We start from the raw sequence: 72,089 nt of genomic DNA, 5'->3' as shown, positions 1-72,089 counted from the left end.
CATACGAGCTGTAGAGTCATTACTCAAGAAGATACTTGTGTGACATCAGAGGAATATAAGGAGGGAAAAGCAGACATATTAGGAGGTAAGACTATTCTCTGTTGAGAAACTTACATAGATGTACTTCTTAGATTTTTTCATGTATGTCGGAGTATTTACAGTACGATGTCAGCATGATGACATTTGTAGAGATTTTTTGTAATCAAAAGTATGGTACATTAATACAGTATAAATATAGTAATGTTTACTGTGATACAAACAACCTATTTCATACATTATTCATATCTTTAATTGTTTACCATATTAAACGATGATGAAAGAAAACGACATAATCCAAATATTACATTATTCATTACACTACATTACACATTCATCACGCTATTTTATCAGAGCTTTAACAAGACCAGTCATGGCATCACAATTAATAAATGATGGCATCATATCGAAAAATCTTATGCCCTTTAGAAACTGACAACAGTTTCTTCAAAGGTAAAAAAAAAAAAAACATTGCCTTGCATTGGTCTGAGCTCCGAAGCTGTAAGGTTTTGCTGATTTGGTTTGTGAGCGCTCTGTCGCCTTCAATTAGTCAACCGTTTACCCCAGGCTACAGCACAGTTAAATCAAGCTCACTGAGACAACTACTGAATGATTAATGGTAGATGTGAAATTATGTTTTCCAACCAATTCAGCAGTCTGTGAATTCACTTGATCTTTGGCACTCACACAAAGTATTGGAACGTAATCCAGAATTTGCACAACTACTAATGTTACCACGTCACCTTTCTCAGCAGTTATTTTAATCCCGGAATTCAGGGTCTTACTGCTCTTGGATTGTATTGGATTTCAGCCCAGTTCAACGCTTCTGATAATCAAACCTTTCGGTGATGTCTAAACTATTCTGCTGATTTAAGAGCAAAAAAAACGATCTATAGCGCCTCAGAACACTTCACTTTATAGCACTTGTTGACAGAGATGGCAGAGATATTCCTATGTTTAAAACAGCAGAACAAATGTGAGGAGAAAACGTTCAGACTACAGGGATTGGATGATTGGACTGACACATGAAGTGTCATATAAAAGATTGTCTTTCGAATACCTTTCCTACTTTATTAAGAAGTGACGGATAAACAATGGAAAACAAAGTTTATGTCCACAAAGGCTCCTATTTCGCAGTAGTGACTGACATTGTTGAGTGGATTCCTTGGGCAGTTGGCTGATATTGTTGAGTGGATTCCTTGGGCAGTTGGCTGATATTGTTGAGTGGATTCATTGGGCAGTTGGCTGATATTGTTGAGTGGATTCATTGGGCAGTTGGCTGATATTGTGGAGTGGATTCCTTGGGCAGTAGGCTGATATTGTTGAGTGGATTCCTTGGGCAGTTGGCTGATATTGTTGAGTGGATTCCTTGGGCAGTTGGCTGATATTGTTGAGTGGATTCCTTGGGCAGTTGGCTGATATTGTGGAGTGGATTCCTTGGGCAGTTGGCTGATATTGTGGAGTGGATTCCTTGGGCAGTTGGCTGATATTGTGGAGTGGATTCTTTGGGCAGTTGGCTGATATTGTGGAGTGGATTCCTTGGGCAGTTGGCTGATATTGTTGAGTGGATTCCTTGGGCAGTTGGCTGATATTGTGGAGTGGATTCTTTGGGCAGTTGGCTGATATTGTGGAGTGGATTCCTTGGGCAGTTGGCTGATATTGTTGAGTGGATTCCTTGGGCAGTTGGCTGATATTGTGGAGTGGATTCCTTGGGCAGTTGGCTGATATTGTGGAGTGGATTCCTTGGGAAGTTGGCTGATATTGTGGAGTGGATTCTTTGGGCAGTTGGCTGATATTGTGGAGTGGATTCCTTGGGCAGTTGGCTGATATTGTGGAGTGGATTCCTTGGGCAGTTGGCTGATATTGTGGAGTGGATTCCTTGGGCAGTTGGCTGATATTGTGGAGTGGATTCCTTGGGCAGTTGGCTGATATTGTTGAGTGGATTCCTTGGGCAGTTGGCTGATATTGTGGAGTGGATTCCTTGGGCAGTTGGCTGATATTGTGGAGTGGATTCCTTGGGCAGTTGGCTGATATTGTGGAGTGGATTCTTTGGGCAGTTGGCTGATATTGTGGAGTGGATTCCTTGGGCAGTTGGCTGATATTGTGGAGTGGATTCCTTGGGCAGTTGGCTGATATTGTGGAGTGGATTCCTTGGGCAGTTGGCTGATATTGTGGAGTGGATTCCTTGGGCAGTTGGCTGATATTGTGGAGTGGATTCCTTGGGCAGTTGGCTGATATTGTGTGTCATTGGGAGTTTGCTGTGATTAAAAGGGGTAGTTCAGATAAATGATGCTATTACTTTATGTTTCCCTTGATTTTGAAATGGGCAATCAACTCTAAAAAGTATTGATTCTTGACTTGGGGGGGTGGAATCATTGATTGACTTTTTTTAGTAGGTAAACCTGCTAACTGACTCTGGGGCAGAATACATTTTCACATCCAAATAAGGTGTATTTTTGTTCTTAGTTTGTTTTTAAGTCTGAGGGGGAAATACCTTGACCTATTGATTTAAAGTCTAAGAACGCTCTAGAAACGAAACTAGATTCAAGTAACTGTCCAGTGTTTCCAGCTGTCTATGAAATATGACCTATAATTAATTACAATATGAGTGAAATAGTTTTCCTTCCAAGAAATGCGTTAAATGTTTTAAAAAGCAGCTTTTCTGTGTTGGAATCAGCGGATGTGGGCAGAGGTGAAATTTCTGTCCTGCTAGAGCTGCCCCTGTCAAGTGGAAACATCTAGGAGCAACAACAGCTCAGCTGTGAAGTGATAGGCCACACAAGCTCACAGAACGGAACCGCAGAGTGCTGAAGCGCGTAGCACGTATAAATCGTCTGTCCTCCTTTGCAAGACTCACTACCGAGTACCAAACTGCCTCTGGAAGCAACGTCAGCAGAATAACTACTCGTTGGGAGCTTCATTAAATGGTTATCCATGGCTGAGCAGCCGCTCACAAGCCTAAGATCACCATGCGCAATGCCAAGTGTCGGCTGGAGTGGTGTAAAGCCCGCCGCCATTGGACTCTGGAGCAGTGGAAACACGTTCTCTAGAGTGATGAATCACGCTTCTCCATCTGGTAGTCCGACGGACAAATCTGGGTTTGGTGGATGCCAGGAGAACGCTACCTGCCCCAATGCATAATGCCAACTGTAAAGTGTGGTGGAGGAGGAATAATAGTCTGGGGCTGTTTTTCATGGTTCGGGCTAGGCCCCTTATTTCCAGTTGTCATGACTCTCATGTGATGGTTTCTACAGATCTCCCTCTCTCTCCCGCAGAACAAAGGAGGGATTGACAAGGTGGGGGTTTATGACCCCTCGCGCCAAATCCTACATGGTTTGCTAGTATTGGCGATCTGAATGTTACAGGGACAGATTGCCGCCCAAAACTCTAAACGACCAAAGGTGGACACTGGAACAGTATATTTCAACATCTGAGTGTTGGGAATGATGAAAGAAAGAATTTGGAAAATGTATGTATATTTTGTGATGTCATTGAAACTTTTATAAAAACATTATAACGAAAACATTGTAACTTGAGGAGCTTTCATACTGTGCCTTTCAAGTTTGCATCCATTATAATGTGTAGGAAAAATATCCAGGAAAAAGATAATATTTTTATAAAGAAAGGAAGATGATTTTCGTTCTTTAAATGAAATCATAGCGTTCAGAATACTTTGCCCCAGTAACTTGCCACGCCCACAGGAGCTCAGAAAGAGCATTCGCATGACGTAAATGCCCTATTTACCAGAGTGCCTAAAATATTGAGTTAAGAATTAACAAACCAGACCAGCCGACATGCAGCGCGAGCTGAGTATGGCAAAATGGTTTAAACGCTACAGACCAGGTAGACTAGACGGACCTCAAGCTGCAGCGAGGTCCATATTGGTCCAGACCCTGAAAATCAACACGAGGTGAAGACGACAAAGTTGCCTCCACTAACAATTAATGTTACGGCTGAGTAGATGTTCTAAGTACTGTGGATTAAGGTGGATAAAAGTGGGACCATCCTGTTACTCTCTTCAAACCATCGTCTACAACACTGCTCTCATTACCCCACAGGGGATCATCGACATGGCTGATTAGCCTTCCTCAGAAGACCACTTCCAGAACGAGTGAAAGTAAACAGACAACTAAAAAGAAGGACATTGTGACCTTTTGTGGACAATCTGAGCCTTACATCTAAAGCCCATCCGAAAGAGAAGGCCCAATCGACCCATTTCCACGAAGGTCTGGGTCCAACAGAGATACACGACGAAGACCTCCAACATGTAAATACATGCATTACTTCTTACCAAACGGGCGGCAGTTCGGGGCAAGGTATTAGGATTTCTGTGAGCGTAGTTCCATGTGTATCCAAGTGTTTTCTCTCTCTCTCACTCTCTCTTTAACTCGCCATCTGTTGTAACAAGTGGCATATTGTGTTAGTCCGCTATGGACCCGTTTTCATTGTTTTAAGTTCTAATCCCTAACCTATGCCTGTATGTGTTTGTATCTTGTGTTATCATTTTAATTAGTTAGTAAATAAATCATTAAATCATTTTGTGTGGCACGGAATGATCAGTAAGACCCGGGTTCGTGCAGACTTAAAGAGCCTACGACTTTCAGAATGAGACTGATATGAGGTAAATGATTAATAAATTACTGTTAAATGATAAGAGATATCTAGATATCTTTAGAGTTAATTTGCGAAATAGTAACTCGTTAAACAACTTTTCCTGTGGGTGCCCCAAATTCCTAATGAGTTAATTGTTACATGATTAATTTAATCTAGTAACAATTAAACATAGTGCAGTCGTTGTCAAAGGTTTTGAGAATGATACAAGTATTGGTCTTCACAAAACTCGCTGCTTCAGTGTTATGAGATATTTTTGTCAGATGTTACTATGGTATACTGAAGTATAATTACAAGCATTCCATAAGTGTCAAAGGCTTTTATTGACAATTACATTAAGTTTATGCAATATTTGCAGTGTTGACCCTTCTTTTTCAAGACCTTTGCTTTCAATTAACTTCTGGGCCACATCCTGACTGATGGCAGCCCATTCTTGCATAATGAATGCTTGGAGTTTGTCAGAATTTGTGGGTTTTTGTTTGTCCACCCGCCTCTTGAGGAACGACCGCAAGTTCTCAATGGGAATAAGGTCTGGGGAGTTTCCTGGCCATGGACCCAAAATGTCGATGTTTTGTTCCCCGAGCCACTAACAGTGGGGAGAACAAGTATTAGAAACACTGCCGATTTTGCAGGTTTTCCTACTTACAAAGCATGTAGAGGTCTGTAATTTTTATCATAGGTACACTTCAACTGTGAGAGACGGAATCGAAAACAAAAAACCAGAAAATCACATTGTATGATTTTTAAGTAAATAATTTGCATTTCATTGCATGACATAAGTATTTGATACATCAGAAAAGCAGAACTTAACATTTGGTACAGAAATCTTTGTTTGCAATTACAGAGATCATACGTTTCCTGTAGATCTTGACCAGGTTTGCACACACTGCAGCAGCGATTTTGGCCCACTCCTCCATACAGACCTTCTCCAAATCCTTCAGGTTTCGGGGCTGTCGCTGGGCAATATGGAATTTCAGCTCCCTCCAAAGATGTTCTATTGGGTTCAGGTCTGGAGACTGGCTAGGCCACTCCAGGACCTTGAGATGCTTCTTACGGATCCACTCCTTAGTTGCCCTGGCTGTGTGTTTCGGGTCGTTGTCATGCTGGAAGACCCAGCCACGACCCATCTTCAATGCTCTTACTGAGGGAAGGAGGTTGTTGGCCAAGATCTCGCGATACATGTCCCCATCCATCCTCCCCTCAATACGGTGCAGTCGTCCTGTCCCCTTTGCAGAAAAGCATCCCCAAAGAATGATGTTTCCACCTCCATGCTTCACGGTTGGGATGGTGTTCTTGGGGTTGTACTCATCCTTCTTCTTCCTCCAAACATGGCGAGTGGAGTTTAGACCAAAAAGCTAAATTTTTGTCTCATCAGACCACATGACCTTCTCCCATTCCTCCTCTGGATCATCCAGATGGTCATTGGCAAACTTCAGACGGGCCTGGACTTGCGCTGGCTTGAGCAGGGGGACCTTGCGTGCGCTGCAGGATTTTAATCCATGACGGCGTAGTGTGTTGCTAATGGTTTTCTTTGAGACTGTGGTCCCAGCTCTCTTTAGGTCATTGACCAGGTCCTGCCATGTAGTTCTGGGCTGATCCCTCACCTTCCTCATGATCATTGATGCCCCACGAGGTGAGATCTTGCATGGAGCCCCAGACCGAGGATGATTTACATTTACATTTTACATTTTAGTCATTTAGCAGACGCTCTTATCCAGAGCGACTTACAGGAGCAATTAGGGTTAAGTGCCTTGCTCAAGGGCACATTTACGTCATTTAGCAGACGCTCTTATCCAGAGCGACTCACCAATTGGTGCGTTCACCCTATAGCCAGTGGGATAACCACTTTACAATTATTTTTTTTTGGGGGGGGGGTAGAAGGATTACTTTATCCTATCCCAGGTATTCCTTAAAGAGGTGGGGTTTCAAATGTCTCCGGAAGGTGGTGAGTGACTCCGCTGTCCTGGCGTCGTGAGGGAGCTTGTTCCACCATTGGGGTGCCAGAGCAGCGAACAGTTTTGACTGGGCTGAGCGGGAACTATGCTTCCGCAGAGGAAGGGGAGCCAGTAGGCCAGAGGTGGATGAACGCAATGCCCTCGTTTGGGTGTAGGGACTGATCAGAGCCCGAAGGTACAGAGGTGCCGTTCCCCTCACTGCTCCATAGGCAAGCACCATGGTCTTGTAGCGGATGCGAGCTTCAACTGGAAGCCAGTGGAGTGTGCGGAGGAGGGGGGTGATGTGAGAGAACTTGGGAAGGTTGAACACCAGACGGGCTGCGGCATTCTGGATGAGTTGTAGGGGTTTAATGATTGACCGTCATCTTGAACTTCTTCCATTTTCTAATAATTGCGCCAACAGTTGTTGCCTTCTCACCAAGCTGCTTGCCTATTGTCCTGTAGCCCAAAATTAGAAAATAAAATGTATGCACTCACTAACTGTAAGTCGCTCTGGATAAGAGCGTCTGCTAAATTACAAAAATGTAATGTAAATGTAGCCCATCCCAGCCTTGTGCAGGTCTACAATTTCATCCCTGATGTCCTTACACAGCTCTCTGGTCTTGGCCATTGTGGAGGGGTTGGAGTCTGTTTGATTGAGTGTGTGGACAGGTGTCTTTTATACAGGTAACGAGTTCAAACAGGTGCAGTTAATACAGGTAATGAGTGGAGAACAGGAGGGCTTCTTAAAGAAAAACTAACAGGTCTGTGAGAGCCGAAATTCTTACTGGTTGGTAGGTGATCAAATACTTATGTCATGCAATAAAATGCAAATTAATTACTTAAAAATGATACAATGTGATTTTCTGGATTTTTGTTTCAGATTCCGTCTCTCACAGTTGAAGTGTACCTATGATAAAAAATTACAGACCTCTACATGCTTTGTAAGTAGGAAAACCTGCAAAATCGGCAGTGTATCAAATACTTGTTCTCCCCACTGTAGTTATCACTTTTGCCTTATGGTAAGGTACTCCATCATGCTGGAAAAGGCATTGGACGTCACCAAACTGTTCTTGGATGGTTGGGAGAAGTTGCTCTCGGGGGACATGTTGGTAACATTCTTTATTCATGGAGGTGTTCTTAGGCAAAATTGTGAGTGAGCCCACTCCCTTGGCTGAGAATCAATCCCACACATGAATGGTCTCAGGATGCTTTACTGTTGGTATGACACAGGACTGATGGTAGTGCTCACCTTGTCTTCTCAGGACAAGGTGTTTTCAGGATGCCCCAAACAATCGGAAAGGGGATTCATCCAAGAAAATGACTTTACCCCAGTCCTCAGCAGTCCAATCCCTGTACCTTTTGCAGAATGTCAGTCTGTCCCTTATATTTTTCCTGGAGAGAAGTGGCTTCTTTGCTGCCCTTCTTGACACCAGGCCATCCTCCAAAAGTATTCACCTCCCTGTGCTTGCAGATGCATTCACACCTGCCTGCTGCCATTCCTGAGCAAGCTCTGCACTGGTGGTGCCCCGATCCCGCAGCTGAATCAACTTTAGGAGACGGTCCTGGCGCTTGCTAGACTTTCTTGGGCGCCCTGACGCCTTCTTCACAACAAATGAACCTCTCTCCTTGAAGTTCTTGATGATCCGATAAATGGTTGATTTAGGTGCAATCTTACTAGCAGCAATATCCTTGCCTGTGAAGCCCTTTTTGTGCAAAGCAATGATGACTGCATGTGTTTCCTTGCAGGTAACCATGGTAACAATGATTTCAAGCACCACCCTCCTTTTAAAGCTTCCAGTCTGTTATTCTAACTCAATCAGCATGACAGAGTGATCTCCAGCCTTGTCCTCGTCAACACTCACCTGTGTTAATGAGAGAATCACTGACATGATGGCAGCTGGTCCTTTTGTGGCAGGGCTGAAATGCAGTGGAATTTTTTTGGGGGGATTAAGTTCATTTTCATGGCAAAGAGGGACTTTGCAATTAATTGCAAATCATTTGATCACTCTTCATGACATTCTGGAGTATATGCAAATTGCCATCACCAATAGCGCTGTAGGCAGGATTGTTGTTGAGAGTGGCGTGCGTGTGGTCCCTTTTTATCCAGATACTAGTAGGGAGAGATTGACTCCGGTGTTGTATATCTGACGAAAAGTCAGTGTGTAGGGGATTTACTGAATGCTACGAGCTAGGACATATGAGCCAGCCAATGTAGGTATCAAGAGAAATAGACAAAGTTGAGCCAAACGTGGTACTATCTCTGTCTCTCGCGTTTCAGGAGCAAGTAGACTCGGTCAGTATTCATTTCTTGAGCTAGGACCTATGGGCCGGTCAATTAAAGAAATTTGAGAAGATATAGTTGTTGGCCGAAGCAAAGTATTATCTCTCTGTCTGTCGCGCTTCAGTAGCGTGAGTAAGACCAACGGCAAAAACATTTATTTTATTTTTTCCGCGTGTTCCGGTAAAACAGTGCTAGCAAAATAATTGCAGAAATGGTTAAAGTGAGATGTCATTAACAAACCCCTTCTCTTGTTAAAGGGGACCCTGTGTGTGCGTGGAAATTAGATTCCCTGTACAAGTAGGGTAGCTTTGCACTAGATGCTAAGCTAACAAAGGGAGAGCAGCCATTTTTGTTTTCCCCTTTGGTCCAACGGAAGTTCCGCCCCTCTGGACTCCCGTTTGATTTCAGCTTTCTGCGATCAGCGACCTCTGGTGGTGAAGAATCACCAGTAATTGTTTTTGAAACAATTAATGTGAGGGCACACTCTTAACCCACTGTTGCAACGGGTTACACTGTATGATATCCATCCAATCTCAACTGGTTGGATATCATTGTCTCATTCAATTTAACCGGGAAGGTGAATCGCCAAACAAACCTTTTTCAGGGTTGGTCATTTGGATATGGTCCAAATGTATTTGTTCAAACCAATGAGACATTTTAAACTTTCTCCACATTAACCTAGATACAGCAACGCTTTTCAGGTTAATTAAAGTTTAATTCCCAGATAGCCTATACAGGTATGATTGATCATTATCATTGATTAATCTTATTTTTTTTTTTTTTTGCTTTTGCAAGCTCATTGGGCCAACTCCAACAGTACTGGTCCGGTATTGATGAAAGTCCCGCCTTCACAGGAATCCCATGTGGTTCCAGCCCTTAGGATAAAGGATCCAGATGGTGAATGTATACTCACATTTGAACTACTGGTTACACTTAGGATATCCAGCAAATCTCAAATGATTGGATATAATTCTCATTCAATTTAATAAGTTAAATTCCCGAACATACTTTTTCAGGTTGATCATTTGGATAAGATCCAGATTGATTTGGTTCAAAAAAGGAGACAATTTAAACTTTTCCATATTAACCTAGATACAACAATGCTATCAGGTTAATTAAAGTTTAATTCCCAGATAACCTATACAGGTATGATTAATCAATAACATTGATTGATCAATTACAATTGCTTTTGCAAGTTCGTTAAAAGCCTACTCCCACATTACTGATCCAGTATTGATGATTCATTGACGTCTATAAACCGAATAAAATCATTTTTGCAGCATCCAACGACTCAAAACCCAAAATTGTACATAAGTTTAAACAACTAATAATCATCAAAATGAGCAAGCTATCAGAAGGGGTGCCATCCCTTCCCCTGCTAATAAGTGAACCCTCACCCACAGAAAGATTGATCGCCGACCTCCAAACTATGCCTAAGGGTTGAGAATGTTAGATCACAATGCCATTTGCGAAAAAACTGCAGAAATCTCGACAGACGCCCTCCAAAATTTCAGCCACGCTCAAGGTCCTAAACGATATTATAACCGCGATCGATAATAGACAGTACTGTGCAGCCGTTTTCATTGACCTGGCCAAGGCTTTCGACTCTGTCAACCACCGCACTCTTATTGGCAGACTAAATAGCCTTGGTTTCTCAAATGACTGCCTCGCCTGGTTCACCAACTACTTCTCTGATAGAGTTGAATGTGTCAAATCGGAGGGCCTGTTGTCTGGACCTCTGGCAGTCTCTATGGGGGTGCCACAGGGTTCAATTCTTGGGCCGACTCTTTTCTCTGTGTATATGAATGACGTCGCTCTTGCTGCTGGTGACTCTCAGATCCACCTCTACGCAGACGACACCATTTTGTATAAATCTGGCCCTTCATTGGACATTGTGTTAACAAACCTCCAAACGAGCTTCAATGCCATACAACACTCCTTCAGTAGCCTCCAACTGCTCTTAAACACTAGTAAAACTAAATGCATGCTCTTCAACCGAACGCTGCTTGCACCCGCCTACCCGACTAGAATCACTACTCTCGACGGGTCTGACCTAGAGTATGTGGACAACTACAAATATCTAGGTGTCTGGTTAGACTGTAAACTCTCCTTCCAGACTCACATTAAGAATCTCCAATCCAAAGTTAAATCTAGAATCGGTTTCCTATTTCGCAACAAAGCCTCCTTCACTCATGCTGCCAAACATGCCCTCGTAAAACTGACTATCCTACCGATCCTTGACTTCGGCGAAGTCATTTACAAAATAGCCTCCAACACTCTACTCAGCAAATTGGATGTAGTCTATCACAGTGCCATCCGTTTTGTCTCCAAAGCCCCATATACTACCCACCACTGTGACCTGTACGCTCTTGTTGGCTGGTCCTCACTACATATTCGTCGCCAAACCCACTGGCTCCAGGCCATCTATAAATCACTGCTAGGCAAATCCCTGCCTTATCTTAGCTCATTGGTCACCATAGCAACACCCACCCGTAGTATGCGCTCCAGCAGGTATATCTCACTGGTCATCCCCAAAGTCAACACCTCCTTTGGCCGCCATTCCTTCCAGTTCTCTGCTGCCAATGACTGGAACAAATTGCAAAAATCTCTGAAGCTGGAGACTCTTATCTCCCTCACTAACTTTAAGCATCAGTTGTCAGAGCACCTTACAGATCACTGCACCTGTACACAGCCCATCTGAAATTAGCCCGCCCAACTACCTCATCCCTATATTGTTATTTATTTTGCTCATTTGTACCCCAGTATCTCTATTTGCACATCATCTCTTGCACATCTATCATTCCAGTGTTAATACTAATTGTAATTATTTTGCACTATAGCCTATTTATTGCCTTACCTCCATAACTTGCTACATTTGCACACACTGTATATATATTTATTTCTGTTGTATTTTTGACTTTGTTTTGTTTTACCCCATATGTAACTCTGTGTTGTTGTTTTTATCGCACTGCTTTGCTTTATCTTGGCCAGGTCGCAGTTGTAAATGAGAACTTGTTCTCAACTGGTTTACCTGGTTAAATAAAGGTGAAATAAAATAAAAATAAAAATAAAAAATAGGCCGGCAGGCACAGGCCTTGTAAAGGTTCTCTCAAGTTCAGCCCTGAACTATGCCCACCAGCAGAGATGGACATTGGTCCAATACTACAGTGCCCAAAAGCAGCACGAGCACAAAACGGTTGAGATGAAGGGACAGGTGGAGAGAACCAGGAAACTAATGACAAAAGCCGACAAAGACAAGTTATCTACAAACGGGAGTGCACAACTTGATAACATGCATGCAGTTTTGTTGAACGTTACTCAAAGCAATAATGTTCTAGTCCAAATACTGCAGGCCAAAGACGATCAGTTAATGAACACAATGACCAAGTTGGATGACAAATCAGCGGAACTCATTGAAGTCGCTGACCAAATGAATGATGAGAGAACCCAGGTGATGAAGATGGAAATATTGATTTCTAAGCAAGCGGAGGAAATCTCATCACTGAATCTCGCTCCGTACTCAAGACCTCTACCTGCAAACCATGACAGATATGTATGAGGCCGAACGAAGCAAGTGCGACACTCACGTGTCTAAAATAAGTACTCTAAGCGCTCAAGTGGACTCTGCTATGCAGCAGAATTCCACCCGTAGGGACCATCTGGAGGAATTCCAGAACAGTCACGCGCTACAGCGTGACTACCCAGTCAAGCAACCAAGCTCGTAACCGGAGCTCGGTACACAAAGGAGTGAAGACGACAGAAGGTTTCAGACGTTGCCTCTCTCAGGTGTCCCTCAGTCTTCTCCTCTTGGCCATTCAGCACAGAGTAATGTGGCACCTCCTCGCCAACAATGCCAAAGCTTGGTTTCTCCTCTTCGGCCCACAATTCCCCACAGGATGAAGCCAACCCTCTCTGCGCACTCAGCACGAAACGCCTTGACAAACTCGTCAAAATCTTCTGCACATTTGACCCCGTTCCAGGTAAGCCAAACAACACTGAGACGTTCCTATCAGACATAGAGGATGACCCGAACGCTACGGATTCTGACAGGCTTTACCTGTTGAAGCGAACATCAAATGGACACGTGACAAGATTCATTCATATACAACAGCAACACGTGCAAAAAGACTATGCTAAACTTGCCACGGCCTTGAAAATAGAATTCAGTGGTTCTGCGACTCGTAAACACGACAGCTGGCTAACACTCTCAAACAAGCTCGGAATGAACACCCACAAGCTTACTATCATAAGCTTCTTTCAGCTTACGTTGGGCTACTCACTGAAACAGGAATGGAAGAACTATTACCATTCAAACAAATGTTTTTCTGTCGAACACGTTTGCCAATCTCAGACCTCAGAGAGCTTGCGAGCACAGCTTTTGAGGCATCAAAAGTGCGCAGCGCTAAGAGCCCTGTAATCTCGGGGTTTGAAGATTGAACAGGAGCACTCACTCCAGTTAGAGGGTGCGTTATCAGGTATTGAAGCGTTGAGTAATGACACACGACAACGGTTTCTACCACGAAACCTGTAGAGCCAAACTAACAGCAAGGGATGGGGTTCTCCACTACACAGGTGGAGGTGGTAGGGAATCGATGGCTGGTTAACAACCCGCTCACGTCCACCACTATGACTTACGAACGCCATGACTCAACCGCCCAACTGAACCTGCCCAACCAGACTGTTTTTGCACACATACTTTTGGTCATGTAGTGCAGGTCCTTGTTCAATAGCCTACGACATGTTGTTGAAATGTTGAAGCTTATTACGATAAGCCTACTTCAAAACCAAATGGCACATAGTCACAAAGGTAAATGGGGTGTTTGTTAAAATATATTTTTAAACAAAAAAATGAATGGAGCGCGTTTTTAGCTGAGCATGGGAAAGGATGTTGAGCGCTGGAGCGGTGCACAAAGACCACTTGTCTGTCGGCCCTGCGTTAAAGAACATAAGTGGTTAAAAAAAATTGTGATAAATAAAAGTATACCAGTTTCATTTAAGGACCAAAGGATTGACAGCCGTCCCATATAGATTGCAAAATAGTTGGGAAGAGATTTTTGACGTACCGATTCCATGGCATAGTGTTTATGAACTGATATGCAAAACGACGCCGGGTTCGAAACGTTGAATTTTTCAATTTAAATGATTGTATAAAATTATTGCTACCAATAGAATGTTAATTATATATGGGGGATACAATCTTCCCAGCTCTGCAGATTTTGCTGCGAAGAGACAGAATCATTAGATCATTTGTTTTGGTACTGTCCATTTGTAGCTTGTTTTTGTACACAGGTCCAGGAATGACGAAAGGATTGCAGTATTTACCTGGAGCTAACCCTGCAGATAGCACTACTGGGTGATCTGAAAAGTCATAGTCAATCGATCAATAATATAATAATACTTTTAGCAAAAAAAATGTATTTTCAATTCACAATCTGTAGAAACAATGAGAATAGAAAGGTTCAGAACTTTTGTAAAACAACAAAGTACAGTTAAAAAATATATGGCAAATAGAAATCCAATATGGATGGTGTTAAGAGATAGATGGGTGGTGTTGAATGGAGTTGAAGGATGGGACTAATAACAACTAACAACAACTAATAACAAGATAACTAATGTAAAGCATACTGTGTCCATAATACGTAAATAGGTTTTAGGTTGAGAGCTTTTGTGAAAGAGCTTTTGTGAAAGAGCACATAGAAGCAATAGAAGCAAACCGGATGGACATCATGAAAATGATCAGAGAGGTTGAGGGTAGAGGAAGTTCAGGAGTAAAAACAAACTAAATTGAATTATTGTCAAATTCACTGTGTCCATAAAATGTATATACAGTGGGGAAAAAAGTATTTAGTCAGCCACCAATTGTGCAAGTTCTCCCACTTAAAAATATGAGAAAGGCCTGTAATTTTCATCATAGGTACAGGTCAACTATGACAGACAAAATGAGAAAAAAAAATCCAGAAAATCACATTGTAGGATTTTTAATGCATTTATTTGCAAATTATGGTGGAAAATAAGTATTTGGTCAATAACAAAAGTTTCTCAATACTTTGTTATATACCCTTTGTTGGCAATGACACAGGTCAAACGTTTTCTGTAAGTCTTCACAAGGTTTTCACACACTGTTGCTGGTATTTTGGCCCATTCCTCCATGCAGATCTCCTCTAGAGCAGTGATGTTTTGGGGCTGTCGCTGGGCAACACGGACTTTCAACTCCCTCCAAAGATTTTCAATGGGGTTGAGATCTGGAGACTGGCTAGGCCACTCCAGGACCTTGAAATGCTTCTTACGAAGCCACTCCTTCGTTGCCCGGGCGGTGTGTTTGGGATCATTGTCATGCTGAAAGACCCAGCCACGTTTCATCTTCAATGCCCTTGCTGATGGAAGGAGGTTTTCACTCAAAATCTCACGATACATGGCCCCATTCATTCTTTCCTTTACACGGATCAGTCGTCCTGGTCCCTTTGCAGAAAAACAGCCCCAAAGCATGATGTTTCCACCCCCATGCTTCACCGTAGGTATGGTGTTCTTTGGATGCAACTCAGCATTCTTTGTCCTCCAAACACGACGAGTTGAGTTTTTACCAAAAAGTTCTATTTTGGTTTCATCTGACCATATGACATTCTCCCAATCCTCTTCTGGATCATCCAAATGCACTCTAGCAAACTTCCGACGGGCCTGGACATGTACTGGCTTAAGCAGGGGGACACGTCTGGCACTGCAGGATTTGGTAGGCTTTGTTACTTTGGTCCCAGCTCTCTGCAGGTCATTCACTAGGTCCCCCCGTGTGGTTCTGGGATTTTTGCTCACCGTTCTTGTGATCATTTTGACCCCACGGGGTGAGATCTTGCGTGGAGCCCCAGATCGAGGGAGATTATCAGTGGTCTTGTATGTCTTCCATTTCCTAATAATTGCTCCCACAGTTGATTTAATCAAACCAAGCTGCTTGCCTATTGCAGATTCAGTCTTCCCAGCCTGGTGCAGGTCTACAATTTTGTTTCTGGTGTCCTTTGACAGCTCTTTGGTCTTGGCCATAGTGGAGTTTTGAGTGTGACTGTTTGAGGTTGTGGACAGGTGTCTTTTATACTGATAACAAGTTCAAACAAGTGCCATTAATACAGGTAACGAGTGGAGGACAGAGGAGCATCTTAAAGAAGAAGTTACAGGTCTGTGAGAGCCAGAAATCTTGCTTGTTTGTAGGTGACCAAATATCTCAATTAGTCTGTCATAGTTGACGTGTACCTATGATGAAAATTACAGGCCTCTCTCATCTTTTTAAGTGGGAGAACTTGCACAATTGGTGGCTGACTAAATACTTTTTTTCCCCACTGTAGTATGTATAAGCTGGAAGTAGAGGCCTAAGCATTGTTGTTCACTAGTTTACTCCAATTAGGGAAGGGGTGGTGGGGTTGGAAAGTAATAAAATGAAATATATTTAAAAACAGGATATGTAGAGTGGGGAGAACAAGTATTTGATACACTGCCGATTTTGCAGGTTTTCCTACTTACAAAGCATGTAGAGGTCTGTAATTTTTATCGTAGGTACACTTCAACTGTGAGAGACGGAATCTAAAACAAAAATCCAGAAAATCACATTGTATGATTTTTAAGTAATTAATTTGCATTTTATTGCATGACATATGTATTTGATCACCTACCAACCAGTAAGAATTCCGGCTCTCACAGACCTGTTAGTTTTTCTTTAAGAAGCCCTCCTGTTCTCCACTCATTACCTGTATTAACTGCACCTGTTTGAACCCGTTACCTGTATAAAATACACCAGTCCACACACTCAATCAAACAGACTCCAACCTCTCCACAATGGCCAAAACCAGAGAGCTGTGTAAGGACATCAGGGATAAAATTGTAGACCTGCACAAGGCTGGGATGGGCTACAGGACAATAGGCAAGCAGCTTGGTGAGAAGGCAACAACTGTTGGCGCAATAATTAGAAAATGGAAGAAGTTCAAGATGACGGTCAATCACCCTCTGTCTGGGGCTCCATGCAAGATCTCACCTCGTGGGGCATCAATGATCATGAGGAAGGTGAGGGATCAGCCCAGAACTACACAGCAGGACCTGGTCAATGACCCGAAGAGAGCTGGGACCACAGTCTCAAAGAAAACCATTAGTAACACACTACGCCGTCATGGATTAAAATCCTGCAGCGCACGCAAGGTCCCCCTGCTCAAGCCAGCGCATATCCAGGTCCGTCTGAAGTTTGCCAATGACCATCTGGATGATCCAGATGAGGAATGGGAGAAGGTCATGTGGTCTGATGAGACAAAAATTGAGCTTTTTGGTCTAAACTCCACTCGCCGTGTTTGGAGGAAGAAGAAGGATGAGTACAACCCCAAGAACACCATTCCAACCGTGAAGCATGGAGGTGGAAACATCATTCTTTGAGGATGCTTTTCTGCAAAGGGGACAGGATGACTGCACCGTATTGAGGGGAGGATGGATGGGGACATGTATCGCGAGATCTTGGCCAACAACCTCCTTCCCTCAGTAAGAGCATTGAAGATGGGTCGTGGCTGGGTCTTCCAGCATGACAACGACCCGAAACACACAGCCAGGGCAACTAAGTAGTGGCTCCGTAAAACTAATCTCTAGGTCCTGGAGTGGCCTAACCAGTCTCCAGACCTGAACCCAATAGAAAATATTTGGAGGGAGCTGAAAGTCCGTATTGCCAAGCGACAGCCCCGAAACCTGAAGGATCTGGAGAAGGTCTGTATGGAGGAGTGGGCCAAAATCCCTGCTGCAGTGTGTGCAAACCTGGTCAAGACCTACAGGAAATGTATGATCTCTATAATTGCAAATAAAGGTTTCTGTACCAAATATTAAGTTCTGCATTTCTGATGTATCAAATACTTATGTCATGCAATAAAATGCAAATGAATTACTTAAAAATCATACAATGTGATTTTCTGGATTTTTGTTTTAGATTCCGTCTCTCACAGTTGAAGTGTACCTATGATAAAAAATTACAGACCTCTACATGCTTTGTAAGTAGGAAAACCTGCAAAATCGGCAGTGTATCAAATACTTGTTCTCCCCACTGTATATATTTGCGAGAGAAAAAAAAACATATGGGGGATTGGAAGTGATGCAGACAATTACATTGATGGAAGTTACAATCTATCTGCAATATTAAAGCTGATCTACCCCCTAAAAAAATATATATATATATATATATATTTTTTTTAAAGACCGCTCCATCAGCGATGAGTGGGATTTCCAACTTCTCAATTCTGCTCAACTCTGCTCTGCATACTCTGGTTGGTATTGTGTGGGTGTATAGCAGTCAAAATATGCCTTGCCAACAAATACGAGTATCGGACGAGTCAACAACATTATTTGGGTATGAGTTAACAGAGTATTAACTCTTCACTGGACAGTTACTTTGAAATTGTAAGGAAAAAAATTGTCAATATGCAAGGAAATGTCAAGGTGAATAAAATGCACGAGAAACTTGAATGGAATAATCCATGCGGCAGGGATTTCTCTTATCATCAAAAGCCTATAGAATACAACCGACAGAACATACTGTACATATTTATGAAAACATGTTCAGTTATTTCTCAGAACCTTGTTTGCGCTGGAGTTTTGGACGGCTTTGAGTTTGTCCTGAGCCGGTCGATTCTGCCTCTATTCTTAGCTTTTTATCTACTAAGACAGTAATGTCAACGGATTTACAGTATGAAATATGAAACATGAAGACATCACTCTTTTATGATGCTGGATTCTCCGGATACACTAAGTGAAACATCTGGTAGCCTGATGGACACTGCTCTGTGGTCTCCTCTTTGGTCTCCTCTGTTGTCTGCCATGCAGTCTTGTGTCTGTCAACAGCAGTAGCAAGCAATAAGGGCTTGTTAGCAAATGCTGTAAAGTAATTGAAATTCCAAGGAGAATTGACATGGCCATGGTTTGGCTGATTTGGCAGCTAGCTAACTTTCTGTCTCCAGCCTGGTTCCACACAATGCGCTGCTGATAGAATGCATATGATTCCCTGCAAGAGGGGGGGAAACTCATTCAACTAGCTAATGTACATTTATAGCCTAATACAGTCAAGATGAACACAGTGCACTCGTGTGATGTTGTCTGTTGCATACATAAAGGAGTCTGTTTTTGAATCAGTTTTCTATTTTATTTTCATTTTCTTGTTTTTAAAGAACATAAACTCATTAACATAAGCTCTGTCCAAGTTTCATGATTTTCTCAAACGCTTAAAACCAAATCGTTCATGTCTAAATGGATGTTAATTAATTAATCAATCATGTGCACTCTCTTCTATTCACCAATCAATAATCTTCCTCTGTTTATTCCAGTCACTTCCTATCACGTTCGTTGATTGCCGGGACGGACCAAGGCGCAGCGTGATATGCATACATGTTTATTATAACGAATAAACAACGACAAAACAATAAACCAACGACACGTGAAGTCCTAAGGTAACACACAACAAACCTCACAAGGAACAAGATCCCACAACCCACTAGTGCCAAAAGGCTGCCTAAGTATGGTCCCCAATCAGAGACAACGAGCGACAGCTGCCTCTGATTGGGATCCACACCGGCCAACATAGAACTACACATCCTAGAAAACCCACATAGAATATGCACAAACAAAGAATACACACACCCTGACTCAACATATAAGAGTCCCCTGAGTCAGGGCGTGACACTTCCCTCTCTTTGAAGTCCCCTGTAGCTCAGTTGGTAGAGCATGGCACTTGCAACGCCAGGGTTGTGGGTTTGTTTCCCATGGGGGGCCAGTATGAAAATGTATGCAATCACTAACTGTAAATCGCTCTGGATAAGAGCGTCTGCTAAATGACTAAAATGTAAATGTAAATGACTTCTTAAGGCATCACTCAAACGCATTGGATGAACTTCCTTTGGGTTGTCATTTCAAAGGGGCTTGACGATGGAATTTAATTGATCAGATATGATCTGCAGGGGATCTTATGTTTGTTTTGTTCCTTTGAAAAGCTGGTCTTCCTCTGACTTTGTGCTCCGACTTGTCAATATGGAGCCACTCCAAACACCCCCAGCTATTAACAAATGCATTGTATACTGTAGATTGGCCGGCTCCTGGATGGAGCAACTCTCCATGATCCTTTCTAGAGTGTCATATGACATCTATTGACTGGCACTGACCTCAAAGGCCTTTAAGCTGCCATCAGATGACGTTCAGAGACACCCCTGAGTGACGTTAACTTTGGTGGTTTATGCTCATCTGGCAGCAGATCAAAACCAAAATATCAGGGAAGAGTAGTGAAAAAACTGGGGTGAGTGTCGGGTGCATGGCTCCGGGATCACAGTCACGCTCCGTTGGGCTTCCATCAAGCCAACATGTGTTGATACAGATGAGACTTGGTTAGGTGTTGTCGTCCTAGCAGTTGATTGTGAGTAGTTGGCCCGACCATCCGAAAACTTACAGCTCATTTGTAGCCAGTGAACTCACATCCTGGTAATGTGGTGCAATTACTGACTAACATACTTTAATGCCAGGCCTGGTTTGGATCAAAGCACCTTGTTATCCTTGCACTCTAAAACATTATGGGTTCAAAATAACCCAGCACTGGGTAAATAGTGGACAGAAAAAACATTGGGTTATTTTTGACCCAGCCAGTTGGGTCACTTAGTTGGGTTATTGAGCTATGATCCACCGGGTCAGCTTAGAAGACTGGTGTGGCTTAGTAGCGGCGTGGCTTTCAGATAGTTATTTTTGGCCACCTGTGATAGTTACATTTGTACAAACAGTGTACAAACATAACTTAAAACATGAAAGACATTTACTCTCACGGGTGGACAAACATACCTATCTGAAAGCCACACCCCACATTTTAATATAAACTTAATAACATTATTTAAATATTATAACAAAGTGGTAACTATCCCAACATTGGAATGTGCATAGGCACTTGAGGAACTCCTACTCTTGTGTAAACCTCATTGAAGCTACAAACGTTTTTTTGAGTGTGGACAATGGCCTGATGGCAAACGCATAATCAAAGTGCTATTCAGGTTTGCCATTTTCCCAAACAACCGATTATTTCAAACACCTGTATGTGTCCAATGGAAACCTATATATACTGGTGAAATGCAGTGTTTGACATGAAACCCTGATGAAGGCAGCTTGCTGTTGAAATGTTGGTGAATAAATTATTGCATTGGCGCTATAAGAGTCTGCAGCTTTTCTTTTTCTTTTAAAGCATTCTCCCAGACAAACATTATTTCATTTGCTGTTATCATAAGCGGCCATGACTGCAGATCAAAAACGTACACTGCATCGCAGTGGGCATAAAGGGCACTGGGAAATGATCATCTGCATGTTGTGATGTTTCATAATGTGCACCAGCTGGCACAGAGCGTTCTGAGAACCATATGTTTCTTAGAGTTTGGTGAGATCGTGGTTGTCCTGTGTTTACTTTGCATACAATCTCCCCACAGCATTCTGGGAATGGTGCAGGATAGTTGCTTGGCTTTGGAACATTCTCAGCACATTTACGGAACTTGACAAAAAAAAAACAATTTTCATGATATTTCATTACTTTAACAGAATGTTTCCTAAAAGTTCAAAATTGTTACATTTAATTTCAATTTTATAGGTTTGAATGTTACTTATGCCGTGTCACAATAAAAAAAGAAATGTGTTTGCATGATTAATGCTTAAGTAAATTAATTTCTATGTGTCCTATCTGTGCTTAGACTTAAAAAACATTAAGCTAGCAGTGTTATTAAAAGTCTTATTGACAACATTCTGTGAAAGTTTTAGGGAAACTTCCAAATAACCTAGAATTTCTGTTCTCAGTGCGTTAATGAAAACGTTCAAGGAACCAGAGTAAAATGTTCTCAGAACATCCCTGCAAACTAAAAATAAATGTTCCCAGAACAGGGAACATTTTCACTTCTGTTCTCAAAACGTTTTAAAAAACATACGTTCAGGACATTTATGGCTTCGTTCCCACAACCAATGTGAAACCAAAAACATACGTTCCCACAACTTCCAAGGAACCAAATGTGCTAGCTGTGTCTTTTTTTTATGGGACAAAGGTAAAGCATCTCAGAAACTTAAAATCGGTCCCACTGAGCTTTAAACAGCCGGTGATTCAAGTTTAGCCACTCTCAGCTTTCTCCCTGTCTGTTTCTGAAAATCATCATAGCAAAATGCTGGGAACATTATTCTGTTCAAAATTAATAATCACACATTCCGACATTATCAACAGAGGGCAGTGGAAAGACACAGCAGAGTGCCCTTTACGCTTCACATATACTACCAAAATATTCCTTTTTATTTTATATCCTTTTATGATCCTGCACTTTATATTATACTAAATTACTTTTGCTCAATACAAAAACATGTTACAGAAAATAATTTTTTTCTTGCATCTGCAGGCTTCGTATCTAAACAGGATGACATCCAGGTACAACTGCTCCTTCGCTGACAGCTGGGACTGCCCACAGGAGGGGATGTGTGGCAACTTGACCTCTGACCTGAACGGCAGCGCAGGGCTGGTAGATGCATGCCTGACCCAGGAGGAGTACCTAGAGAAGTACCTGGGCCCTCTGCGCTCCTCCGTCTTCCTCCCAGTCTGCCTCACCTACCTGATCATCTTCCTTGTGGGCGCGCTTGGCAACTTGCTAACCTGCATCGTCATTGCTCGCAATAAGGTGATGCGCGTGCCCACCAACTACTACCTGTTCAGCCTTGCCGTGTCTGACCTGCTGGTGCTGTTGCTGGGCATGCCTCTGGAGCTCTACGAGATGTGGCAGAACTACCCCTTCCTCCTGGGCAAGAGCGGCTGCTACTTTAAGGTTTTCCTATTCGAGACGGTCTGCTTCGCCTCCATCCTCAATGTGACGGCGCTCAGCGTGGAACGCTACATCGCTGTGGTGCACCCCCTGCGCGCCAAGTACCTGGTGACACACACACACGCCAAACGGGTCATTATGACCGTGTGGGGGATCTCGATGCTATGTGCCGTGCCCAACACCAGCCTGCACGGCATCTTTACCCTGCAGTCGGCAGCAGGGGGCACCACCTGGAAGGAAATCCCAGAGTCAGCCATCTGTACGCTGGTCAAGCCCCGCTGGATGTACAACTTGACCATCCAGGTGACCACCTTGCTTTTCTTTATGCTTCCCATGTTGACCATCAGCGTTCTCTACCTGCTCATCGGCCTGCAGCTCAAATGTGAGAAGATGCTCCTGGTGATGGAGGCTGAAACAGGCCTGGCGTGCAACAGCTACTGCAACGTCCGCAGCCAGCAGCAGAAAGCCCGGCGTTGCCAGGTCACCAAGATGCTGTGTGAGTATTGCTGCTATCGCTTCCACTCCCTCCCCCAGCCACTCCCTCCCCCAGCCTAAATTCATAGCCATTGAATAATCCTTTTTGAGAAACACTTAGTCATGTGTCTGGAAATAGATTACTGACCTGTGTGCTAGACACTAATGTGGTTATGTTTTTTTTTTCTCACTATGACATGGTCAGTCTGCCAACCATCAGAAAAACAAATGGCCTGATCAGGTCAGATCTCTCACAATATTTACAGTATAGAGTATGATTTATACCTTTGTGTGTTAGTTGGTCTCAAGTCAGTTTGAATTGGGCCTAGCTCAAGACTGAGATAAGTTGCTTGAAGAACTTGAATGTAAAGTATGTATGCAACAGGTTTTTGTACAATGAATTGAGACTGATTGGAAAGTACAACTAAGTTAGTGGAGACAATAGTAGAGTAACTGTACAAAGCAACTGTTCAAACATTCCCCATTGCACCTTTTTTGATAACTCCAACTGCACTTTTTTTCAACTGCAAACCCCAAGAGAATTTGATAAGATAAAAATAAATTTGTCGAAAGACAGTGGCCGTATCCTTTGTCAATATATTTGGGATTGTGTCCCTCGGGCATTGTAAAGAACAGCAAAAAGCAATGGTTGTGAAATGATCAAAGATAAAGACTCCAAGAGGGGGTAGATAAGCCTAAAGACAGCCTGACTAATATACCCAGTGTAATGCATTTGATTGATGTCTGTTCAGCGTCTTTAGAGATGTTTTTAACTGAAAATACCCAGTTCTATCCCTTATAATTTCCTTTGGCAAGTCTTTAAAGCAAAGAACCAATAAACAATATACAGCGCATTCTGAAAGAATTCAGACCCCTTTACTTTTTCCACATTTTGTTACATTACAACCTTATTCTAAAATGTATTATTGTATTTTTTCCCCTCATCAATCTACAAACAATACCTCATAATTACAAAGCAAAAACTGGTTTTTAGAAAATTTCGAATCTATAAAAAGAAAACCCGGAAATATTACATTTACATAAGTATTTAGGCCCTTTACGCAGTACTTTGTTGAAGCACCTTTGGCAGCCATTACAGCCTCGAGTCTTCTTGGGTAATGACGCTACAAGCATGGCACACCTGTATTTCCACTCATTCCTCTCTGCAGATCCTCTCAAGCTCTGTCAGGTTGGATGGGGCGCATTGCTGCACAGCTATTTTCAGGTCTCTCCAGAGATGTTAGATCAGGTTCAAGTCCGGTCTCTGGATGGGCCACTCAAGGACATTCAGAGACTTGTCCCGAAGCCACTCCTGCATTGTCTTGGCTTTGTGCTTAGGGTCGTTGTCCTGTTGGAAGGTGAACCATTGCCCCAGTCTGAGGTCCTGAGCACTCTGGAGCAGGTTTTCATCAAGGATCTCTCTGTACTTGGCTCCGTTCATCTTTGCCTCGATCCTGACTAGTCTCCCAGTCCCTGCCGCTGAAAAACATCCCCACAGCATGATGCTGCCACCACCATGCTTCACCATATGTGCCAGGTTCCCTCCAGACGTGACACTTGGCATTCAATCTTGGTTTCATCAGACCAGAGAATCTTGTTTCTCATGGTATGAGAGTCTTTAGGTGCCTTTTGGCAAACTCCAAGCGGGCTGTCATGTGCCTTTTACTGAGGAGTGGCCTCCGTCTGGCCCCTATACCATAAAGACCTAATTGGTGGAGTGCTGCAGAGATGGTTGTCCTTCTGGAAGGGTCTCCCATCTCCACAGAGGAACTCTAGAGCTCTGTCAGAGTGACCATCGGGTTCTTGGTCACCTCCCTGACCAAGGCCCTTCTCCCCGATTCCTCAGTTTGGTCGGGCTGCCAGCTCTAGGAAGAGTCTTGGTGGTTTCAAACTTCTTCCATTTAAGAATGATGGAGGCCACCATGTTCTTGGAGACCTTCAATGCTGCAGAAATATTTTAGTACCTTTCCCCAGATCTGTGCCTCGACACAATCCAGTCTAGGAGCTCTACGGACAATTCCTTCAACCTCATGGCTTGGTTTTTGCTCTGACATGCAGGTGTGTGCCTTTCCAAATCATGTCCAATCAATTGAATTTACCACAGGTGGATCCCAATCAAGTTGTAGAAACATTTCAAGGATGATCAATGGAAAGAAGATGCACCTGAGCTCAATTTCGAGTCTCATACCAAAGGATCTGAATACTTATGTAAATAAGGTATTTTTGTGTTTATTTTCAATACATTTTCAAAATTTTCTAAAACCCTGTTTCCACTTTGTCATTATGGGGTGTTGTGTGTAAATTGCTGAGGAAAAACAATTATTTAATCAATTTTAGAATAAGGCTGTAATGTAACAAAATGTGGAAAAAGCCAAGGGGTCTGAATACTTTCCGAAGGCACAGTATGTTCTTTGTTGTGGAAAATAATCACTATACTATTAAAAATCAAAGTTCTTCCAGAGTTTTTGTAGAATCAAGAATGACTTTATTACAATTTCAACAAAGCCAGGCTAATCTGCAGATTAGGCCCCCCTCTCTCTTTTTGTTCCCCATCTATATAGTCCCATTCTCATCCCTTCTAGCTCAAAACCCCTCCCTCTTCAGTTTCCCGCTCTTTATTGCTCCGCCCACTTCCGTTGTCTGTGATGGTGGCTAAATTCGACTTTCATTCAGTTCAGAATCAATAGTAATACAATCAATCAATCCCTTATCTTACAAAAACACTCATGTTTAGTTTAAACTCTGTTCAACCCCAGCTCTCGCAACCTTTGTTTGAGGAGAGATGCATTAGGATTTTTTTGTGCAGTGTGAACACTCCAAAGGAACTCAGACACCTCCAGAGAGCCCCCGAAGCGAACCGAACTGAGACCATCTCGAGAGGTGGTCTGAGTTCGGTTCGCTTGAATTCCGCAGTCTGGTTCCCTTTTATAGGACAATGTGAACGCAAAGCTCCCCAGGTTCACTTGTCATTATTCCCGCTCCACACACTAGACTACTGCAACACTGTTTCCCCTGCCATAACCCCTCACACTAGACTACTGCAACACCGTTTCCCCTGACATAACCCCTCACACTAGACTACTGCCATAACCCCTCACACTAGACTACTGCCATAACCCCTCACACTAGACTACTGCCATAACCCCTCACACTAGACTACTGCAACACTGTTTCCCCTGCCATAACCCCTCACACTAGACTACTGCAACACCGTTTCCCCTGCCATAACCCCTCACACTAGACTACTGCAACACTGTTTCCCCTGCCATAACCCCTCACACTAGACTACTGCCATAACCCCTCACACTAGACTACTGCAACACTGTTTCCCCTGCCATAACCCCTCACACTAGACTACTGCAACACTGTTTCCCCTGACATAACCCCTCACACTAGACCACTGCAACACTGTTTCCCCTGCCATAACCCCTCACACTAGACTACTGCCATAACCCCTCACACTAGACTACTGCCATAACCCCTCACACTAGACTACTGCAACACTGTTTCCCCTGCCATAACCCCTCACACTAGACTACTGCACACTGTTTCCCCTGCCATAACCCCTCACACTAGACTACTGCAACACCGTTTCCCCTGCCATAACCCCTCACACTAGACTACTGCCATAACCCCTCACACTAGACTACTGCAACACTGTTTCCCCTGCCATAACCCCTCACACTAGACTACTGGAACACCGTTTCCCCTGCCATAACCCCTCACACTAGACTACTGCAACACCGTTTCCCCTGCCATAACCCCTCACACTAGACTACTGCCATAACCCCTCACACTAGACTACTGCCATAACCCCTCACACTAGACTACTGCCATAACCCCTCACACTAGACTACTGCAACACTGTTTCCCCTGACATAACCCCTCACACTAGACTACTGCAACACTGTTTCCCCTGCCATAACCCCTCACACTAGACTACTGCAACACTGTTTCCCCTGCCATAACCCCTCACACTAGACTACTGCAACACTGTTTCCCCTGACATAACCCCACACACTAGACTACTGCAACACCGTTTCCCCTGCCATAACCCCTCACACTAGACTACTGCAACACTGTTTCCCCAGCCATAAAGCCCTCACACTAGACTACTGCAACACTGTTTCCCCTGACATAACCCCTCACACTAGACTACTGCCATAACCCCTCACACTAGACTACTGCAACACTGTTTCCCCTGACATAACCCCTCACACTAGACTACTGCCATAACCCCTCACACTAGACTACTGCAACACCGTTTCCCCTGCCATAACCCCTCACACTAGACTATTGCAACACCGTTTCCCCTGACATAACCCCTCACACGTTTCCCCTGACATAACCCCTCACACTAGACTACTGCCATAACCCCTCACACTAGACTACTGCAACACCGTTTCCCCTGCCATAACCCCTCACACTAGACTACTGCAACACTGTTTCCCCTGACATAACCCCTCACACTAGACTACTGCAACACTGTTTCCCCTGCCATAACCCCTCACACTAGACTACTGCCATAACCCCTCACACTAGACTACTGCAACACCGTTTCCCCTGCCATAACCCCTCACACTAGACTACTGCAACACCGTTTCCCCAGCCATAACCCCTCACACTAGACTACTGCAACACTGTTTCCCCTGCCATAACCCCTCACACTAGACTACTGCAACACCGTTTCCCCTGCCATAACCCCTCACACTAGACTATTGCAACACCGTTTCCCCTGACATAACCCCTCACACTAGACTACTGCCATAACCCCTCACACTAGACTACTGCCATAACCCCTCACACTAGACCACTGCAACACTGTTTCCCCTGCCATAACCCCTCACACTAGACTACTGCAACACTGTTTCCCCTGCCATAACCCCTCACACTAGACTACTGCAACACCGTTTCCCCTGTCATAACCCCTCACACTAGACTACTGCCATAACCCCTCACACTAGACTACTGCCATAACCCCTCACACTAGACTACTGCCATAACCCCTCACACTAGACTACTGCAACACTGTTTCCCCTGCCATAACCCCTCACACTAGACTACTGCAACACTGTTTCCCCAGCCATAAACCCCTCACACTAGACTACTGCAACACTGTTTCCCCAGCCATAAACCCCTCACACTAGACTACTGCAACACTGTTTCCCCTGCCATAACCCCTCACACTAGACTACTGCAACACTGTTTCCCCTGACATAACCCCTCACACTAGACTACTGCCATAACCCCTCACACTAGACTACTGCAACACTGTTTCCCCTGCCATAACCCCTCACACTAGACTACTGCAATAACCCCTCACACTAGACTACTGCCATAACCCCTCACACTAGACTACTGCCATAACCCCTCACACTAGACTACTGCAACACCGTTTCCCCTGCCATAACCCCTCACACTAGACTACTGCAACACCGTTTCCCCTGCCATAACCCCTCACACTAGACTACTGCAACACTGTTTCCCCTGCCATAACCCCTCACACTAGACTACTGCCATAACCCCTCACACTAGACTATTGCAACACCGTTTCCCCTGCCATAACCCCTCACACTAGACTACTGCAACACTGTTTCCCCTGACATAACCCCTCACACTAGACTACTGCAACACTGTTTCCCCTGACATAACCCCTCACACTAGACTACTGCCATAACCCCTCACACTAGACTACTGCAACACTGTTTCCCCTGTCATAACCCCTCACACTAGACTACTGACATAACCCCTCACACTAGACTACTGCAACACTGTTTCCCCTGACATAACCCCTCACACTAGACTACTGACATAACCCCTCACACTAGACTACTGCAACACTGTTTCCCCTGCCATAACCCCTCACACTAGACTACTGCAACACTGTTTCCCCTGACATAACCCCTCACACTAGACTACTGCAACACAGTTTCCCCTGACATAACCCCTCACACTAGACTATTGCAACACCGTTTCCCCTGCCATAACCCCTCACACTAGACTACTGCAACACTGTTTCCCCTGCCATAACCCCTCACACTAGACTACTGCAACACCGTTTCCCCTGCCATAACCCCTCACACTAGACTACTGCAACACCGTTTCCCCAGCCATAACCCCTCACACTAGACTACTGCAACACTGTTTCCCCTGCCATAACCCCTCACACTAGACTACTGCAACACCGTTTCCCCTGCCATAACCCCTCACACTAGACTACTGCCATAACCCCTCACACTAGACTACTGCAACACCGTTTCCCCTGCCATAACCCCTCACACTAGACTACTGCAACACCGTTTCCCCTGACATAACCCCTCACACTAGACTACTGCCATAACCCCTCACACTAGACTACTGCAACACCGTTTCCCCTGCCATAACCCCTCACACTAGACTACTGCCATAACCCCTCACACTAGACTACTGCAACACTGTTTCCCCTGCCATAACCCCTCACACTAGACTACTGCAACACCGTTTCCCCTGACATAACCCCTCACACTAGACTACTGCAACACCGTTTCCCCTGACATAACCCCTCACACTAGACTACTGCAACACTGTTTCCCCTGACATAACCCCTCACACTAGACTACTGCAACACTGTTTCCCCTGACATAACCCCTCACACTAGACTACTGCAACACCGTTTCCCCTGCCATAACCCCTCACACTAGACTACTGCAACACCGTTTCCCCTGACATAACCCCTCACACTAGACTACTGCAACACCGTTTCCCCTGACATAACTCCTCACACTAGACTACTGCCATAACCCCTCACACTAGACTACTGCAACACTGTTTCCCCTGCCATAACCCCTCACACTAGACTACTGCAACACTGTTTCCCCTGCCATAACCCCTCACACTAGACTACTGCAACACTGTTTCCCCTGCCATAACCCCTCACACTAGACTACTGCAACACTGTTTCCCCTGCCATAACCCCTCACACTAGACTACTGCAACACCTTTTCCCCTGACATAAACCCCTCACACTAGACTACTGCCATAACCCCTCACACTAGACTACTGCAACACTGTTTCCCCAGCCATAACCCCTCACACTAGACTACTGCAACACCGTTTCCCCTGACATAACTCCTCACACTAGACTACTGCCATAACCCCTCACACTAGACTACTGCCATAACCCCTCACACTAGACTACTGCAACACTGTTTCCCCTGCCATAAACCCTCACACTAGACTACTGCAACACCGTTTCCCCTGCCATAACCCCTCACACTAGACTACTGCAACACCGTTTCCCCTGCCATAACCCCTCACACTAGACTACTGCAACACTGTTTCCCCTGACATAACCCCTCACACTAGACTACTGCAACACTGTTTCCCCTGTCATAACCCCTCACACTAGACTACTGCAACACTGTTTCCCCTGCCATAACCCCTCACACTAGACTATTGCAACACCGTTTCCCCTGCCATAACCCCTCACACTAGACTACTGCAACACTGTTTCCCCTGACATAACCCCTCACACTAGACTACTGCAACACTGTTTCCCCTGACATAACCCCTCACACTAGACTACTGCCATAACCCCTCACACTAGACTACTGCAACACTGTTTCCCCTGTCATAACCCCTCACACTAGACTACTGCAACACTGTTTCCCCTGACATAACCCCTCACACTAGACTACTGACATAACCCCTCACACTAGACTACTGCAACACTGTTTCCCCTGACATAACCCCTCACACTAGACTACTGCCATAACCCCTCACACTAGACTACTGCAACACTGTTTCCCCTGTCATAACCCCTCACACTAGACTACTGCAACACAGTTTCCCCTGACATAACCCCTCACACTAGACTATTGCAACACCGTTTCCCCTGCCATAACCCCTCACACTAGACTACTGCAACACTGTTTCCCCTGCCATAACACCTCACACTAGACTACTGCAACACCGTTTCCCCTGCCATAACCCCTCACACTAGACTACTGCAACACCGTTTCCCCAGCCATAACCCCTCACACTAGACTACTGCAACACTGTTTCCCCTGCTATAACCCCTCACACTAGACTACTGCAACACCGTTTCCCCTGCCATAACCCCTCACACTAGACTACTGCAACACCGTTTCCCCTGCCATAACCCCTCACACTAGACTACTGCAACACTGTTTCCCCTGCCATAACCCCTCACACTAGACTATTGCAACACCGTTTCCCCTGCCATAACCCCTCACACTAGACTACTGCAACACTGTTTCGCCTGACATAACCCCTCACACTAGACTACTGCAACACTGTTTCCCCTGACATAACCCCTCACACTAGACTACTGCCATAACCCCTCACACTAGACTACTGCAACACTGTTTCCCCTGTCATAACCCCTCACACTAGACTACTGCAACACTGTTTCCCCTGACATAACCCCTCACACTAGACTACTGACATAACCCATCACACTAGACTACTGCAACACTGTTTCCCCTGACATAACCCCTCACACTAGACTACTGCCATAACCCCTCACACTAGACTACTGCAACACTGTTTCCCCTGTCATAACCCCTCACACTAGACTACTGCAACACTGTTTCCCCTGACATAACCCCTCACACTAGACTACTGCAACACTGTTTCCCCTGACATAACCCCTCACACTAGACTACTGCCATAACCCCTCACACTAGACTACTGCAACACTGTTTCCCCTGTCATAACCCCTCACACTAGACTACTGCAACACTGTTTCCCCTGACATAACCCCTCACACTAGACTACTGCAACACAGTTTCCCCTGACATAACCCCTCACACTAGACTATTGCAACACCGTTTCCCCTGCCATAACCCCTCACACTAGACTACTGCAACACTGTTTCCCCTGACATAACCCCTCACACTAGACTACTGCAACACTGTTTCCCCTGCCATAACCCCTCACACTAGACTACTGCAACACTGTTTCCCCTGCCATAACCCCTCACACTAGACTACTGCAACACTGTTTCCCCTGACATAACCCCACACACTAGACTACTGCAACACCGTTTCCCCTGCCATAACCCCTCACACTAGACTACTGCAACACTGTTTCCCCAGCCATAAAGCCCTCACACTAGACTACTGCAACACTGTTTCCCCTGACATAACCCCTCACACTAGACTACTGCCATAACCCCTCACACTAGACTACTGCAACACTGTTTCCCCTGACATAACCCCTCACACTAGACTACTGCCATAACCCCTCACACTAGACTACTGCAACACCGTTTCCCCTGCCATAACCCCTCACACTAGACTATTGCAACACCGTTTCCCCTGACATAACCCCTCACACTAGACTACTGCCATAACCCCTCACACTAGACTACTGCAACACCGTTTCCCCTGCCATAACCCCTCACACTAGACTACTGCAACACTGTTTCCCCTGACATAACCCCTCACACTAGACTACTGCAACACTGTTTCCCCTGCCATAACCCCTCACACTAGACTACTGCCATAACCCCTCACACTAGACTACTGCAACACCGTTTCCCCTGCCATAACCCCTCACACTAGACTACTGCAACACCGTTTCCCCAGCCATAACCCCTCACACTAGACTACTGCAACACTGTTTCCCCTGCCATAACCCCTCACACTAGACTACTGCAACACCGTTTCCCCTGCCATAACCCCTCACACTAGACTATTGCAACACCGTTTCCCCTGACATAACCCCTCACACTAGACTACTGCCATAACCCCTCACACTAGACTACTGCCATAACCCCTCACACTAGACCACTGCAACACTGTTTCCCCTGCCATAACCCCTCACACTAGACTACTGCAACACTGTTTCCCCTGCCATAACCCCTCACACTAGACTACTGCAACACCGTTTCCCCTGTCATAACCCCTCACACTAGACTACTGCCATAACCCCTCACACTAGACTACTGCCATAACCCCTCACACTAGACTACTGCCATAACCCCTCACACTAGACTACTGCAACACTGTTTCCCCTGCCATAACCCCTCACACTAGACTACTGCAACACTGTTTCCCCAGCCATAAACCCCTCACACTAGACTACTGCAACACTGTTTCCCCAGCCATAAACCCCTCACACTAGACTACTGCAACACTGTTTCCCCTGCCATAACCCCTCACACTAGACTACTGCAACACTGTTTCCCCTGACATAACCCCTCACACTAGACTACTGCCATAACCCCTCACACTAGACTACTGCAACACTGTTTCCCCTGCCATAACCCCTCACACTAGACTACTGCAATAACCCCTCACACTAGACTACTGCCATAACCCCTCACACTAGACTACTGCCATAACCCCTCACACTAGACTACTGCAACACCGTTTCCCCTGCCATAACCCCTCACACTAGACTACTGCAACACCGTTTCCCCTGCCATAACCCCTCACACTAGACTACTGCAACACTGTTTCCCCTGCCATAACCCCTCACACTAGACTACTGCCATAACCCCTCACACTAGACTATTGCAACACCGTTTCCCCTGCCATAACCCCTCACACTAGACTACTGCAACACTGTTTCCCCTGACATAACCCCTCACACTAGACTACTGCAACACTGTTTCCCCTGACATAACCCCTCACACTAGACTACTGCCATAACCCCTCACACTAGACTACTGCAACACTGTTTCCCCTGTCATAACCCCTCACACTAGACTACTGACATAACCCCTCACACTAGACTACTGCAACACTGTTTCCCCTGACATAACCCCTCACACTAGACTACTGACATAACCCCTCACACTAGACTACTGCAACACTGTTTCCCCTGCCATAACCCCTCACACTAGACTACTGCAACACTGTTTCCCCTGACATAACCCCTCACACTAGACTACTGCAACACAGTTTCCCCTGACATAACCCCTCACACTAGACTATTGCAACACCGTTTCCCCTGCCATAACCCCTCACACTAGACTACTGCAACACTGTTTCCCCTGCCATAACCCCTCACACTAGACTACTGCAACACCGTTTCCCCTGCCATAACCCCTCACACTAGACTACTGCAACACCGTTTCCCCAGCCATAACCCCTCACACTAGACTACTGCAACACTGTTTCCCCTGCCATAACCCCTCACACTAGACTACTGCAACACCGTTTCCCCTGCCATAACCCCTCACACTAGACTACTGCCATAACCCCTCACACTAGACTACTGCAACACCGTTTCCCCTGCCATAACCCCTCACACTAGACTACTGCAACACCGTTTCCCCTGACATAACCCCTCACACTAGACTACTGCCATAACCCCTCACACTAGACTACTGCAACACCGTTTCCCCTGCCATAACCCCTCACACTAGACTACTGCCATAACCCCTCACACTAGACTACTGCAACACTGTTTCCCCTGCCATAACCCCTCACACTAGACTACTGCAACACCGTTTCCCCTGACATAACCCCTCACACTAGACTACTGCAACACCGTTTCCCCTGACATAACCCCTCACACTAGACTACTGCAACACTGTTTCCCCTGACATAACCCCTCACACTAGACTACTGCAACACTGTTTCCCCTGACATAACCCCTCACACTAGACTACTGCAACACCGTTTCCCCTGCCATAACCCCTCACACTAGACTACTGCAACACCGTTTCCCCTGACATAACCCCTCACACTAGACTACTGCAACACCGTTTCCCCTGACATAACTCCTCACACTAGACTACTGCCATAACCCCTCACACTAGACTACTGCAACACTGTTTCCCCTGCCATAACCCCTCACACTAGACTACTGCAACACTGTTTCCCCTGCCATAACCCCTCACACTAGACTACTGCAACACTGTTTCCCCTGCCATAACCCCTCACACTAGACTACTGCAACACTGTTTCCCCTGCCATAACCCCTCACACTAGACTACTGCAACACCTTTTCCCCTGACATAAACCCCTCACACTAGACTACTGCCATAACCCCTCACACTAGACTACTGCAACACTGTTTCCCCAGCCATAACCCCTCACACTAGACTACTGCAACACCGTTTCCCCTGACATAACTCCTCACACTAGACTACTGCCATAACCCCTCACACTAGACTACTGCCATAACCCCTCACACTAGACTACTGCAACACTGTTTCCCCTGCCATAAACCCTCACACTAGACTACTGCAACACCGTTTCCCCTGCCATAACCCCTCACACTAGACTACTGCAACACCGTTTCCCCTGCCATAACCCCTCACACTAGACTACTGCAACACTGTTTCCCCTGACATAACCCCTCACACTAGACTACTGCAACACTGTTTCCCCTGTCATAACCCCTCACACTAGACTACTGCAACACTGTTTCCCCTGCCATAACCCCTCACACTAGACTATTGCAACACCGTTTCCCCTGCCATAACCCCTCACACTAGACTACTGCAACACTGTTTCCCCTGACATAACCCCTCACACTAGACTACTGCAACACTGTTTCCCCTGACATAACCCCTCACACTAGACTACTGCCATAACCCCTCACACTAGACTACTGCAACACTGTTTCCCCTGTCATAACCCCTCACACTAGACTACTGCAACACTGTTTCCCCTGACATAACCCCTCACACTAGACTACTGACATAACCCCTCACACTAGACTACTGCAACACTGTTTCCCCTGACATAACCCCTCACACTAGACTACTGCCATAACCCCTCACACTAGACTACTGCAACACTGTTTCCCCTGTCATAACCCCTCACACTAGACTACTGCAACACAGTTTCCCCTGACATAACCCCTCACACTAGACTATTGCAACACCGTTTCCCCTGCCATAACCCCTCACACTAGACTACTGCAACACTGTTTCCCCTGCCATAACACCTCACACTAGACTACTGCAACACCGTTTCCCCTGCCATAACCCCTCACACTAGACTACTGCAACACCGTTTCCCCAGCCATAACCCCTCACACTAGACTACTGCAACACTGTTTCCCCTGCTATAACCCCTCACACTAGACTACTGCAACACCGTTTCCCCTGCCATAACCCCTCACACTAGACTACTGCAACACCGTTTCCCCTGCCATAACCCCTCACACTAGACTACTGCAACACTGTTTCCCCTGCCATAACCCCTCACACTAGACTATTGCAACACCGTTTCCCCTGCCATAACCCCTCACACTAGACTACTGCAACACTGTTTCGCCTGACATAACCCCTCACACTAGACTACTGCAACACTGTTTCCCCTGACATAACCCCTCACACTAGACTACTGCCATAACCCCTCACACTAGACTACTGCAACACTGTTTCCCCTGTCATAACCCCTCACACTAGACTACTGCAACACTGTTTCCCCTGACATAACCCCTCACACTAGACTACTGACATAACCCATCACACTAGACTACTGCAACACTGTTTCCCCTGACATAACCCCTCACACTAGACTACTGCCATAACCCCTCACACTAGACTACTGCAACACTGTTTCCCCTGTCATAACCCCTCACACTAGACTACTGCAACACTGTTTCCCCTGACATAACCCCTCACACTAGACTACTGCAACACTGTTTCCCCTGACATAACCCCTCACACTAGACTACTGCCATAACCCCTCACACTAGACTACTGCAACACTGTTTCCCCTGTCATAACCCCTCACACTAGACTACTGCAACACTGTTTCCCCTGACATAACCCCTCACACTAGACTACTGCAACACAGTTTCCCCTGACATAACCCCTCACACTAGACTATTGCAACACCGTTTCCCCTGCCATAACCCCTCACACTAGACTACTGCAACACTGTTTCCCCTGCCATAACACCTCACACTAGACTACTGCAACACCGTTTCCCCTGCCATAACCCCTCACACTAGACTACTGCAACACCGTTTCCCCAGCCATAACCCCTCACACTAGACTACTGCAACACTGTTTCCCCTGCTATAACCCCTCACACTAGACTACTGCAACACCGTTTCCCCTGCCATAACCCCTCACACTAGACTACTGCCATAACCCCTCACACTAGACTACTGCAACACCGTTTCCCCTGCCATAACCCCTCACACTAGACTACTGCCATAACCCCTCACACTAGACTACTGCAACACCGTTTCCCCTGCCATAACCCCTCACACTAGACTACTGCAACACCGTTTCCCCTGACATAACCCCTCACACTAGACTACTGCCATAACCCCTCACACTAGACTACTGCAACACCGTTTCCCCTGCCATAACCCCTCACACTAGACTACTGCCATAACCCCTCACACTAGACTACTGCAACACCGTTTCCCCTGACATAACCCCTCACACTAGACTACTGCAACACCGTTTCCCCTGACATAACCCCTCACACTAGACTACTGCAACACTGTTTCCCCTGTCATAACCCCTCACACTAGACTACTGCAACACTGTTTCCCCTGACATAACCCCTCACACTAGACTACTGACATAACCCATCACACTAGACTACTGCAACACTGTTTCCCCTGACATAACCCCTCACACTAGACTACTGCCATAACCCCTCACACTAGACTACTGCAACACTGTTTCCCCTGTCATAACCCCTCACACTAGACTACTGCAACACTGTTTCCCCTGACATTACCCCTCACACTAGACTACTGCAACACTGTTTCCCCTGACATAACCCCTCACACTAGACTACTGCCATAACCCCTCACACTAGACTACTGCAACACTGTTTCCCCTGTCATAACCCCTCACACTAGACTACTGCAACACTGTTTCCCCTGACATAACCCCTCACACTAGACTACTGCAACACAGTTTCCCCTGACATAACCCCTCACACTAGACTATTGCAACACCGTTTCCCCTGCCATAACCCCTCACACTAGACTACTGCAACACTGTTTCCCCTGCCATAACCCCTCACACTAGACTACTGCAACACCGTTTCCCCTGCCATAACCCCTCACACTAGACTACTGCAACACCGTTTCCCCAGCCATAACCCCTCACACTAGACTACTGCAACACTGTTTCCCCTGCTATAACCCCTCACACTAGACTACTGCAACACCGTTTCCCCTGCCATAACCCCTCACACTAGACTACTGCCATAACCCCTCACACTAGACTACTGCAACACCGTTTCCCCTGCCATAACCCCTCACACTAGACTACTGCCATAACCCCTCACACTAGACTACTGCAACACCGTTTCCCCTGCCATAACCCCTCACACTAGACTACTGCAACACCGTTTCCCCTGACATAACCCCTCACACTAGACTACTGCCATAACCCCTCACACTAGACTACTGCAACACCGTTTCCCCTGCCATAACCCCTCACACTAGACTACTGTCATAACCCCTCACACTAGACTACTGCAACACTGTTTCCCCTGCCATAACCCCTCACACTAGACTACTGCAACACCGTTTCCCCTGACATAACCCCTCACACTAGACTACTGCAACACCGTTTCCCCTGACATAACCCCTCACACTAGACTACTGCAACACTGTTTCCCCTGACATAACCCCTCACACTAGACTACTGCAACACTGTTTCCCCTGACATAACCCCTCGAACTAGACTACTGCAACACCGTTTCCCCTGCCATAACCCCTCACACTAGACTACTGCAACACAGTTTCCCCTGACATAACCCCTCACACTAGACTACTGCAACACCGTTTCCCCTGACATAACCCCTCACACTAGACTACTGCAACACTGTTTCCCCTGCCATAACCCCTCACACTAGACTACTGCAACACTGTTTCCCCTGCCATAACCCCTCACACTAGACTACTGCAACACCTTTTCCCCTGACATAAACCCCTCACACTAGACTACTGCCATAACCCCTCACACTAGACTACTGCAACACTGTTTCCCCAGCCATAACCCCTCACACTAGACTACTGCAACACCGTTTCCCCTGACATAACCCCTCACACTAGACTACTGCAACACTGTTTCCCCTGCCATAACCCCCCACACTAGACTACTGCAACACTGTTTCCCCTGTCATAACCCCTCACACTAGACTACTGCCATAACCCCTCACACTAGACTACTGCCATAACCCCTCACACTAGACTACTGCAACACTGTTTCCCCAGCCATAACCCCTCACACTAGACTACTGCAACACCGTTTCCCCTGACATAACCCCTCACACTAGACTACTGCAACACTGTTTCCCCTGCCATAACCCCCCACACTAGACTACTGCAACACTGTTTCCCCTGTCATAACCCCTCACACTAGACTACTGCCATAACCCCTCACACTAGACTACTGCCATAACCCCCCACACTAGACTACTGCCATAACCCCTCACACTAGACTACTGCAACTCTGTTTCCCCTGACATAACCCCTCACACTAGACTACTGCCATAACCCCTCACACTAGACTACTGCCATAACCCCTCACACTAGACTACTGCCATAACCCCTCACACTAGACTACTGCCATAACCCCTCACACTAGACTACTGCAACACCTTTTCCCCTGCCATAACCCCTCACACTAGACTACTGCAACACTGTTTCCCCTGCCATAACCCCTCACACTAGACTACTGCCATAACCCCTCACACTAGACTACTGCAACACTGTTTCCCCTGCCATAACCCCTCACACTAGACTACTGACATAACCCATCACACTAGACTACTGCAACACCGTTTCCCCTGCCATAACCCCTCACACTAGACTACTGCCATAACCCCTCACACTAGACTACTGCAACACTGTTTCCCCTGCCATAACCCCTCACACTAGACTACTGACATAACCCATCACACTAGACTACTGCCATAACCCCTCACACTAGACTACTGCAACACTGTTTCCCCTGCCATAAACCCACACACTAGACTACTGCAACACTGTTTCCCCTGCCATAACCCCACACACTAGACTACTGCAACACTGTTTCCCCTGCCATAACACCTCACACTAGACTACTGCCATAACCCCTCACACTAGACTACTGCAACACTGTTTCCCCTGCCATAACACCTCACACTAGACTACTGCAACACTGTTTCCCCTGACATAACCCCTCACACTAGACTACTGCAACACTGTTTCCCCTGCCATAACCCCTCACACTAGACTACTGCAACACCTTTTCCCCTGTCATAACCCCTCACACTAGACTACTGCAACACCTTTTCCCCTGTCATAACCCCTCACACTAGACTACTGCCATAACCCCTCACACTAGACTACTGCAACACCTTTTCCCCTGTCATAACCCCTCACACTAGACTACTGTCATAACCCCTCACACTAGACTACTGCCATAACTCCTCACACTAGACTACTGCAACACTGTTTCCCCTGCCATAACCCCTCACACTAGACTACTGCCATAACCCCTCACACTAGACTACTGCCATAACCCCTCACACTAGACTACTGCAACACCTTTTCCCCTGCCATAACCCCTCACACTAGACTACTGCAACACCGTTTCCCCTGCCATAACCCCTCACACTAGACTACTGCCATAACTCCTCACACTAGACTACTGCAACACTGTTTCCCCTGCCATAACCCCTCACACTAGACTACTGCCATAACCCCTCACACTAGACTACTGCCATAACCCCTCACACTAGACTACTGCAACACCTTTTCCCCTGTCATAACCCCTCACACTAGACTACTGCAACACCTTTTCCCCTGTCATAACCCCTCACACTAGACTACTGCCATAACCCCTCACACTAGACTACTGCAACACCTTTTCCCCTGTCATAACCCCTCACACTAGACTACTGTCATAACCCCTCACACTAGACTACTGCCATAACTCCTCACACTAGACTACTGCAACACTGTTTCCCCTGCCATAACCCCTCACACTAGACTACTGCCATAACCCCTCACACTAGACTACTGCCATAACCCCTCACACTAGACTACTGCAACACCTTTTCCCCTGCCATAACCCCTCACACTAGACTACTGCAACACCTTTTCCCCTGCCATAACCCCTCACACTAGACTACTGCAACACCTTTTCCCCTGTCATAACCCCTCACACTAGACTACTGTCATAACCCCTCACACTAGACTACTGCCATAACTCCTCACACTAGACTACTGCAACACTGTTTCCCCTGCCATAACCCCTCACACTAGACTACTGCCATAACCCCTCACACTAGACTACTGCCATAACCCCTCACACTAGACTACTGCAACACCTTTTCCCCTGCCATAACCCCTCACACTAGACTACTGCAACACTGTTTCCCCTGCCATAACCCCTCACACTAGACTACTGCAACACCGTTTCCCCTGCCATAATCCCTCACACTAGACTATTGCAACACCGTTTCCCCTGTCATAACCCCTCACACTAGACTACTGCAACACCGTTTCCCCTGCCATAACCCCTCACACTAGACTACTGCAACACCGTTTCCCCTGCCATAACCCCTCACACTAGACTACTGCAACACCGTTTCCCCTGCCATAACCCCACACACTAGACTACTGCAACACCGTTTCCCCTGCCATAACCCATCACACTAGACTACTGCAACACCGTTTCCCCTGCCATAACCCCTCACACTAGACTACTGCAACACCGTTTCCCCTGTCATAACCCCTCACACTAGACTACTGCAACACTGTTTCCCCTGCCATAACCCCTCACACTAGACTACTGCAACACCGTTTCCCCTGCCATAACCCCTCACACTAGACTACTGCCATAACCCCTCACACTAGACTACTGTCATAACCCCTCACACTAGACTACAGCAACACCGTTTCCCCTGACATAACCCCTCACATTGGTGCCACAAAAGAGAGAAGATGATGATGTACAGGTTCGCTGAAAACAATGTGTGCCATTTTTGGATATTGATTAGCGATTGTCAAGGACGCACAGAAATTCCAAAATATGTGGAATTTTTAGTTCAGATTATTTGTTTGCAATATGTGATCTTTAGGCCAAGAGAGATTCATAAGCTGTTTATTGATTGTGGGGTTTGAATAGGGTGAGAAGACAACATATTTGGTGAGAATCACAACATAGGGTACAAAATCTATTCTAGCACTTAAAGGGGCAGTAGCCTACCTTGGGTGTACAATTTACAATTACAGCATTATTTATTCTGCAGTTATTCTATTGCTATTTATTATGTTAATAAAATAGTTAATTATTAATAGTATTTTCTGATTACAATTATTATCTCTCATATTTTAACTAAATGCAATCTATTAGCTTGCAAGTGTAAGTAGGTTTATCTAGCTGTCCGATAACACATTCTGATTGAATGGCTTGTCCTGCACTATGTAAAAACCCAGAATGCATGTCGGAAAATTATATCTTGGTTCCTTTCTAAACATAGCAATGTGAATGCAAAGAGGACTCGGTCCACAAAATAGGTGAAGTGAACTGGCAAAAGAGTTGAGTCCTCATTCAAAGGCAAGGGCAGTGTGAATACCCCAGAGTTCACTTTAAAGAGGACTGAGATCGGTTCTTTTAAAGAGGACTATATGTGAAAACACCTTAGACACTGAGAATATTTTCAACCGTTATCTGCTCCGTGTGTTTACTATCGTTACTATGAAAAAAGGTATCAGGCCCCGGGGAAAAAACTAAGATTTCATGTTACAAAAGAGCCGTTTCTTCTTCCCAGGGGTGCTGTTTATTTATGTGTGCATTGTGGATTAAATTAAATTAGGTGGAAAATAAAGGGTGGTTATGGTGCTCCTGGGACCGTTCCAGAAAGAACGCTGAACAAATAGGGATTTGTTTCAACTGAATAACGGCCTCAGCTAAGCTAACAATGTAGTCAACACTGATACATTCATTAAGCTAATGTAAAAAGCTGTCACGAATGGGAACCCTTGACTACTCTGGCAGTGTATCCTGAATTACTGTAGATAAAAAAATTAATCGAATGCAAAATACTGTTATTGAATGAAGTCTTAAATGCAAGTTTGGAGGAAATCTCACAGCCAATTTAAATTTTTGCATACCCACAGTACAAAACAGCTACAGACTCCTCATCCATGCACCAGTCAATTCCACATCCCTCCACTACGACTCTAGTCCCTTTATTGCCATCACCTGTTCCACGACTGTGTGCGAAAACAAATGAAACCAGAAACCATTTGCATTCTCACAACCATACTAGTGAACACCCAGTTGTGGCGTAGTCATGTTCGAAACAAGCCCACTCAGTAATGGCGTAGTCATGTTGCAGTGAACAATGGACTTGAGTTGCTTGTTTAGCAGCCCTCTCATGCCTTACACCAGGGGTGTCAAACTCTATTCCTGGAGGCCTGTATGTCTGCTGGATTCTGTTATTTATTTTCAATTTGTATCCATTTAAGACACGTTATGTGAGGGCTGCATGCACTTGCGTATCTATCCCGTATAGTCCTAATTTATCAACCTTCACACACCAGTGACATATTTAAATGTGAAGAAGTTGCAACATGTTTTTGCTTTGTTAAATGCAATTAAAATGAGATGAGGGCAAAAGAGAGCGGCAAAATCGCCAACGCTACAAACACTCCAATTCCTGCAGCAACGACGCTTCATCTAGATTCTAGAAAACCTCTGTTTTACGACTGATATCGGATCTTTCAGTCTCACTCACAACCCCGATGAAAGATGCAGTGAACGCGGCCCCTGTCTCCCATCTTTACCACCCTGGCAGGAACGCTAACTACAATACAGGAGCAAAGTACGAAAAGTAACAGAGTTGGAGAATGGCTTGTCTTCAGCTAGAAAAAGGCTATGAAACTCTCAAAACAGAAAAAGAACTATGGAAAGAGAGAGTGGACATGGCCGAGAATTACTCTCACCACTCAAACATAAGGATAATTGCAAATATACCAGAAAAATCAGAAGGACCGATATCCAGTTAAGTTTATCACCGGGTTTTTCGAGGAGGTCCTGGGTAAAGAATTATTCGACACTCCCTTGGCCTTGGAACGGGCTCACCGCCTAGGCCGTGAATTCACTGCAGCAGGCAGAGAGAACTCCAAATCACGGCCCTTCATCGTGCGTTTTCCATTACTTTCAAGATAAGGAGCGCTTCATGCAGAAAGGGAGATAGCGTATACAATACCGAGGGGAAAAGGTGCGCTTCATGCAGAAAGGGAGAGAGCGTATACAATACCGAGGGGAAAAGGTGCGCCTCATGCAGAAAGGGAGATAGCGTATACAATACCGAGGGGAAAAGGTGCGCCTCATGCAGAAAGGGAGATAGCGTATACAATACCGAGGGGAAAAGGTGCGCTTCTACTCTGATCTGAGCTTGAGTGTGTCAAATAAATCACAGCTTTACAAGAGGCATTAAAGTTAGGACTGACCATTCCTGCCCAGCTGTGTGTGGAGTACGAGGGGGAAAACACACTCCTTCAACTCCACAGCAGACGCCCAGAGCTTCATTGACCACCAGCTCAAGCCAGTGTGATCGTAAGTCTCCGTAGCGCTGGGTATGGCCAACAGCTTATAACCTTCGGTAGCCTAATGAACGTGAACAATTCACAAACTTGAAAAGGCCTGTGAATATATACACAATGTACAAAAAAAGTATGTGGAAACAACCTTCAAATTAGTGGATTCGGCTACTTCAGACACACCCGTTGCTGACAGGTGTATAAAATCGAGCACACAGCCATGCAATCTCCATAGACAAACATTGGCAGTAGCCTAATCGCCCAACATCAGTGACCGACCTCACTAATGCTCTTGTGGCTGAATGGAAGCAAGTCCCCACAGCAATGTTTCAAAATCTAGTGGAAAGCCTTCCCAGAAGAGTGGAGGCTGTTATAGCAGCAAAGGGGGGGACCAACTCCATATTAATGCCCATGATTTTGGAATGAGATGTTCGATTAGCAGGTGTCCACATACTTTTGGTCATATAGTATAGTTTAAAAAACCTACCTACTGACTGCTCTTATCCTAGTCAAAAAAATCCTATAGGATTCCAATAAAAAAACATCCTATAGATGATCCTATCACAGTTTGGAACTTATCGTATAGGATTCTATCCTATAGGATAAAATCCTATAGGATAGGTTCCAAAATCTGATAGGATTTTTCTATTTGATTCTTGTATTGGAATCCTATAGGATCTTATAGGATAAAATCCTATAGGATAGACTACCTTAGGAGTCTAATAGGACTGGTTCCAAAATCTGATAGGATTTTTCTGTTGGTCATAATGCAAATTAACTTGCATCCTTGAATCACTCCAATTTTTTTGATGGTGTGTTGAAGAGGTTGAGGACCTCGGGGAATTATCACTGGTGTGAGTAGGCAAAGATATGGAGACACACGGGAGAGAGGCTGTACCTCAGTTTACTGCTCTTTAATCTTGATTGCAGTTTAACATAAATGTTCAGGTTTCTGTGCGATATTTATCTGTGAGATTGTCCAATAAAGCTTTATTTATCCAATTGTAGTGTCCATACACTGTGGTCTGAAATAACAATGAATTTTGTTTTGTATGTTTGCCCACTGACAAAGAAATGATCAGTCTATAATTGTAATGGTAGGTTTATTTGAACAGTGAGAGACAGAATAACAACAAACAAATCCAGAAAAACGCATGTCAAAAATGTTATAAATTGATTTGCATTTTAATGAGGGAAATAAGTATTTGACCCCCTCTCAATCAGAAAGATTTCTGGCTCCCAGGTGTCTTTTATACAGGTAACGAGCTGAGATTAGGAGCACACTCTTAAAGGGAGTGCTCCTAATCTCAGCTTGTTACCTGTATAGAAGACACCTGTCCACAGAAGCAATCAATCAATCAGATTCCAAACTCTCCACCATGGCCAAGACCAAAGAGCTCTCAAAGGATGTCAGGGACAAGATTGTAGACCTACACAAGGCTGGAATGGGCTACAAGACCATCGCCAAGCAGCTTGGTGAGAAGGTGACAACAGTTGGTGCGATTATTCGCAAATGGAAGAAACACAAAAGACTGTCGATCTCCCTCGGCCTGGGGCTCCATGCAAGATCTCACCTCGTGGAGGTGCAATGATCATGAGAACGGTGAGGAATCAGCCCAGAACTACACGGGAGGATCTTGTCAATGATCTCAAGACAGCTGAGACCATAGTCACCAAGAAAACAATTGGTAACACACTACGCCGTGAAGGACTGAAATCACATATTAATTTGCACATATCCACTATATACATTAATTGTGGCAAAATTGGTTCCTGTTTCAGTCACGTCTTTGGTCACGTTCGCGTGGGTCAAACAAAAACAACCTAATGATTGGTTGACAATAGATCCTCCCACAATGCAGGCGATGGCTGCAGGATAAAGTTGGTGAAGAGCAACTGCAGGAACTTGGAGTTAACTGCAGTCTAAACTTCATGACCTTTGATCACATGATTTTTGTAAAGTTCATGTAGTCGAAACTAAATGTGACACACTTTGAAAGGTGGTGACCAACGATGGTCACCGATTTGACAAAAGTGATCTGCTCGAAGGGGGGGTGGATGTTGGAAGAGGGAATGGGGTGGATTCGAGGGGGTCGTGGGGGAATGGGTGGATGTCGGGGGGGGAGAACGGGTGGATGTCGAGGGTGAGGAGAGAGGGGAGAGGGGGGAACGTGGAGGGGAACGGGTGGCTGTCGAGGGAGAGGAGAGAGGGGAGAGGGGGGAACGTGGAGGGGAACGGGTGGCTGTCGAGGGAGAGGAGAGAGGGGAGATGGGGGAACGTGGAGGGGAACGGGTGGCTGTCGAGGGAGAGGAGAGAGGGGAGAACGTGGAGGGGAATGGGTGGATGTCGAGGGGAGAGGGGAGAGGGGGGAACGTGGAGGGGAACGGGTGGATGTCGAGGGAGAGGGGAGAGGGGGTAGGTGGGAATGTGGAGGGGAACGGGTGGATGTCGAGGGAGAGGGGAGAGGGGTTGGGGGGAACGTGGAGGGGAACGGGTGGATGTCGAGGGAGAGGGGAGAGGGGGTAGGGGGGAACGTGGAGGGGAACGGGTGGATGTCGAGTGAGAGGGGAGGGGGGTAGGTGGGAATGTGGGAATGTGGAGGGGAACGGGTGGATGTCGAGGACAGAGGGGAGAGGGGGGAACGTGGAGGGGAAGGGTGGATGTCGAGGGAGGGGGGAGAGGGGGTAGGTGGGAATGTGGAGGGGAACGGGTGGATGTCGAGGGTCGAGGGGGTAGGGGGAAACGTGGAGGGGAACGGGTGGATGTCGAGGGGAGAGGGGAGAGGGGGGACGTGGAGGGGAACGGGTGGATGTCGAGGGAGAGGGGAGAGGGGGTAGGTGGGAATGTGGAGGGGAACGGGTGGATGTCGAGGGAGAGGGGGTAGGGGGGAACGTGGAGGGGAATGGGTGGATGTCGAGGGGAGAGGGGAGAGTCAGGAACGTGGAGGGGAACGGGTGGATGTCGAGGGAGAAGGGAGAGGGGGTAGGTAGGAATGTGGAGGGGAACGGGTGGATGTCGAGGGGAGAGGGGAGAGGGGGGAACGTGGAGGTGAACGGGTGGATGTCGAGGGAGAGGGGAGAGGGGGTAGGTGGGAATGTGGAGGGGAACGGGTGGATGTCGAGGGAGAGGGGAGAGGGGTTGGGGGGAACGTGGAGGGGAACGGGTGGATGTCGAGGGAGAGGGGAGAGGGGGTAGGGGGGAACGTGGAGGGGAACGGGTGGATGTCGAGGGGGGAAGGGAGGGATATGGACACAAGGTGTAAAAAATAAAAAAGATCACTATCTATTAGTGGTGTTTTAAATACTAACACTCTGCCATAAAAGACTAACCAGTTTTTTTCTCTCTTTCCTTTCATGTTAAGTCATCTTAGAAAACAAATCAGTCAGTATCGAACTATTTACATTGACATTATACATTGTTTCTATATCTATTTTGAAGCAGCTTTTCTGCATACCTCAGTGATCTTTGTATGACCTTGTGATCAAATACAAATTATATTAAAAATATATATCTTACAAAAAACACCTAGATGACAACCAGGAGTTCCTAACTAAATAATGACCTTAACTGACCAATCAATCACAAGGGAGGAGTAAAAACCCAGCTGACACTTGGTCGTCCAGGAATTGAGTTTGACACCGTTGCCTTACACATACAGCCACAGTATCTCGTCAACGAATGGGTATTATTTGGCGGCAGGTAGCCAAGAGCATTGGGCAAGTACCCGAAAGGTCGCTGGTTTGAATCCCTGAGCCGTTTTGCCGTTCTACCCTTGAGCAAGGCAGTTAACCTCCAACAACAATTGCCCACCGCACCTCATTCAGAGGATTGGGTTAAATGAGGAAGACACATTTCGGTTGAATGCATTCAGTTGTGCAACTAAGTAGGTATCCCCCTTTCCCCAGTTTGAATCCCGGGTCTGAAGGGAAAAATCTGTCATGAAGTCAGCTGGCAATCAAAGAGTTGCTGGTATCAAATCCGAGATGCCATTGCCTGCCGTTGTGCCCTTGTCCAAATGATGGCGCTGGAGAAGATGGCTGCCGTTTTACAGCCCTCTAACCAATTGTACTATTATGTGTGTTTTTTCGCGTTATTTATTCTGTACATAATGTTTCTGCCATCGTCTCTTATAACCAAAAAGAGCTTCTGGATATCAGGACAGCGATTATTCACCTCGTATTGGACGAAGATTTTTTCTTCAACGAGGCGGCCGCAAAGGATATCCTACAGACACCCGACAAGGCCCAAATCCCCGTTATTCGCAGGAGAAAGAGACGGCGATATCGTGGACGTAGGTCGGGGTGCCTCGTAAGGATCCAACGGCGAGCGAGTAAACTGCCTCTTCCATCAATCCTATTAGCCAATCTTCAATCATTGGAAAATAAATTAGATGACATACGATTACGCTTATCCTACCAATGGGACATTAAAAACTGTACTATCTTATGTTTCACCGAGTCGTGGCTGAACGATGACATGGACAACATACAGCTACATCGGCAGGATAGAACGGCTGACTCCGGTAAGACAAGGGGTGGCGGTCTGTGTATATTTGTAAACAACAGCTGGTGCACAAAATCAAATACTAAGGAAGTCTCGAGGTTTTGCTCACCTGAGGTAGAGTACCTTATGATAAGCTGTAGACCACACTATTTACCAAGAGAGTTTTCATCTATATTTTTCATAGCTGTCTATTTACCACCACAAACCAATGCTGGCATTAAGACCGCACACAATGAGCTGTATAAGGCCATAACTAAACAGGAAAACGCTCATCCAGAGGCAGCGCTCCTAGTGGCCGGGGACTTTAATGCAGGGAAACTTAAATCCGTTCTACCTAATTTCTACCAGCATGTTAAATGTGCAACCAGAGGAAAAAAAAACTCTAGACCACCTTTACTCCACACACAGAGACGCATTCAAAGCTCTCCCTCGCCCTCCATTTGGCAAATCTGACCATAACTCTATCCTCCTGATTCCTGCTTATAAGCAAAAACTAAAGCAGGAAGCACCAGTGACTAGGTTAATAAAAAAGTGGTCAAATGAAGCAGATGCTAAACTACAGGACTATTTTGCTAGCACAGACTGGAACATGTTCCGGGATTCTTCAGATAGCATTGAGGAGTACACCACATCAGTCACTGGCTTCATCAATAAGTGCATCGATGACGTCGTCCCCACAGTGACCGTACGTACATACCCCAACTAGAAGCCATGGATTACAGAAAACGTCCTCACTGAGCTAAAGGGTAGAGCTTCCGCTTTCAAGGAGCGGGACTCTAACCCGGACGCTTATAAGAAATCCTGCTATGCCCTCCGACGAACCATCAAACAGGCAAAGAGTCAATACAGGACTAAGATTGAATCGTACTACACCGGCTCTGACGCTCGTCGGATGTGGCAGGGCTTGACAACTATTACAGACTACAAAGGGAAGCACAGCCGTGAGCTGCCCAGTGACACAAGCCTACCAGACGAGCTAACCCACTTCTATGCTCGCTTCGAGGCAAGCAACACTGAAGCATGCATGAGAGCACCAGCTGTTCCGGATGACTATGAGATCACACTCTCCGTAGCCGATGTGAGTAAGACTTTTAAGCAGGTCAACATTCACAAGGCCGCAGGGCCAGACGGATTACCAGGACGTGTACTCAGAGCATGTGCTGACCAACTGGCAAGTGTCTTCACCAACATTCTCAACATGTCCCTGACTGAGTCTGTAATACCAACATGTTTCAAGCAGACCACCATAGTCCCGTGCCCAAGGACACTAAGATAACCTGCCTAAATGACTACCTACCCGTAGCACTGACGTCTGTAGCCATGAAGTGCTTTGAAAGGCTGGTCATGGCTCACATCAACACCATTATCCCAGAAACCCTAGACCCACTCCAATTTGCATACTGCCCCAACAGATCCACAGATGATTCAATCTCTATTGCACTCCACACTGCCCTTTTCCACCTGGACAAGAGGAACACCTACCTGAGAATGCTATTAATTGACTACAGCTCAGCATTCAACACCATAGTGCCCTCAAAGCTCATCACTAAGCTAAGTATCCTGGGTCTAAACACCTCCCTCTGCAACTGGATCCTGGACTTCCTGACGGGCGGCCCCCAGGTGGTAAGGGTAGGTAACAACACATCTGCCACGCTGATCCTCAATACGGGGGCTCCTCAGGGGTGCGTGCTCAGTCCCCTCCTGTACTCCCTGTTCACCCATGGCTGCATGGCCAGGCACGACTCCAACACCATCATTAAGTTTGCAGACGACACAACAGTGGTAGGCCTGATCACCAACAACGATGAGACAGCCTATAGGGAGGAGGTCAGAGACCTGGCAGTGTGGTGCCAGGATAACAACCTCTCCCTCAACATGACCAAGACAAAGGAGATGATTGTGAACTACAGGAAAAAAAGAGGACTGAGCACGCCCACATTCTCATCGACGGGGCTGTAGTGGAGCAGGTTGAGAGCTTCAAGTTCCTTGGTGTCCACATCAACAACGAACTATCATGGTCCAAACACACCAAGACATTCGTGAAGAGGGCACGACAAAGCCTATTCCCCCTCAGGAGACTGAAAAGATTTGGCATGGGTCGTCAGATCCTCAAAAAGTTCTACAGCTGCACTATCGAGAGCATCCTGACTGGTTGCATCACCGCCTGGTATGGCAACTGCTCGGCCTCCGACCTCAAGGCACTACAGAGAGTAGTGCGTATGGCCCAGTACATCACTGGGGCCAAGCTTCCTGCCATCCTGGACCTCTATACTAGGCGGTGTCAGAGGAAGGCCCTCAAAATTGTCAAAGACTCCAGCCACCCTAGTCATAGACTGTTCTCTATGCTACCGCACGGCAAGCGGTACCGGAGCGCCAAGTCTGGGTCCAAAAGGCTCCTCAACAGCTTCTACCCCCAAGCTATAAGACTCCTGAACAGCTAATCATGGCTACCCGGACTATTTGCACCCCAACCCCATCTTTTTACGCTGCTGCTACTCTGTTAATTATTTATGCATAGTCACTTTAACTCTACCCACATGTACATATTACCTTAACTACCTCAACTAGCCGGTGCCCCCGCACATTGACTCTGCACCGATACCCCCCTGTATATAGCCTCCCTACTGTTATTTTATTTTACTTTTTTTCTCAACACTTTTTTGTTGTTGTTGTTTTATTTTACTTTTTTATTAAAGAAATAAATGCATTGTTGGTTAAGGGCTGTAAGTAAGCATAAGTACACCTGTTGTATTCGGCGCATGTGGCAAATAAAATGTGATTTGATTTGATTTGAGCAAGTCACTTAACCCCCCACAACAGATATACTGAAATACTGGAACCGGCGCGCAACGATCATACCACGCTCAAGTTGTCGCTTGGTGTCACTCGTTTTGCCCATTCTAACGTTCAATCGAACAGTAACTGAATGCCTCGATGGCTGTCTGCCTGGTTTATATAGCCAGCCACGGCCACGTGACTCACTGTAGGAGCAAAACCATTTCGTGAACTGGGTGGAGTACCTAATAAACTGACCACTGAGTGTACACAGTATGTAAGAAGGGTACTAACTGTGATATGAACTGGGGTACAATGATCTTACAGGGTCCAGCCCAGTGACAAGCGGTTGTACCCCCTTTAAGAACAAGTCTAAACCTTTATTTCTAAGAGTGTTTGTTATAATTTCACTCCATTTACCTCTATTGTGATATAGGCTATCCCTCTGATTTTAATAATCTACCGTATAAGCTCTGGGGTCCTTGGGTGTAAGTCTGCCTCAGATAGATAGTTATAATTTAGCTGTGTATTTTCAGGGCTTCACCCAGACTCCCTACGTGGTATTTCGTGCATAAATCCATCGAGAGTGGACATTCTCAGAAATAATCAGCGAGACACTCTGTGCTTCCCAATACCATAAATCACACTGAGGTAAAGTCAGTAATAGCATATCCTGAGTTAAAAAAGACTCATGTTCACATAGATCACCCATTCTTTTTGCTAGATATTACTGCACTGTTTGAGCTATAAACAAGCATTTTTCGCTGCACCTGTGATAACATCAGCAAATCTTTGTACTCGACCAATAAACTTTGATTTGATTTGAGAGCTTTGGTGCAACTAGTTTAATAACCCTGTGGATTTAATCAGGAGCCTGTAATCCCTCTAGATGCCATATTTTTGTTGTCCTCGCCAATGCTATGATACCAAATTATTTTTCAAAAATTGATGGAGTAATAACCATTAAATCATATTTGATCGGGGTCCATCTTGGGGTAACTGATTAATTTTTATTTGTGTTTACTTTAGATGCCTGCATATAGGCACAGCATCCAGGGATTTCACTTTAATGTCAGACTTCAGTGCGTGTGAACCTGGATAAGCCCAGAAGCTTTGTTGGTAAATACTTCAAGATTGGTTAGGGAATGGAAGCAGATGGTCTCTTTACTGCAATTCAAACACAGTAATGGGACACATAAGATTGTCACACGCAGGAGAATAGACACATCACAGAGAGTCTTCTGGCTTTCGTTTCAACTCAACACAAATTAGAAGTAAAAATCCTACACTGCTGTACCTTCAGTTTAGGAGGTGTCATTTTGCCAACTCACAACATTAATGACCCAATATTTTATATGAATAAGAGATGTGATTTACAACCTAATGGGAGTTGAATTGTGGGATAATAATTAGTGTTGACATACATGTTATACAGGGAAACAATGTCAAGAAACATTTAGATCAAGTAGGCCCCCCCGTGTAGCTCAGTTGGTAGAGCATGGCGCTCGCAACACCAGGGTTGTTCAATACCCACGGGGCGCCAGGGGGGCCAGTATGAAAATGTATGCACTCACTAACTGTAAGTCGCTCTGGATAAGAGCGTCTGCTAAATGACTAAAATGTAAGATGTAAAGTATGCATGGCTACAATTATATTTCAGATAGTCAATCAAGGCTAGGAAGTTAATTATCTCTCAACCACATTTCGAGAAGCCCCTCAGGTCCCAATCCAAACCAGAACAGAGAGTTCTGTTACCATATATAATCCTGTTGGTATAGAGAATATAAAGAAAGTCTCACTCAGGTTAAAGCAGTAGAGGCTGTTGTTGATAGCTTTCCACTTATTCTGCTCCAGACATTACCACGTGCCCGTCCTCCCCAATTAAGGTGCCACCAACCTCCTGTGGGTTAAACATAGGCTACCGTGACAAACTCATTCGCCCTCTCTCTCTCTCTCTCTCTCTCTCTCTGCATGCAGTTGTTCTGGTGGTGGTTTTCGGGATCTGTTGGGCTCCGTTCCACACCGACAGACTCATGTGGAGCTTCATCGACGAGTGGACCAGCATCCAGCTGGAGGTCTACAAGTACGTCCACATCATCTCCGGGGTATTCTTCTACCTCAGCTCGGCCGTCAACCCCATCCTCTACAACCTCATGTCCACCCGCTTCCGAGAGATGTTCAAGGAAGTGATGTGTCATCGGCCACGGCACCCCGTGCCCAGGAAGCAGTCACTCAGTGTTACCCGGGTAACGCTCCGCAGCATTCTCAGTGAGGCCGCGCCCATTAATGGCATTACAGGCCTACACGAAGACAAGGAGCATGAGACCACCTTTCCTTGAAAGGACTTCCTAGGAGAGGAGGGAGCTGAATACATGAACCTGATCAGATGGATGATGATTCTGGGATGATTGAGATGTATTGTTATAAGGGATTTTAAGGATCTAAGGATGCGCTTATCCAATCTATGTTATTGCAAGCTTTGGTCACCAAACCACAGTAGAATTCGCCTGTCACTAAACTCCCTAAACACAAGAAAACAAAACAAATTAAAACCTGATGCTTTGACGTATTATTTGAGCAATTCTACGTAAAAAAAAATAATATATATATATATATCTCAGGAGGTACAGACAAATCTATAATTCTCATCTAGAAGACCTGCCAGATTCTGCATCACTGCTTTTGCACACCTATTTAGCAGTTCATGTTCAACAGCACAACATTTTGGACATCCAGTCCCAAAGAGATGGCTAAAAGCTGTCTTTCCTTTTACAGCTCAGATTGAAAACAGGCAGAGATGCCCTGTCAAAGCTCCTTCAAAAGATGTTGTCCAACGTGGTTGTTTGGCGAATGTATATAGCTCTCAAAACACCGAGTGGTTTATAATGGTGCAAAGGATTTGCAGTACGTACTAAATAGAACTTGAGATGGGCAGCTCTCTGAGCATTAGAATACAGATCTGGGCATTAAAAAGTTTACCTGTACTGGAGCACAGTAAAAAACAACGTCTTCAAAATTGATGTAGCTGCACCGTCAGCTGCATATTTCAGAAATGTATTTCATTGGTCGTTGGACTTGGCGCCTCCATTCAAGAGAGTCTGTCTCATTATTAACAAGATGCTGCAGATTGGCATTTTTGAAAAAGTAGCTTTTACATTTCCAGCACTGTATGTCTCCATCACCAATCTGGTGAATGATGTCTGATGATCTGTTTCATTGATGTAAAACTTACAATTATGATGGTGACTATGTACAAAACAATGTACAGATTCACAGGAGATACACATACAGTGGGGGAAAAAAGTATTTAGTCAGCCACCAATTGTGCAAGTTCTCCCACTTAAAAAGATGAGAGAGGCCTGTAATTTTCATCATAGGTACACGTCAACTATGACAGACAAATTGAGAATTTTTAATGAATTTATAGGCAAATTATGGTGGAAAATGAGTATTTGGTCACCTACAAACAAGCAAGATTTCTGGCTCTCACAGACCTGTAACTTCTTCTTTAAGAGGCTCCTCTGTCCTCCACTCGTTACCTGTATTATTGGCACCTGTTTGAACTTGTTATCAGTATAAAAGACACCTGTCCACAACCTCAAACAGTCACACTCCAAACCCCACTATGGCCAAGACCAAAGTGCTGTCAAAGGACACCAGAAACACAATTGTAGACCTGCACCAGGCTGGGAAGACTGAATATGCAATAGGTAAGCAGCTTGGTTTGAAGAAATCAACTGTGGGAGCAATTATTAGGAAATGGAAGACATACAAGACCACTGATAATCTCCCTCGATCTGGGGCTCCACGCAAGATCTCACCCGTGGGGTCAAAATGATCACAAGAACGGTGAGCAAAAATCCCAGAACCACACGGGGGGACCTAGTGAATGACCTGCAGAGAGCTGGGACCAAAGTAACAAAGCCTACCATCAGTAACACACTATGCCGCCAGGGACTCAAATCCTGTAGTGCCAGACGTGTCCCCCTGCTTAAGCCAGTACATGTCCAGGCCCGTCTGAAGATTGCTAGAGTGCATTTGGATGATCCAGAAGAGGATGTCATATGGTCAGATGAAACCAAAATAGAACTTTTTGGTAAAAACTCAACTCGTCGTGTTTGGAAGACAAAGAATGCTGAGTTGCATCCAAAAAACACCATACCTACTGTGAAGCATGGGGGTGGAAACATCATGCTTTGGGGCTGTTTTTCTGCAAAGGGACCAGGACGACTGATCCGTGTAAAGGAAAGAATGAATGGGGCCATGTATCGTGAGATTTTGAGTGAAAACCTCCTTCTATCAGCAAGGGCATTGAAGATGAAACGTGGCTGGGTCTTTCAGCATGACAATGATCCCAAACACACCGCCCGGGCAACGAAGGAGTGGCTTCGTAAGAAGCATTTCAAGGTCCTGGAGTGGCCTAGCCAGTCTCCAGATCTCAACCCCATAGAAAATCTTTGGAGGGAGTTGAAAGTCCGTGTTGCCCAGCGACAGCCCCAAAACATTACTGCTCTAGAGGAGATCTGCATGGAGGAATGGGCCAAAATACCAGCAACAGTGTGTGAAAACCTTGTGAAGACGTACAGAAAACGTTTGACTTGTGTCATTGCCAACAAAGGGTATATAACAAAGTATTGAGAAACTTTTGTTATTGACCAAATACTTATTTTCCACCATAATTTGCAAATAAATTCATTAAAAATCCTACAATGTGATTTTCTGGATTTTTTTTTCTCATTTTGTCTGTCATAGTTGAAGTGTACCTATGATGAAAATTGCAGGCCTCTCTCATCTTTTTAAGTGGGAGAACTTGCACAATTGGTGGCTGACTAAATACTTTTTTCCCCCACTGTATTTAACAATTAAATGTATTCATAACGAATGTAAAAACACCAGGAAAATTCTAATCTGAATCTCTAATCATGGACTGATTTAGACCTGGGACACCAGGTGGGTGCAATTCATTATTAAGTAAGTAAGTGTAAATAGCTTTGCACAAGCCTTGGCTTGTGAGAGCCGGAACAGCTCATAATTATCAGGTAGAACAGAAAACCAGCAGTACTCCAAACCTCCTGATCTAAATACCACTGGTCTAGACAGATGAGAAAGAAAAATCATTAGGAAGGAGGAGCGCTGCCATAATACCAATGGGGAACGTAGGAGGAGCGCTGCCATAATATGAATGGGGAATGATCATCTTTACAGCTGAGGGTATTTGGCCTCATGAAATAAAGGACCTCATGTGCTTGATTTTTATGACTAATTCCAAACTCAAACTTAATTGTTTTAACTTTTTGGCCTTTACATTCACATTTTGGACATTTAACAGACACTCTTATCCAGTGCATTGACTTATGACTTTGATTTGCCTTTATCTGAAACTATTAAATCCAAGTCATAAGTCTTAAAGGTATTTTGGTAAGGAAGTCCTTTATCTACTTTCCCAGAGTCAGGCGAACTCATGGATACAATGTTTATGTCTCTGAATGAAGGAAGTTAGAGAGAGTTTCGCGAGCCAATGATAACTAGCGTTAGCACAATGACTGGAAGTCTATGGTATCTACTAGCAAGCTAGCAGTTACCATAGACTTCCAGTCATTGCGCCAAACGCTAGTTAGCAATTGCGCTAATGCTAGTTAGCAACTTCCTTCAAACTGCCCGCAGAGACATAAAAATGGTATCCACGAAGTTCATGAATCTGGGGAAGTAGATAAAATACTGAAGTATCCCTTTAAGAGCTTAAGCTTTAGATGAATACTACTCTTTAGAGTAGACATTTCCCCACTCTGCCTCTGTTCTGGTGCCCATAAAGTGTGAACTGTCCCACCTCTTTATTTCTGGTTCTCTTTACATACTGTATTCCATATGGACGGGTTAGCTGACAACTTCAACAAAACAATGTGATCGCTCCAATGGGGCAGAAGTCCATGTGTTGTTGTGATTCAGGACGGTCAGATGACAAGAAACTGCCAAGTGGGGACGTGTAGGTAGCTCGTTTCAGCTCGTTTCATCTTGTTCTTGATACCATGTCTTGTTTTGAGGTGTTTTGACTGATGTCACTTCTATGCTAACATGGCAAAAATGTGTTAACTAACCAACCAACTGTAATGATGTACAGTACCTGTCAAAAGTTTGGACACACCTACTCATTCAAGGGTTTTTCTTTATTTTTACTATTTTCTACATTGTAGAATAATAGTGAAGACATCAAAACAATGAAATAACACATATGGAATCATGTAGTTACCAATAAAGTGTTAAACAAATCAAAAATATATTTTATATTTGAGATTCTTCCCATCGCCACCCTTTGCCTTGATGACAGCTTTGCACACTCTTGGCATTCTCTCAACCAGCTTCACCTGGAATGCTTTTCCAACAGTCTTGAAGGAGTTCCCACATATGCTGAACACTTTTGGCTGCTTTTCCTTCACTCTGCGGTCCGACTCATCCCAAACCATCTCAATTTGGTTGAGGTAGGGGGATTGTGGACGCCAGGTCATCTGATGCAGCACTCCATCACTCTCCTTCTTGGTAAAATAGCCCTTACACAGCCTGGAGGTGTGTTGGGTCATTGTCCTGTTGAAAAACAAATGATAGTCCCAGTAAGTCCAAACAGATGGGATGGCGTATTGCTGCAGAATGCTGTGGTAGCCATGCTGGTTCAGTGTGCCTTGAATTCTAAATAAATCACAGACAGCAGCAAAGCACCCCCACACCATAACATGTCCTCCTCCGTGCTTTACGCTGGGAACTACACATGCAGAGATCAGCCGTTCACCCACACCGCCTCTCACAAAGACACAGCGGTTGGAACCAAAAATCTCCAATTTGGACTCCAGACCAAAGGACAAATTTCCACCAGTCTAATGTCCATTGCTCGTGTTTCTTGGCCCAAGCAGGTCTCTTCTTAATATTGGTGTCCTTTAGTAGTGGTTTCTTTGCAGCAATTTAGCCATGAAGGCCTGATTCACACAGTCTGCTCTGAACAGTTGATGTTGAGATGTGTCTGTGACTTGAACTCTGTGAAGCATTTATTTGGGCTGCAATTTCTGAGGCTGGTAACTCTAATGAACGTATCCTCTGCAGCATAGGCAACTCTGGGTCTTCCATTCCTGTGGTGGTCCTCATGAGAGCCAGTTTCATAATAGCGCTTGATGGTTTTTGCGACTGCACTTGAAGAAACTTTCAAAGTTCTTGAAATGTTCAGTATTGACTGACATTCATGTCTTAAAGTAATGATGGACTGTCATTTCTCTTTGCTTATTTGAGCTGTTCTTGCCATTATATGTACTTGGTCTTTTACCAAATAGGGCTATCTTCTGTATACCCCCCTTACCTTGTCACAACACAACTAATTGGCTCATTAAGAAGGAAATAAATTAACTTTTAAGAAGGCACACCTGTTAATTGAAATGCATTCCAGGTGACTACCTCATGAAGCTGTTTGAGAGAATGCCAAGAGTGTGCAAAGCCGTCATCAAGGCAAAGGGTGGTTATTTGAAGAATCTCAAATATAAAATATATTTTGATTTGTTTAACACTTTTTTGGTTACTACATGATTCCATATGTGTTATTTTATAGTTTTGATGTCTTCACTATTATTCTACAATGTAAAAAAATATAGAAAAACCCTTGAATGAGTAGGTGTGCCCACATTTTTGACTGGTAGTGTATTTGAGAGACAAGTGCTCATTGTGCAACTATATTTATGTTTTCAATAAACATTGGAGACAAACTATAGTTCACATATTGTCAACAATCTAAGCCAACCCCGTCTGTTTTGCCCCATATTTGCAGACGCATAGTTTTTGTTACTAAACTATCAATCTTTCTATTAAGGAGAAGACTACTCCATTAAAGTTGTGTATACATTTTTACAGTTAAGATGTTCAGGACAGCCAATAACGAGAATGTTTTTCAATTATCCTTGAAACGGGTATTGATTTTCTAAGAGTATACACTGCCTAATGGGTGCTCCAACAGAGCTGTGAAAATAAGATGTGCACTGAAGGCCTGTGGGGAAAACAGCAAATCTTCTGAACACAATTTCACTAGCAAACCTTTCATCGAGGTTGACCTCATTGAACTATAGTCCCAGCAGCTGCTAATTTCCATCTACACTTGGAGGTGGTGTGTGAGCCAGCAATGTGTAAATCTGTCAGTCCTTCTGCAAGGAGCTGTCATAGCACCTCACGTTCTCATCCATCATCGCCCGAACGCCAACACGTGCGTCAGGCACAGTAATGACAATTTCGCTGCTCTGCCAAACATCGACTGTACAGGCAAGCAGGCAGTTACAGATGACAAACTGATTCATCTAACAAACTGATTCATCTAACAAACTGATTCATCCCCCTGACCGCATTATCTGATTTGGAGGAGTGGTGTACATTTTTACATTTCACAAGCCAAAGGAGAGTGACCATCTGGTCAACAGTGGGTACAGACTGATCAACAGTCTTGCACAGACTCTCACCGTGGAGATTTTGACTGAATGCAACTGCATTATTCCAGCTCTTTGCTTATTTTCTTGTAAAAGTATACCTGTGTGATTGTTTCAGTGCAGAAGAGTCTCCAGTGGGGCGGCGCTTTATGGCACAATGAGTTTGTTTATCTTGTATTTTTTTGTGCTGTAGTGCCACGACTGTATAAAGCTCCAAGAGAGGAATATTGTACATTGGAAAATAATGGGTGAATTTAGAAATAAATAAAAAAAGTGCTTGACTTGGGCAGGAGCTCATTGGAGCAGGATACCAGCACCTAAAATGTTCTACTGCTTGAGCTCCTGTTCCTCTTATAGAATATTAGCTCAAAAGTATTGTGGAGCTCCAGCACTTAAATATAAACAGTACTGGCACCCAAAATGAGTACCGGAACCTATTTCAGTCCAAGTCAAGCACTGCATAAAACATAGGTTTTGACAACACAGTTATTGTGTCCAACAGGGTATTTAATGAGGACAAAAGGAAATATTTATTTTTGCTTGAAATATGTGTTGTGCTTATGTTTTGCTTATTAAATATGTAACGGAAAACTGGAACATGTCGTGGAAACCTTTGCAAATGCAAAGCTTTACTTCACTTTTGTGTTTGCCCGTGTTACTGGCTTTCTTTCTACCAAACAGGTTATGCCAAATATAATCTAAAAACATCCAATGCAATGTCACATTTGTAAGACGAGTTCTGTGTTTGAATGTATTATAAAGTGATGTTGATCTAGTGGTAACATCAGCAACTCCTAAGAACACATCCCTGAACAATAATCATTACATTAACTGTCAGTAAAATCGATACCTGCATTGACACAGTTTTGTTAAAATGTTGTTTTATGTCAAAACTAGTCTACAAACAATGTGTAGGTTGATTGTAATTGGATTTTAGTATTGAAATGACCGAGGTTGTAACCAACCATAAAGCAACAAAACCTTCTTTATGTATTAAAAGTATGTATTCTTCTGTCTGGAAAATAAAATAAATATACTTCTTATTCCTTTGTTTGAAAGACATTTAAATTTTACCGGACAAACTGTAAAAGAGGACTTTGACCAACACACCATTATTTTACTGATATATTCTCCATATTTGTAAACTACAGACAGTTAAATATGTATCTCTGCTGTAAGGCCATTTTTGTCTCAGCAGTGATAGTTCAGCTTTTGTTATCACCCCATGCTCTAAACTGTACCCAAGGGGAATTTGTAAATCGATGGTAAAGGGCAGAGAGAAAGGTTGCCTCTTTTCTTCAGACAAATGGCGGGGGGGTTGTTATTTTGAGGACAAAAGTAATTATTTATTTTTGCTTGAATATATGTGTCTGCTTACGTTTTGCTTCTTAAATATGTAATGGAAAACTGGAACGTGTCGTTTTTGACAATGACTCAAGCTTCCACCATGTTTCTATTTTAGGTGGGCTGATGATGAGTTCAAGGCAATGGGGTACTAACCACTGCCGCTTCATACTGCAATATATGTAATGGTTCACTAACAACATTTTATCTAAGGTTGGTGTGACCATCTCATCTTCTACTCTCCCGTTGGACAAAGATGACTCAGGCCCACTGGAATGAAACCAAAGCAGATTCTTGCAAAGCGTTATTAAAAATCTGCAGAGACTGAGAAGTACATTCTGTTTAATAGATTTTATTGGAAAATAAGCCTTCCATATGTGGAGCCGCTGTCAGAATAGCTATTAGGGGAAGATTCGCGCACAGAGTGCCATACTCTGAAAAGGTACCGTTTTTCAAAAAACCACTTTAGACTGCTGAACCTTGGCAGTCACATTTTAGTCATTTAGCAGACGCTCTTATCCAGAGTGACTTACAGTTAGTGAGTGCATACATTTTTCATACTGGCCCCCCGTGGGAATCAAACCATTCTCAATAGTGGCAACTGCTACAAGCCTTTTGTCAGAATATTAGCAATAGAAACAATAACCTTCACTCGATTCTCACAATGTCAGGTCAAGGTACATAGCTTATCCCCCAGGCTACCCTTTTGCCCTAAAGCCCTGTCCTCATCCTGTTCCCCCTGAGAATCCCTCTCTCTCTGAACCGTCTCCTACTGACAACTAACCTTGTAAAGTCAGAGTGCAAATTTCAGTTCACACCAGCAGAAATTCAATGAGTAAATTACTTTTCAAGCATCGCCAAAAGCTTCTTTCGCATTACACAATTTTCTAAATCCCAGTCTTATTATATTTCACACTATGCCAATCTTAGAGTGTTCTAATACCAAATGCTAAAGATGGAGGTCTTTCACATTTAAGGACTTTCCAGAAGAACATCTGACATCATTGAAACCCTAATTGGGTACAAAACAATATAATACGACCTACGGGGACGCATAGACCGTGCTTTTAAAACCTTTCATATTACACACATTGTTGCCCGACAGTCCTATAGGGGATGTCCCAAACTTCCTTAGAATATCAGGATGTCGTGGATGAATACTGTGTGAAGGCAGCTTAAGTGTATCCGCACTGAGAACAGACGGCTTGTTTGTTTGTTTTGGAATATGGGATTAATGTTTGCCCGAGAAGACAAACTGTGGAGTGTGGATTGCAAATTACGCTGAATTCGATCATCACTAATGAAAATAAACACTAACTAACCACGTTTCCATCCACAGATTTTATGCGAGTAAAGTCATACCGTATAAATAAAATAAAAAAAATCAAGACAACTGTTATGGAAACAGGAAGTTTCAGTACACAATGTATTAGAGAAATGGCGGTGGAAACACCTTTATGAGCAAATATTGATATAATAACCACAATATGGAAGTAAACTCAGAGTCACGTGATGACATGGTGTGTGCTCCTCCCACTATGACTTGGGAAACCATGCAGTTTATTAGGCTGCAGATGAAATAAGTTCAGATGAACTTCACAGGGTGGTGAAAGTGCACGATATGAGCTTGATGCTCCTTTCCAATAAATATCGAGGGTCTTTTTTCTGGTGACATGATGATCGATGCTCGACTGCCGTTTGACAAATACAAATATTCTCGCTCTTATCCATTATGATCTCATCATGTATTGTAGACTAGCCTACCCACACTGTAGCCTATCTGCAAGTTGTTGGCTAGAGTGCACGTGCCAAGACCAGACTAGGCACATTTGCTATTTAACGCAACAGTTTTTGTGACAAAACGATTGGTAGAGTTGAAAATGCAATGGAAAAACATTGAACATTAGATTTTTATTCGGTAAATGAAAAATTAAGCGAAAAAATACATTTTGTGTGCATTACTTCATCACGCACTGATTTTTATCCGCAAACAATTAAGTTTGGCGGAAACACACCACTGGGTGGAAAATGATAATTTTTTCTATAGGCAGTTGGATGGAAACCTACCTTATGACATTAATATTTGCAGTTGCTAATAACTTTTTCTATTGTGTCTAATTACAATTCCAAATGTTCCTTTTCACTTGTAATTTGATAAATAATGTCTCAGAGTAGTCCTTTGTAGCTCAGCTGGTAGAGCATGGCACTTGTAACATGGCACTTGTAACACCAGGGTAGTGAATTCGATTCCCGGGACCACCCATACGGAAAATGTATGCACACAATGACTAAGTCGCTTTGGATAAAAACATCTGCTAAATGGCATATATTATATATTACAGTAATCATATACTGTATATAGATCTGATTTATATTTGAGAAAGCATTCATGGAGGATGATAAATCAGTTGTCACTGATAAATACTGAACATTGTCAAGCTGCTAACGATTAAGGGCTCAGTCAAGTGCTTTACCAACATTTTCTGTGATATTTGCAGCATATGACTGAAGATTAGTCCACCATTGATAGCCCCCTTCCTGGCTACACCATTAAAAATAACCTATTGTGATGGACAAGAACAAAACATGGGTTGCGTGCAACGCGAAGTTCTTTAATGAGAAGGGATGTGTGCTAAGGACTGCTCGTTGTTTCCTATTTTTCAATAACAAATGTTATAGTGGTACATGATAATGACCTTAGTCCAGGGATAAATAATACCTGTCGCCATATGAGAAGTGTCACGGCCCCTCCTCTGCAGTGCAGGGGCGGTTCCTCCCGCAGGCAGAGGAGGGTCGTTAGTGATTGGAGTTGGTGTGATTGGAGCCACCTGTGCTCAGGGTATATAAAACTGCTTCACTAACCTTCTCTCTCTCTCTCTCTCTCTCTCTCTCTCTCTCTCTCTCTATCTCTCTCTCCTCTCTCTCTCTCTCTCTCTCTCTCTCTCTCTCTCTCTCTCTCTCTCTCTCTCTCTCTCTCTCTCTCTCTCTCTCTCTCTCTCTCTCTCTCTCTCTCTCTCTCTCTCTCTCTCTCTCTCTCTCTCTCTCTCTCTCTCTCTCTCTCTCTCTCTCTCTCTCTCTCTCTCTCTCTCTCTCTCTCTCTCTCTCTCTCTCTCTCTCTCTCTCTCTCTCTCTCTCTCTCTCTCTCTCTCTCTCTCTCTCTCTCTCTCTCTGCTCCTCCAGGTATGATCCTGGTTTGTTTGTTCCTTTGTAGGTTTACTTAGTTTCCACTTAGTCATGTTCACACACAGATTCATGCATCCATGCACCTTACCTACATTATGACATTTCCACACCTCATTCCTTTTTCTTTGTTTAAAGTTAATAGTTTTGGTTTACAATAAATAACCTTTTGATTGGCCTATACCTGTTGTTCATGTCCCCTCATTTTTGCCACAGGCTATGAGCCGGCCTGTGACAAGTGGGGGCTCGTCTGTAAGTTAAAGTTAATTGTACTGTAGTCTTACTTTAGTATTTTAGTTTACTTTAAAATTTTGTTATAGTTGGTTAAGGTTTTGTCTAGATTGCCTTTGCTTTATTATTGATATGTTTGTTTATTGTAATTTGGCTTATTTGACTATTGTTTTATAGTCAATTTGGGTTAGTTTAGTTCAGATTGCCAAATGTTTTGGTTTGAGGGGATGTTTTGGTTGGGCCAATATTGTTGGAGAGAGCGTTGAGAGCCATGTGTTCTTTTGGTTTAGTTACATTTGGGTAGCAATTCACTCTGGGTTTTTTGGGGTTGTTGTTCAAGTGGGAGTCCTGTCCTGTTCAGGCTTATCAGTGAGTGTCAGTAGGAGGCTCGTGGTGTTTTTGTTTTAGGTGGCAGTGAACGTGGGTAGAGCTTCCCTTTTCCCTTAGGTGGCAGTGAACGTGGGTAGAGCTTCCCTTTCCCCTTAGGTGGCAGTGAACGTGGGTAGAGCTTCCCTTTTCCCTTAGGTGGCAGTGAACGTGGGTAGAGCTTCCCTTTCCCCTTAGGTGGCAGTGAACGTGGGTAGAGCTTCCCTTTTCCCTTAGGTGGCAGTGAACGTGGGTAGAGCTTCCCTTTCCCCTTAGGTGGCAGTGAACGTGGGTAGAGCTTCCCTTTTCCCTTAGGTGGCAGTGAACATGGGTAGAGCTTCCCTTTCCCCTTAGGTGGCAGTGAACGTGGGTAGAGCTTCCCTTTCCCCTTAGGTGGCAGTGAACGTGGGTAGAGCTTCCCTTTTCCCTTAGGTGGCAGTGAACATGGGTAGAGCTTCCCTTTCCCCTTAGGTGGCAGTGAACGTGGGTAGAGCTTCCCTTTCCCCTTAGGTGGCAGTGAACGTGGGTAGAGCTTCCCCTTTCCCTTACATCGGCTCGGGAGCACCTCCGTGGTTATGGGGGGGGGCTGCCAGTTTCTGGTTGTCTTTTCCACTCCACTGGTTTTGTGTGCATAAAACCCCACCACATGTGACTGCATGAAGACTAGGGCCAGTTAGTTAGTAGTTTTTGGAGGATAGTGGGGTGTGGCTCTTGTCCTTGAACCCAGACTGACAGCAGGTGAATTGTGTATTTTTTTTTGTTTTGGAGCATTTGTATTGGTTGTATTGGTTGTAATGGTTGTATTGGTTGTATTGGTTGAGTAACATATCTTTGTTCAAGGTCCTTCAGAGGTAGCCTTAGAGTTGTGTACTAAGGAGCAGTTAATTGAAATTGCTGAACATTATCAGATTGAGATTGTTGATAAAAAATGTTTTAAAGAGACTGTTAAAGCAGGGTCTTATGGAAATAGGTGTTTTTTCGGGTCAATCTGCTAGTACTGAGGGTACAAGATTTCAGTCTAGTCCTTCATTAACTTTTGAGCAGCAGAGGGAGCTGTTGCATATGCAGTTGGAGATAGCGCGATTGAGAAATGCTAATAGACCATTACATTTACATTTTACATTTTAGTCATTTAGCAGACGCTCTTATCCAGAGCGACTTACAGTTAGTGAATAATTTTTTTTATTTTTCATACTGGCCCCCCCGTGGGAATCGAACCCACAACCCTGGCGTTGCAAACGCCATGCTCTACCAACTGAGCTACATCCCTGCTGGCCATTCCCTCCCCTACCCTGGACAACGCTGGGCCATTCCCTCCCCTACCCTGGACAACGCTGGGCCAATCCCTCCCCTACCCTGGACAACGCTGGGCCAATCCCTCCCCTACCCTGGACAACGCTGGGCCATTCCCTCCCCTACCCTGGACAACGCTGGGCCAATCCCTCCCCTACCCTGGACAATGCTGGGCCATTCCCTCCCCTACCCTGGACAACGCTGGGCCATTCCCTCCCCTACCCTGGACAACGCTGGGCCAATCCCTCCCCTACCCTGGACAACGCTGGGCCATTCCCTCCCCTACCCTGGACAACGCTGGGCCATTCCCTCCCCTACCCTGGACAACGCTGGGCCAATCCCTCCCCTACCCTGGACAACGCTGGGCCATTCCCTCCCCTACCCTGGACAACGCTGGGCCAATCCCTCCCCTACCCTGGACAACGCTGGGCCATTCCCTCCCCTACCCTGGACAACGCTGGGCCAATTGTGCGCCGCCCCATGGGCCAGAGGGACTACCACAGTTTGATGTTTCACGGAATCTTTGTTGCCTAAATTTGACGAGTCAGATCCAGACACGTACTTTGCTTTATTTGAGCGTATTGCGGAAGCTGGAGCTTGGTCAGATTTGGACATGACTATGTTGTTGCAATGTGTACTTACAGGTAAAGCACGTGAGGCTTTTGTAGCACTGAGTGTAGCTGACAGTAAAGTGTATGATAAAGTTAAATCAGCAGTTCTGAAGGTCTACGAGCTTGTGCCAGAGGCATATCGTCAACGTTTTCGTTACAGGAAAAAAGTTAGATTCACAAACCTATTCTGATAGTTTGTTTGTGATTTGACTTCTGCATTTAATCGTTGGTGTACAACTTCTGAAGTTAGTACTTTTGAGGGTCTGTCTAATTTGATTGTGTTAGAACAGTTCAAAGATTCTGTGTCTGACCAGGTTGCTACATAAATGAATGAACGTAAAGTTAAGTCTCCAAGTGATGCAGCGGTCCTTGCAGGTGAGTACAGGCTAACACATAAAAGCCGTTTTGAGTCAAACAGTGACATGTACTGTAAAAATAACTTCCCTTCTAGGAATAGTAGGTCACCTTATTTTGGAGCTTCTTTTCAAAGGCCTCAGCAGAAGTTTGGGTCTGGAGGACTTAAAGCACTGGTTAATGCTAATACCTGTCGCTACTGTTTAGTTGAAGGACATTGGAAGAAAGATTGTCCTCTACTTAAATCAAAAAAAGTCAGGTCAAGTTAGACCTGCTGTGACGGCAGCTCCTGTTACAGCCTCTGACTACCAGAATGAGTTTTTTTCAGCCACTAGTTGAGTTTGATTCTCAGTCTTCCCACGGTGATTTTTCAGCCTTTATTTCAGATGGTGTACTGTCCCTGGTAGACGGCAACCAAAACTGTTTCAATCAAGATCTTAAGAGACACTGGAGCTTTAGATTCTTTTATTTTTGGAATCTGTGTTGCCGTTCTCTAAGGAGTCTGATGCTGGCAGATGTGTAATGGTACGTGGTGTGGGTTTAGTTCCACTCTCCTCTCCTTTACATGAAGTTACCCTAAAATGTGGTCTGGTAGAGGGTGATGTAGATGTTGGGGTTAGTTGCCAGTAGAGGGAGTACACATGATTTTGGGGAATGACTTGGCGGGTAGTAAGGTGTGGGCAGATGGCAAATTAAACATCCTTTATGAAGCAACCTTCAGTGTCCCCAGCAAGGGTATCTCCAGATCTCAACTGTGTGTCTCCTAAGGTATTTCCAGTTTTGTGCTGTTACCCGCGCTGCCTCTCGTAATAATGTTGAGAGTAAGCCAGAAAGTCTTGAGTTGCCAGTCAAACTCCAGACAGAACAGTTGACTAGTTCTAGAGATTCATTGATAGCTGAGCAAAAGGCCGATACTACCTTGGCTGATCTGTTTGATAAAGTTGTTCCTGATTCAGTGGTGAGGAATAGTGCTCAGTGTTATTTTCTTCTTGATGGGCTGTTCTATCCAGTCGTAGCCGGCCGCGACCGGGAGACCCATGGGGCGGCGCACAATTGGCCCAGCGTCGTCCAGGGTAGGGGAGGGAATGGCCGGCAGGGATGTATCTCAGTTGGTAGAGCATGGCGGTTGCAACGCCAGGGTTGTGGGTTTGATTCCCACGGGGGGCCAGTATGTAAAAATAATGTATGCACTCACTAACTGTAAGTCACTCTGGATAAGAGCGTCTGCTAAATGACTAAAATGTAAATGTAAAATGTCTGTTGGTCAGGAAATGGGTTCCACACTATGATCAGGGTCTAGGAGAACCATCTTTCAAATAGTTGTACCTACTTCTTTGCAAAATAAAGTGTTGCAAACTTCACATGATGATGTGGCAGGTCATATGGGTGTTCGTAAAACTTATGATGGTATACTCCGTAATTTTTTCTGGCCACATTTAAAGCGGGATGTAGCTCAGTTTATTAAAACTTGGGATACGTGTCAGCGCACAAGCAAGCCAAACCAGGTTTTAAAGCCAGCACCTTTGTATCCAATACCAGCCGTAGGGCAACTTTTTGAGCATCTTATTATCGATTGTGTTGGTCCTTTACCACGGTCCAAGTCAGGTCATAGCTACTTATTAACTGTTATGTGTCAAGCAACTAGATATCCGGCAGCTTTTTCCTTGCGCACCATAACTTCAAAATCAGTAGTTGAAGCGTTACCTCAATGTATTTCAACATTTGGAATTCCAAAAATCATCCAGTCAGATCAGGGGGTCTAACTTTACCTCCCATTTATTTGCTCAGGTTCTCAAACAGTTTAAAGTTAAACACAAGTCTACTGCGTTCCATGCCCAGAGCCAGGGAGCTTTGGAACGTTTTCATCAAACTTTAAAATCCTTGCTTCGTGCATATTGTACAGAACTGTCTGCAGATTGGGAGGAGGGGTTACCTTGGCTGTTACTAGCTGCTCGTGAAGTAGTGCAGGAAAGCACAGGGTTTAGCCCAAATGACTTAGTGTTTGGTCATAAGGTGTGTGGGCCTTTAGCAGTGCTGCAGGATGGTTGTTTGCCTGAAGAACCACCTCGGAACCTTATTGACTATGTAAATGGTTTTAGGCTGAAGTTGTATAGGGCTGGTGAACTGGCGAAATAAACTAATGTTGTCAACAGAAACTGAAATATGACGGACAGGCTGAGCTCCGTGAGTTTAGTCCCGGTGATCGTGTACTTGCTCTTTTGCCTCTTGTAAGTTCACCTTTTCAGGCAAAATACTGTGGTCCTTTCACTGCGTTGCGCAACGTGTCAGATTTGAACTATCTCATTGAAACCCCTGGTCATAGGAAGTCCTCTAAATGATGCCATGTGAACCTGTTAAAACGTTATCACTCCCGTGATCTAAGCAAAGTGGAAGGCACTCCAGCGGTGAGGTCAGCGTTGACTGCTGCTCCAGTCACTACATCTTGTGGGTTTAACTTTGTGGAGGGGGGGAGAAGAGGAGGTAGTTAGGGTTTCAGATGAGTTCTAAAATGACATGCACAGCACAATTATTTAAACTGACACACAGAGAGCAAAACCTCTTAAGTCTCCAAAAGTCTAAACACATTTTCTGCTTTACACACATTTTGCAATTCAAAATGGCACTTTTTAAATGCACTGCACACGGTTCTCTGCATAAGACACAACAATCTGACAAAGTCACATGTTTGACATTTTCAAAACACTGCCATTCAAAATGACACTACATGAGCTAATTGGCCAGTACATGTGCCACCTGGCCAAACACCTCAATGGTTAATTGTTACCACTTCAATCAGGAAGTAAGCACTATGAAAAGACCACAGGTGAGCACCTTTTGTTTTACAACAACAATGGAAGACGTTGCAGAGGGAGGGTGAGAATGAGAGGAATAGTGAGAGGTAGGGGTAGAGGAGTTCATGGCCAAAGAAGACGACTTTCAAATGAAATCAGAGCAACCTTAGTTGATCATGTCATCAACCATGGACTGACAATGCGAGAGGCTGGACAGAGAGTGCAGCCCAACTTGAGTCGTTTTACTGTTGCCTGTGTCATCCGGACATTTAGACTGGAGTACAGGTATGTAACCAACATTTCTTTCACATTATGTAGTACACCCCATGTCATAGTGTATGTTGGGTGACACGTGTTTACTTCATGAATGGCTGATGTCATACACTAACTGCACAAGTTTCCTGTACAATTTACTCTACTGTGGGGGAAATATCTTTAGGCTGCATTGTCCAAGCCCTAATATTTTAGTTTTTTTTGTTTTTCTAAAGGACTGAGCGACGCAACCATGGTGGAGGAAGGGGCCAAATGTTCACAGGGGTACAGGAAGCTGCCATTTGTAAACTTGGTTTTGGAAAATAATGAAATCAGATTACGAGAAATGTAAAGCCACATCATCCAAGACAACACCATATTCAACGAGTCAGTCTGTCCACATTGGCTCGCATTCTCAAGCAAAACCAAATCAGAACGAAACAACTTTATAAAGGTGCCGTTTGAGAGAAACTCTCAAAGAAACAGAGGTCAGACGAGCATATGTGGATGTAAGTACAATATTGACTGCAGTACACTACACGCAACATTGTTTCGCAGTGTACTGGATAACACCATATTGACTGCTTTTGTTCTTTGTTTTCAGGGAGTACTGGAAATGGATGCTCATGCAATCCCACGAGTTCATCTTTATAGATGAGGCTGGGTTCAACCTAGCAAAGACCAGAAGAAGGGGGAGAAACGGTGGAAGGTATACGACCGGCAGCCCTTTGTGCGCATGCCTCTTGTGCAGGCTATGGAGGAGGCATGTGATGAGATTGATGTAAGTGCGATTCAGGGATGGATAAGGCACTCAAGGCGCTTCTTCCCTCAATGTCTGGCAAGGGAAGATATTGCCTGTGATGTGGACGAGGCGTTGTGGCCAGACCCAGCTGTGCGGCAAGATGCTGCCTAATTATTTTTCTTGCCTCTTTTTTCTTTCTATTTTCTGCAACAAAAAAAATCTGCAATTTTCTTTTACTGGTTTTTGTGAGCATATTTTTGTTCAGTCCAATGTAAATATATCTGCTGTGCATATGTTGCACTGACTTGTTTGGTTAAAAATAAAAATGTTTCAACAGCATGTGTGTATCTGCAAATATTTCTGTGCATGTGAACAATCTGAAGAATTTTCTACAATTTGAACTATTTTAGTATTATGGCAAAGCACACTAAAGATGAGAGTGCTTTTCATTATTGCCCAACAGTGTAGTTGGTTAGACAAATCTGGTAATATGAATGAAGTGTGTGCCATTTCGTGCAAACGTTTGATTTTGATAATGCTATATGTAGTTTTG

General features: G+C 44.8%; 1 protein-coding gene across 1 annotated transcript; it reads left to right on the top strand.

Annotated features, from left to right (window-relative positions):
• Positions 1-22,283: 22,283 nt before the first annotated feature.
• On the top strand, positions 22,284-54,263 carry nmur1a (neuromedin U receptor 1a; the record flags this gene model as incomplete). Its single annotated transcript, XM_084172259.1, has 2 exons — positions 22,284-23,178; positions 53,902-54,263. 2 exons carry the CDS (start codon positions 22,284-22,286, stop codon positions 54,261-54,263), a joined length of 1,257 nt encoding a protein of 418 aa, XP_084028385.1.
• Between the last annotated feature and the right edge of the window lie 17,826 nt (positions 54,264-72,089).

Source organism: Coregonus lavaretus, assembly GCF_964263955.1.
Source record: "Coregonus lavaretus genome assembly, chromosome: 11".
Classification (NCBI taxonomy): Eukaryota; Metazoa; Chordata; class Actinopteri; order Salmoniformes; family Salmonidae; genus Coregonus; species Coregonus lavaretus.
The sequence above is the reverse complement of the archived record's forward strand: the minus strand, read 5'-3'. Positions and strand labels throughout refer to the sequence as shown.